The following is a 65,734-nucleotide window of genomic DNA, read 5'->3' on the forward strand; positions in this document are numbered from 1 at the left end:
GACACAAGGGTCCCTGGAGGTCACTGTCCAGGTGGCCTAGACAAATCAGGGAGCTCCAGGTTCAGGGACAAACCCTGTCTCAAAAATGCAAAGTGGGGAGTACTTCAGGAAGACACCAAGGTCTTCATCCACATGTGTGGCTGCACAACCATGTGTATGTGCTCACACCTACGCCAACGCATCATATACATATACATGCATGCATGCATACCTCTCTATACCACACAATAAAATAAAATTAGAGAAACCAAATCCTGTGTAAGGTGATTACAGGGCTCAGATGGAAAGTGCCAAAGTGCATTAGAAATCTGAAACACCAAATAAACACAAGGCTACATTCCTTAAGCGCCACCTACAGAAGCCAATAATAAGAAATAGTATTCCTTAAAGCTATATCCTTAACGATGCTTACAGCTTTTAATTTAAGAGCATCTGAAAGCTGGCCCATTGCCTTGTTTCCCAAACCATCTTGGAGCTCTTGAAGCCTAATGGGTGGAAAGAAGGGGTTACCGGGCATGTAAAGTTTGTCTCAAATATTCCATAAAAACAGGTGATCCTTAGGTGATATTCACTGTCAGCTGAGTAAACAGGCAAACAATCCAATAAATAGTCATTATTTCCAGTTTTATCTGGTGGTCTCAATGGGGTGTGCTTGTTTTGACATTGGCACCATGAAGGGTTATGCTCACTCACCTGGGAGAAGGGTTTACTTGTTCTAGCATTTGCAGTCTCATTTTTTAGCCATTCAAAGCTCCTCCTACACAAACCTGAGAATCCCATTTGAGATGTATGTGTATCTCTACTAAGCCTGAGTCTTAAGGGTATCAATTATAACTCATTATCTGAAACTTTATCAGAACCCTGTTTTACAACAATTAATTTAGCTGAGCATGCTCCATATAATGAACACAGACAGGCTCAGGTGGTGTAGGTTAGATAACCACAGCTTTCACAGTGGTGAAGGGTGGATACAACCCTGCTTCAGGGTGGTATAGGTTTGATACACTGCTGCTTCACCAAATTCCAATCTGTTTCCTTACCTGTGTTGCTGGGATCAAACATTATGTGATAGGTTGTATGAAAAGTCAAATTAAAGTGCCAAATAGAAAATATGTATATTTCCCAAACTCCAAATGCTAATGTGCACCCTTTCCTTTTAGCTTTAAAGATCTATTTTCTTTTAATCATGTGTATGTTTATGTGTCTCCGTGTGTGTGTGTGTGTGTGTGTGTGTGTGTGTGTGTGTGTGTGTGTGTGTGTAGTGTGTGTGTGTGTGTGTGTGTGTGTGTGTGTGTATGCACAAGTGTAGATGCTCTCCATAGCCAGAGGAGGGTTCGGATCTTCTGGAGTCATAGGCAGTTGTGAGCCAGAGGTTCAGGGTTTTGCTGTGAGACTTCGTCTCCTAGAAACATCAGAGTCTGTACCATACACTCTCTCCAGCATGACTGCACAAATGTGAGCTGAATAAGAACAACAACAATAGACTCGCCAGAGTGGAGGGAGTAAAGACCACAAGGCCTCCACCCTATACAAAGAACTACAGGTAACTAAGGAATGCCAGGAGTGGGGGAAATAGCCTTCCCCAGGGAAGAGCTCACCAATTCCTTATGCAAAGCCAAAAGGCCATTCCTGAAGACATACATGTAAATATATGGACTGAGCAGGCCATATTTAGGAATATATATGTATAGACACATATATACATATATATAGATATGAATGTAATAGCAATTAATGAAAAAAGAGGGCATGAATTTGAATGAGACCATGGAGGGATGTACTGGCAGTTTTTGGGATAGCAGAGACAAGGAGGAAATAATGTGATTATATCATATTCTCCCAAATAAATAAAATAATTATAAAAGAAAATTTATCAGAGTAAAATCAGAAGGCTTCTTTCTGTTTGTTTGTTTTCTTAAAGACAATATAAATGAGACTCCTTAAAGTTTTGGAACCATTTAAGGAAGTCCTTTAATCCTGAAACATCTAGCAATGCTACCACCAAAGTAAGATTTCAATTTTTGGTGTCTTTAATGTGACTGAATCATCACATTTTGGCATCTGGGGTCTGATTGGACATACTTAATCTCAGGCTGTTGTGTGAGACTTGGGGAGAACTCTCCTTGGAGTCTGCACCAGAAGCTGGCCTTGGTTCCCTGCTGTGTACCACAGTGTTTCCAGTTCCCAAAGCACAACAGCTTTTCTCTGGGCATTACAGTCATCTGCCTTGCAATTCTTAAGTGTAATTGGGGCTTGAAAACTGCTCTTCTTAGATAACTGACACAAAGTTACCCAGATTTGACAAGGTTCTGATACAAAATACTTACTGGGGACACTTGCTATGTAGCTGTCCTTAAAGGTGTTATGTTTAGTCCTGATCTGCTTTGCCAGGGTACAGCAGGAAATGAAGGCTCTAACACACAGGGGGCCTATTTTCACACGTTCAGCTCGTTGCTCACAGGTTTCATATTTCTTAAGAACAGCTCCGTCATAGCAACACTTCTTTGGCACTTGATGTTTGTATGTAGAAGCTGAAATGAGATAATAGCCGTGTCCTTATCACCAACAGCCATAACACCCTGTAGGGATCTCAGGGGCTATTTTTCTGCCATCCAAGGACTCCCTGCCCCTGCAGATACATATTTGGGTATAACAAATATTTTAGAAAGATTAGACATGAGAATTATAAAGAACTGTTTTCCTTGAGTTAAGGATATGGCCAATAATATCCTGAGTTTACCTGGATGAACATTTCTGAGTGATGAACTAACCCCCACATGCATTTTTCCCCCACCTGCTGCATGTTAATTAGGGAAACCCCGTGCCGCATGTTCTCTGGTCTGTGAATGCTACAATCTCGGTGTTTTACAGCTTGTGAAGTACCTCGTTCATTTATTTTCTGTTGCAGGTAATCTGCTGGCTGGAGAGTCACACCTTGTGCTTCACCTGTGAGGGAGAGAATGGAATGGGGGACAGTGTTCAGTGTCACATTGTTGTCATATTACTTAAAAGTAGATCTTGTCCCTTGGGTATTATCATAATGCACTGGGCAACTTCAGAGTTAATCTTTTGTTTACATAACTGCCTGACTCATCACTAATTGCTTATTTTCCCTAACATCATAAACCTAGAAAGATCCTCCCAAGGCCAGGCCCCAGGGGGATTACACACCTTCTGTTATGAACATGAGCCTACAAGGCCTGGGTAGCTTCCTCTGGACTAACAGGCAAGCTGACCCCAGACCCCTGAACAGCCACTGAAGCATTACAGTACCTTGATTTGCCACTTGGTGCTGCAGGTCACTTATTGGCATGAGAGTTATTTTGTAAGCTTTATCTGTGAGGGGGGGGGTGGGAAAGGCATAAAATCTTTATAAAACAGCTCCATGACAGTGTTCTATTCTACATCATTGTGGCCCTCCTACAACCTCTAACAAGCACTGACTCCCCAGCTCTATACCCAACCAGGACTTCCCATCACACTGGCTGGGGCCTCTTCCCCACCTGGGAAGGGTTTGCATCAGCTATGCTACTGAAAGAATTACTCAGGAAAACTAACTTTTTATAAATAGTGTGGATGGAAGATTACCATGTTCTTTAATGTCAAAGTGTGTCGTTCCATTGGTTGTAGCATCTTCTCTGTATTTAGCCTTAATTGTCCATCTACCATATCTGTGGAAGCCAGATGTTTGAAATCAGAGACAGTACCAAACAGTTTAAATCAAGAGGAAATGTAGTCATTTCTATTCTTGAGATATGTGAGGATACATACACACATACACATGTACATGAACACACCCTAAGTAAAAGTGTGGAGGAAAGATTTTTAAACAATAATTAGACAACTGAGCATTTCAAAAAGAAAAGGAATTGTTTAACCTTAGTTTTTCATATTGTATACATTCCCTACATCTTTTACCTTAATATAGTAATTTTGTTTGGAGAACTGATGATGATATCAGCATTTTCTTAACCCCAGAATTCATAAGTTAAAGTCACAATATAGTAAAAAAATTGATAATAATGTCTCTGGAAGATGACATGCCAGTGATGAAAATCACACCTCATATAAGCAGAATTGTATTTGGAAATAAAGCATGGATTGTTAAAGAATAAAATAACCTGTTCAACACCCTTCATTCAAAAATAGTTAGTGAGGTTAGACAGTGGTGGCATGAAACTTTAATCATGGCACTCAGGAGACAGAGGCAGGTGGATCTCTGGGTTCAAGGCGAGACTCTCTGCAGAGTGAGAACAGCCAGGGCAACACAGAGAAACCCTGTCTTGAAGAACCAAAAAAAATCAAGCAACACAAAATTAGTGAGTAGTACACTGATATAAGAAAAGGAACAAGACAGATGAACCACAGACTTTGCAGCCTCCAGTCCATGCCAATTCAGATTTTCACACATTTTTCCTAGCAGGTTTGATCAGGCAGTCACTGCATCTCATTTGGGAAATAAGAAAAATATTATGTACCATGCAGATAAGTGATGTGATCTATGGAGGTGCATATCACCGTTTTCATGACTACTATCAGCAGTTCATTAAAATATTTAGCCAAGTGCCTATGATGCTGAATTGCTGAGCTAAAATAAACTCTATAGACAAGGGTCTGGCCCTTAAGGGATTTAGAGTCTGATATTGGGCAGGGTACATAAATAAATCATGAAAGGCACAGAGCTAAAAAAGAAAGTGCACAGGACATGGAGGTGGAGAATAAAGTAGACATTCCATCATATCCGGGGATGAAATTTTGCCAAGTATCATCTTCCCGTGAACCAAGGAAGAGGACTACAGAGGAATGTTCTTAGCAAAGAGGACAACAGATACCAAGCAGCTAAGACTGGAGAGTGTGCCATGATGGATTCCGATAATCTGCCACGGGACAACTGGCATAAAGTGACGTCTGGGAAATAAGAATCCCAATAACATAACAAAATCAATTCTGCACTAGGGAGCCTGTAGCATTTTAAGAAATTGTGTAATTGAAATCTTCCAGACAATTACAAATCTTCAACCTCCCAATTTTGGTCTCTGTGTTCAGGAAAAATGTTTCCAAAGTGAGCTAAAAACAAACTAACCAGAGAAGACAGAAGAGCAATGACTGTGAAGTGGTTCTACCTTACATTTGTGTGGTGGCTATTTATAGCCGCCTTTGTCTCAGGCATCCTGCTTTATGTTCCTTGACTGCGGGAATTGTGAGCGCTTGATTTCTGTTCAGAAGCTTGGCGCTTATTGTGATTTACACACATTAAATATGTATTTCCTCAACTTCCATATGAACATGGTCTTAAATCCTTGCCCATGAGGCTAAATAGAATAAAAATAAAATTTCCTACACATCTGTACACCTACACCTACACACACACACACACACACACACACACACATTTTTCATTAAACCCAACTCTCTGCACCTGCTAGCCATAAGCACTCTTCCAATAGACTATAACCCAAACTAACACTTCCTATAGATGGATACTCTGTTAGGTATAAAAAGCAAAATTAAATATGTTTAAGTAGTGTCTTTGGTTGTATATGTGTTTGTGTATGTGTGTGTGTATGTGTTTGTGTATGTGTGTGTGTGTATGTGTTTGTGTATGTGTGTGTGTATGTGTTTGTGTATGTGTGTGTATGTGTTTGTGTGTTTGCGTGTGTGTGTGTGTATGTTTGCGTGTGTGTGTGTGTGTGTGTGTGTGTGTGTATGTGTGTGTGTGTGTGTGTGTGTTGTGCGTGTGTGTGTGTGTGTGTGTGTGTGTGTGTGTGTGTGTGTGTGTGTGGTTGTGTGTGTTTGGTTTTCTGTTTATGTGTGTGTGCATGTATGTGTTTTCATTTATTGAAACACAGTTTGCTATCTGCCAAAGCTGACTAGTAATGCCTATATTTAAGTGATCCTCTTTCTTCAGTGTCCTGGAAATCTGAGACTCTTGATATGTTGGGCAGTGTCTGGTATTTGGGATCCATTTCTGTTTTGCTGAGAAGGGGCCTACCTTCTATTTCCTTTGGAGGGCTTCACATAGCCACAAGTGTGCTGTCCTCAGTCAGAAGGAGGGGGCTCAACTTACCACTTCTCTACCTCACAACCAAAAAGTCCCAGGTGTGTTTTTCAGGAAACATTTTGTATTACATACTTTGGATTAGAAGGAATCTTGAAGTCGGGAAAAGAGACAATTGCAGTATGATTGTTTCCTTGTATTGTGTCCACTTCTGATCCTTCAGGGTCCTTTAGGGAAGTAAGAAAACCCACCTGTCTTAGTTTGTTATCTGTTGTTATAAAAGACTATCTGGGACCAGGTGAATGTCTAAAGACTAGAGATTTATATTGTCCCACAGTGCTGGAGGCTGGGGTTGGAAGGAGATGACACTGTGTGGAGAGGGAGCTGCCCTGCATCCACTCTGGATGGGGAAGCAGATGGGCAGGCAAGCACTTATGAAGAGTTTGTTCTCCTGACAAGCTGAGTTGAGAAAGCTGTCTCCCATGGGGCAGCTGTGCTCAGTCCATACATCTGTGAGGGGAGTGCCATGGGATTAAGGCAATACTTACTATGAAAGTTAAGACAGTTCCCCTTGTAACTGGCTCTAAGTCATCATCCAGAGAATAGACGCCAACCTTTACTGCAGGAAAAAGTGATAGTGTCAAAAACCTTGTTAAGCAAGGGCGATTCTAATTTTTGAAACAAACAACGTCAGGGTAAAAATGATGTAAAATATATTGGGACACATTCCTGAAGATGAATAAAATAGTTTTAAAATATCTTCAATGAGATGAATCTTATTAAAAACTAGAAGTCTCCATACATGAAAACACATATTTAAAAGAAAGTTGTTGGTAAACATTCTTATTAATAAAGATTCTTTCACTTGGAAGCAAATCCTCAAGAGTTTCTTCTGGTGAACAAGATTGTTCGCTTTATGAAAATGCTTACATACAACTTGATGGGAACATGCATAGAGTATAAAATTAGTTATATCTGTAATTAGGCCACCATTATCGAGCATTTCATAATATCAAAAGACTGAGATCTACTGTGGGTTATATGAAAGCATACAATAGTGCCTTACATTAGGACTGAATTGTTAACTGGTAAAATGGTGTTTGATGTGGATGGCATACACTCTCCCATTTATGACATCTAGCAAGGCTCCTGTAAAGTGGATGTGATCATGTGATTTGTTAAATTTGCTGCCCCAAGTCCTATGGTTGTTCTCTCCTCATTAAACGAATAGTGGTGGTTCAGGGAACCACTGGTCCTTGAACATTCTAGGCAAAGACTGTGTCACAAATACATATCACTTTGTTTTCTTGCTAAGTAGCATAAGTTAGCCTGTGATTCACAGACCTCCCTCATCAGACTCCCAGGTGCTGGGATTATACACTTGCCCGACCAAACCCTACAAGGCCCTCTATTTTTAAATTTTGTATATGTATCACAGCTGATTTATTTTTTATTTTCTTATTTATTTTTATTCACTTTAAAATAGGTACACAGATCCAGCTGATGGTGGCACACGCCTCATCCGAGTACTCTGGAGGTACAGGCAGGATGATCTCTGTGAATTGGAGGCCAGCCTGGTCTATAAAGCCAGTTCCATGACAGCCAGGGCCACAAAGAGAAAACCTGTCTCAAAAAAAAATTGGTTCACAGAAGAAAAGTTAGGGGAACACATCATTTGTTTTCATCTCTACCATGTGGTTTTTAAATCTCTACAAGTTTGAATTTGATCCCTTAACATATCTTCCTAGTCTTTGTTTATTGTGCTCAATATTTTTTAACTTAAAGTTTTTATTTTTTATTTTTAGAATTACAATCATGAGTACTATAGTTGCATCACTGCTATTGTTATATGTACACACATATGCACTCACACATATACATACACACACACACACACACACACACACACACACACACAAATTCATCTTATGTTGCTGTTATGTGCATGTATTTAGGGCTGACTACTCAAGATTACATCAGCTGTGAGAACTCATTCCTGGGTAAAACCAACTCACCCTGTAGGCAGCCACTGACTACCTATTACTCTTCATCTAGGTGAGGCCTTTAAAATTTGCCCCATCTATGTTGGTATGTCAACTACAAAGATTCACAACCACGCAAAATACAGAGAGTATGTGGCCATGGGCTGCCTATCACTGAACTGTACAGCTAAAACACAACCCCACACCTGAGATCAGGGGACCTTATAGAATGGATTGACAGATTTGGTGGAGCAGGATGTGTATGAAATCTTAGAAATGTGGTTGCCTAAGTTGTACAGTACTGGTAGAGCTTTTAACTCAGCAGGGGCACAGTGACACATTGTCATTATTACACAGTTTTCAGTTCATTTCATAGCCAAGTCTTGATCCAAACACCAAAATAGAAATAACACATTAAGCCCCACACTGTTTCCTCTCTTGGCCAGTACTGTGTAAGCCCTACAAAGATGGCCCATTAAAACCTGTCTTACCAGGGCAACCAGGTAAAATTAATATGATGAGTAAGCTGCCCATGCTATGCACTCTCCTTCTTCCATGCTGTCTCCACCTCAGATTCCCCTCTATGGGAATCTGCCTTCGTGTGCAGGTGTCAGGAAGGAACTGTTAGCAGCCTGTGGACAAAGCTACGATCTTAGGTTCTAAAGTTCAAAACTGTGGTCTTGTCTTACTGCCTCCTCTTCCCTGCTCTGAGATAGCTTGACTTTTGAATCTCACTGGTAAAACAGGAAAATTAGTGTTTCTTCCCAATAACACTCACAGATAAAGAAAGTCTACACATGACTCAGGACAAAAGAAGTAACAAATGTTTTAGCTATTGTTATGATTTTAGTGACTTATTTGCATAGTTCTAAACCTAATTTTAGTTAACTTAGAATATTAATCTTAGAGTATCAGAGGCAAAATCAATAAAATCTGTATATTGAAACCAAGACTTAATTGAAATGCCTCATTTGTGCTAGACAACCAAAAAGGAGTGGTGAAAATGTCACACATGGATGTCTTGTAATGTTCTGTAGGTGAGAAGAAATACAATTATGTAAATTTCCAGGAGCATGGGTGCTGTAAAGGACACTCCCTTGGCTTTTGAAAGTACAAGAAAGGACTGAGGGTGTCCCTAAGTGATACAGCACTTGTCTGGGATACAGGAGGCCCTGGAGTTTATGCCCCGCACTGACAAAGGAGAGGAGACAGAAAGAGAGTGTGGAAATGTGAGTGGGGTGGCAGTACAAGCTGTAACTACAGGGTCCTGTAAGGGATCCGTGAATGCAGACGGTACCAGAAGGAGTTACTGAGGCAAGGGAAAGGTTAGAAATGCACTACGCAGAGGTAACAGCACATTGTACCCACCTCCATATGGATGAGAAGTGGCGGGAAGAGCACCTGAACGGAGAGCACTATCACTTGAGTCCACATCAGCTGTGGGTGTAGTATATAAGGGAGCAGGGGAAGAGGGTGGGACATGGGCTATACAGAACTCAAAGACTCTGGAAAATATTCTAAGGTCCTTTATCTTAAAAAATCTGAGAGACTTGAGCCTTCATTCAAAGATGCTTAAGGTAATAATCCTTCAAGTATCTTCACATTAAATACCCTGATAAGATAAAGGACTTTAGAGTATCCTTATAGGCAGAGATTACCATCTCCTGTACTAAGTGGTCTTGTTGGAGTCAGATCAGCATTTCTGGCAATGACTCTCTGTCTAAGCTGGTGGCAACATCCTCACCCTGTGCAGGTCTTTCCTTTCCAAGCCAGTGTAACGGGTGCTCCTGCCAAAGTGGTGATGACCATACAGTCCTGTTCCACCTCAAAAGTAGAAGGTCTGTACTGTACACAAGATTAAAGCAAAACAAAACATGACAATTCTGCTTCCTGTGTCAGCCCTTCTCCGAATGTACCATCAGTGAAACTCCCAACCTCCTCCCGACACACGCACATTTTGGACTGCTATCTCTAGTTGTCCAGAGATGGCAAGTGGCAGGTGAACAGACAGAGGTTTTACTAGCAAGGCTGACCTGTTTTCTGTGTCTTGTTGTCATTTCTTGGGGGGGGGGGGTGATTGTAGGCTTTCCGTGATCACAGTGTCTTTCCTGCCACTCATTCCCCTCCACAGTAAAACTGTGAATGTCAAATGCTGCTTGACAGACACCTTCTTAGGTGGCTAACCTTGAACATCAGAGTCTAGGCATCTCTGTGAGCTATGTTAGTCTCTGCAAGATGCCTAATCCTCTTCATTTGGATTTCTTTTTCCAACTTTAGGAAAAGCTACTGAATCCAAGAATGTTTTACAAACAAGGTTTAAAATAAATCATTTCCCAGTGCCAACTTTATATTTACAATTATGTCTTCTGTATTTTTGATGAATAAATTCTCTAGCAGGCCAGATAAAGTAGTCATTGGTTATGTTACTTATGTAGCCATTGCTTTATCAATGAAAAAATGAAAGTGCTATTTGAGCATATAAAAGGCTGTTAGGATTTGAGTTTCTCATGAGTAAAGTGGAAAGTGGTCTTCCCTCTATTGCATATGTTACATTTCCACATGTTTATGTCATTTTCCCCTGAAAGAGGCATCAGATACTCTACCAGGCTCCTGTGGAGTGTAGACAGGCTTGTCAGTGTGGATGAAGAGAGAGCCATTGTCATGGATGACTGGCATTTTTTCTGATTTTGAGAAATGCTTTGACATGACTTCCAAATACACATATGAAAATGAGCTTTGTCCTTCAGACAACTGTTTGGCCTGAACCTGTAAAACAAACAAACAAACAAACAAACAAACACCACGATGGGAAAGTATGAATGTAGAGTCCTAAAGCACGCTGATCCTGTAAGAAAAAACAACCACTGTAATCTCATAAGACTACAGCTGAGCTTGTGTGTTGTATCATTTTCAAAGAGTTACACTGGGCTGCAGAGATGGCTCAGCAGTTAAGAGCACTGGTAGATCTCCCAGTAGACAAATGTTCAGTTCCCAGCACTCACATGGCAGCTCAAACCTCCTCTGACTGCAGTTCCAAGCATCCTATGCCTTCTTCTGTCCTCTGTGGTTATTGCTCACAATGGTACCCAAATATACATGCAGGCAAAATACCCATACACATGAAATATAAAAGATACTAATGAGCCAGTTGTAGTGGTGCACACCCTGAATCCAAGCAGAGGATTTGGGAGGCAGAGGAAGGCAGATCTCTGTTCGTTCAAGATCTACAGAGCTAGTTCCAGGTCAGTCAAAACTATTAGCATATCTGCCTATACAGAGATTACCATCTGGTATACCAAATTGTCTTGTTGGAGTCAGATCAATGTTTCTGGTGATGACTCTCTGTCCAAGCAGGTGGCAACATCTCACCCTCTCTAGGTTGTTCCTTTCCCAGCCTTGTTTCAAAAGTATGAATTAATAATGATAATAATGATAATAAATAGTACTACAGTGCAGCACTACAGAAGCTGAAGAAGAAGGTTCTTGTTTTTCAAGTCTATCCAGGATGACGTGGTGAAAATCTGTCTCATAAACATAATCAGCCTAACAAACTTCCTGAACCCACTATAGGAACAAAAATAATAATTTAGTGTGCCAAAATCTATTCATAGTCTCATATCATAATAAAATTTTAGCATTAAGCAGTCAGAAATCTTTTTGGTGCCATGTTTCCTCTATTTCAGACATATTTAACAGAACTGCTATTATAGAAACTTGTAGGAAACTGCTTTTGTAGGAAACTTTGCTTTATCAGCTTCTGGATGAATTGTTTTCTCTGTTCTCTCTGCACAGTGTCCTAGCCGATGGCCTGGACACTTCACATCACACCACAGACTTCTGTGCCCACATCATAGACACACACATTTCAGTTTGTGTATGCAATTACCACCATACCTTTATATTCAGTGACATGGGGATGGCATATACTAACACAGATAATCAAAGAAAAGGGTATTTCCATGAAAAATTAGGGTTCAGAAACACAGGGGTAAAGTTAATCACTAAATCAACTGCAGTGAGATTTTTACAAAAGTTTGGAAAGAGTAAAAATATATATATATATATATATATATATATATATATATAGGTTTCTGCACTGAGATGCATTATAGATGTCTTTGAATTCTTTCTCTACTTAAAAAAATACTATAACTTCTATCATGGCTTTAGGCTTGGTATTTTTGTCATACTCCAGTGGGAGTGGAGGTGTCTCTGACTCTTTCACATGCTCTTGGGACCCTTTTCCTCCTTTGGGCTGCCTTGCCCAGCCTTAAAATGGGGGTTCCTGCCTAGTGTTACCCAATCTTGCTATGCCATGTCCAGTGGATATTCCTGGGGGGGCCTGCTCTTTTCTGAAGGGAAATGAAGCAGGAGTGGATCTGAGAGAAAGGGAAGGCGGTGGTGGTGGTGCAGAAATGGCAAGAGAGGAGAGAGGGGAAACTGCAGTCAGGATGCATTGAAAACAAAAATAGTATTCATTAATTGTATAAAATTCAATTTTAAAAAGGCGACTCAAGGACAAGACTGTGACAAAACATTAATTGGCAAAAAAGATGCCTTATAGTGTTAATATAAAATTAATTATATGTGTATCAATATTTATGATTCCTCCCTGCTCCTCAGGCTCCTGAGATAACCAATAAGCTCAGCTCAGAGGGATTTCCTGTGGTGAAGGACATGTCCTGTAACTGTGCTGTCCAAACACATGGCTAGTGTGGTGAGGAACTTAAGTATTACACCAGTTGCATTTAATTGATTGAATTTAAATGTGGTTAGGGCTACCATGCCTCATAATAGAGTGGCCAGAGAAAGTAAGAGTTTGGGAAATGAACTTCAAATTTTCATAAACCAAGTAGTTGGGAAACCTTTTTGTTTTTTACAGAGCTTAGAACATTTATTCTCAAGAGCATTAATGAATTAGTTCCAATGTTTAGTTAGAATTGTTTTCAAGCTATGTTTTTCTGTTGAAAACGTCTATCACTCTTGTCCCTGGGATATGACACTTCTGACCCTCATGGGCACCCACAGTCATGCCACACCCATTCACTCCCAAAGGCACAGTCACATCATCTTAAAGATGAAACAAGATGCATAAGCTCTTAGACAAGCTAGCTGAGGTAGATGATTATGAACTAACAAACATGATTGAAAGATGACAATAGATAGATAGATAGATAGATAGATAGATAGATAGATAGATAGACAGACAGAGAGATTATGGATAGATGTATGATAGATGGTAAATAGATGATAGAAAGATGACATAGAGAGATGACAGATAGATGATAGATTGATTGATAGACAGACATTACCACAGGTTTTAATAAAACTCAGCAACTTGTTAGGATAAGTTTTGAAAACCATATTCCAATACATTTGAAGAGAAGGAACAGGTCAATCTCTTGACACATATGACCTAGCAAAATGAAATTAAGAGAACTATGCAACTTAATCTAAAATAAACCAATGAGATTCAAACAGTAATAAACTTACTAAAAATGCCCAACCCCAGATGTAGTCACAGCTGATCCTGTGTGCCCACACTATTACATGAAATAAAAAGAATACTGCTGTTCTAGTTTGCTTTTTAATGTAAGACCAGAAAATCTTGAAGTTGTTAGAGGAAAGCATAGGAAGACACTTCAAGATACAAACACAGGCAAGGACGCTCTGGACAGGACCCCTACAGTTAAGGAAACAGTAACACCCAGAACTAACAAACATGATTGAAAGAAATGATTAATTTTTTCTGTACAACGAAGGAAACAAATGAAAATGTGGCATGCATAACAGGAGAATTTTTCTTAAACATTTGATGGAGAATTATTATCTAGAATAAAGAACTTTTAAAATTAAGTACTAAAACAAAATGAAACAAAACTCCAAACATCATAAGCAATAAACTGGCTAGTGAATGATCACACAGCTCATAAGCAACAACGCATACAAGGCTGATGAACATATGAAAATCTGTCCAACGTGCTTAGCCTTATGGAAAATGCCAATGAAACTGAGATCCCATCTCACTGCAGTAAGAACAGCTATCCTCAAAATGGTGATAAAACAAGAAACACTGGTAAAGAAGCAGGGAAAGAGAACCCTTATTGCTAGAGGGACTAAACTGGTGCAGACACTAAGAAAACAGGTGTGGAATTCCTAAAAATAGAGCTACTTCTGGCCCAGCTGTAGCACTTGGGCATGTATCAGGGGTGAACAGAGTCAACATGGTAAGACCTACTTGGACACCCATCTTTATCATTGCACTATTCATGATACCCAAACTATGAAGACGGTCTGCTTGTCCATCAACAGGTAGATGGATACAGAAAATGCAGGATATACACATGGTGGAGTTTTATTCCACCACAAAGGGCAAAACTGCTGTGAAATGGATGCAGCTGGAGATCTCCATAGTAAATGAAATAAGCCAGACTCAGAAAACAAGCATTATGTGTTTCTATGTTTTCTCTCATTACACACACACACACACACACACACACACACACACACACACACACACACAGACACAGGACATAAGGAAATAGAAGGGAGCCCTGAGTAAGAAGCATGCTAGCAGGAGGGAGAAAAAGGAGAGTGGATGAGGAGGACTGAGAGGGATAAAAGTGGTCAAAGCACACAACATTCTTGTAAGAATTTGTCTTTATGAAACCCATCAGCATCTACAATGAGCATGCTCAGAAAATAAAAGTGGAACTCAAGCGTCTAACCAATCTGAACCCCAAAGTCTCAATGGCATTTGAAGTTATTTGACCACTTTGTTCTTTTCACTCATTGTGTTTGCAGTGAGAGTTTTTGGCTCCAGTAGTCAACAATCCCATAGCACGGGGAACTATACCTACACTTTTGAGAATAATGATATTTAGCAAACTTTCAACAAATACCCATATGCATGTTCAATTAATATCTCTCCTTTCCTAATTTTCACTATCAAAAAATGTTCTCTGTTAATGTTATTTAAATTTTAAAAAGGTATTTCAGTTCATCTGCAAATATTTTTTAGAGAATATTTTATTTTTAAAAATGTGGGCATGACCAGGATCAGCATAGGAAGACTTGGTGGACTTTGCTGAGCTCCCGTTGAGGGCCCTACCCTGCCTGGGGAGTAGTGGGTGGATGGGGTTGGGGGGATGGGCTGGGGGTGGGGGAGAAAGTTTGGGGGTGAGGGGAGGGAGAGGGAGAAGGGACTTGAAATAAGCTTGTTCCCTAACTAGAACTAATAAAATAAAATTAAATTAAAAAAAAATGTGGGCATGAGCACAATTGGCACAAAAGAACAAATGTAATAATTCTGTGCAGAGATTTGTGTTTCACTGATCATTAACTGATGTGGGGTAATGCTCTTGCTCACTGTAAAGATCTGTCACTCCAATTAATTTAATATCATGCTGATTGGCCAGTAGCCAGGCAGCTAGTATTGGTGGGGTTGCCAGACTAGGAGAATTCTGGGAAGAGGAAAGGCAGAGACCAGCTGCCAGCCAGTCACAAAGGAAGCAAGATGAGAATGCCTTATTGAGAAAAGGTACGAAGTCGTATGACTAAAAAATAGATAAGAATTATGGGTTAATTTAAGTTGTAAGAGCTTGTTAGTAAGAAGCCTGATCAATATGCCCAACAGTTTATAATTAACATAAGCCTCTGTGTGTTTGTTAGGGACTAAATGGCTGAGGAACCAGGTGGGACAGAAATTTCCAACTACAATTAAAGACTGTTAACCATCTCATAACCACACAGTTGAGGAACTGTACTAATGAATATAATTTTATCAATGTTCAAGCTTTGCATAAATTTTACCAAAAATCATTAAAAAAAGAAGAAGAAATACATACTGTTAACATTGTCGAGTTTTGGAATTTATTTTCTGGAGATAAATTAACGTAGCCTGAAGAGTAGGTCGTATTTTTGTCAGGATAACTTCTTATAGATATTGTCACATCAAATGCTTCCGGGTAGCCATGGGCTTGAATTACAACCTTTTTGGATGTTCCAACCTGGAAGACTTTGGGTGCTGAAATAACATAGCTGTTGAAACAGGAAATGAAAAGACACAGTAACTACCCTTGTAGGTTTTCTCTTATATCTGAAATTATCTCTTTCACTTATGACTAATTTTAAGAACCTATTTTAAGGCCAACAGTGGTGGTGCATGCCTTTAAACCCAGCACTCAGGAGGCAGAGGCAGGCGTTTTCCTGAGTTTGAGGCCAGTCTGGTCTACAAGTGATTTCTAGGACAGACAAGGCTACACAGAGAAACCCTGTATTCAGAAAAAAAAATTCGGGTTTAAATGGTATTTTGGAAGTCAAAATTCATTATTCGAGAAAGCATACGGTTTCCGGGAAGGGACAGGTTAAAATTAAACAACAGCTAAGAGATATAAAGCCACCAAGACTAAAGGCCTGAGTTTGACCCCAGAAACCCACATAGTGGAAAGGGAGAATTGACTCTTAGTAGGTGCCCCATGTCTGTAGTGTAATATGCATGCCTACTGTGCCCATACACAAATGAATACATATTTTTTTCAATGCTGGCTATGGAATTTCCCTTTACATAAACTTTGGTCCATATGGATGCATTGGCCTTGCAGTCTGCACATGCGAAGAAATTCATCTTGTGTATTTTTTCCTCACTCTCAGAAGCTCAGGTCACTGACCTTGTACAGAGACGGGTATTACTTGGGTTGTTTCTATTTTCTGCAGATATTTGTATGGCATCACCTCATTTTCTCCATGCTCTATCTGCTTATCACCTTTGTCAAAGAACCTTTTCTGTCCAGAGCCTTGAATGTGGCCTTTGGTTTCTTTATTCTCCTGTTTTCATTACTCTACTGGAACTGCCTGGCCTTATTCATTCATTCTGTGGTTGGATAGTTTGTTCTTTCATTTACTTATTTATTCTGTCATTGGCTCATTCATACATTCATTGACTCATTCATTCTTTCATTGATACTCTCATTTTTTCATTGACTCATTCATTCTGTCATTGATTCATTCATTATTTGACTCCATTCTTTCATCGACCCATTCATTCTTTCATTGACTCATTCAGTCTGTCATTAACTCATTCAGTCTGTCATTAACTCATTCATTCTGTCATAGCCTCATTCATTCTGTCTTTGACTCATTCATTCAGTCATTGGCTCATTCATTCATTCACTCATTCATGATGTTCTTCTACAACTAGAATGCAAGCTCTAGGAACTGTCTTCGCCCACCTTCAGAAACTATTACAAGGTAGGTGTCATGACAGTTGGCTTGATTGTCATCTTTCTTGGACTGAAAATGCCTTGTAGCTTAGTAAAGTACATCTGGCCAGTTGTGTCTATGCTGGTTTCAGGGAGTTAAATAAGGAATGTCATCCTCATACCTTGAAGGTGGATAATGACAACATCCCTTAGACCAAGGGATCCCTTGCAATGGGGAAGGGGGAGGGGCTGGAGTGCAAGCATTCTTTCTTTACTTCTGAGCTGCTCCATAGGAGCTGCCCAGTCTGTCATACTTCCTGCAGTGAAGGACTAAAACCTCTGACATCTGAGCAAAATAAATTCCTCTTTAAATTGCTTATCCCAGTATTTTGTCCCAGTGGCAGGAAAGCTGACAAGTATGAGGTTCAAAAATTATTTGCTAAATCAGCAAAGTGCTTAACTACTGTGCAGTGATGGCAGGCTTCCTCATGTTTCCTGAGAGGAAATACTTTTATAGTATGGGCCATTGCAGTAGAGCAGGAAGAATTCTGAATACCCCTGGACAAGAATCATGAAGGTCTAGGTTCTGATGTTTAATCTTTACTGTCCCTGCATTTCAATTGCTTGTCTGTCAAAAAGGAGTAGTTAGTAGTACTCATGGATGACTGTGACCTTGCAATAAAATCTGAGAGTAGACGTGTGTGTCAGGCTCATGGCATTAGTCCACATTTCCTGACATTTGTATTTCTGCAGACACAATTTTGACAGAGTCAGGGAGGAAGTGAAGTGCTAAACAGGAGACCTCAGTAAAATTCCTCTCTCCCTAGCAGTGTGACCTTTGGCCAGGCCCTTCTTCTGTCTAGACTTGCCATCGGATGTGGACTGAGCAGGCTCCACACATTACCAAGGTCTTTAGTACCAGTTAGCCAGGGAGCTGAAGGCAGAGGTTCATGTGGGCACATGATTTGAGACCAGCCTAGATAGCATAGTGAAACCTCATCTTAAAAAGAAGAAAAGGAAAAGAATAGTTCAGTGAGATACTTTTCAGTTAACTTCCAATACTAAGATATTTGTACACATCACAGCACTATTTTAAGGCAAGATTTTAGTAACAATAAAATTATGACAAATTGGTTTATGAATATAGATGTGGTTATAACCATAGTTTTAAATTTTATTCCTTAGTGGGAATGCTTCATGATCCACCATTAGTAATCTTATACATCATTAATTAAAATAAAATTATGATTATTAGCAACTACGATATTCGAGTTACTCTGAATTCACTGCACTTAGAACAGGAAAATTACAAACTAAGTATCAAGTACAAGTAGGTGATAAGTGAAAAAATAATTGATTATCTTGGTTTGACTTTGACATCCCAAAGAAACAGTTGTGTTGTTAGCTGTTCCCCAAATCCAGATGTGTCCTCAGCTCTCTCATGAGCAGCTGAGACTATCCTTTTATTATTTCAGAATGGGACAGTTATTGTCAAATCAACACAGCCCTGAATCTCCTTTTCACTCCCCAAAACTAAGATGACCAGGAAAATGAAGATGGATTGTTTTACTTACCTTTGTTCCTGTCCCCAGGTGTTGTCCAACAAAATTAAAAAGCAAAGTGTCCCCCAAATTCCCATGGCTAGAAGTGGCATGCACCCATGGGCATGACCTTATTGTAGCTACTTTTCTTTTAAGTAAACAGAGTTGGAAGAATTTGGGTAAATTAGTTCTCTGGTTAATTATTAATGCCAGAGAAAAAAATCTTTAAGTGAGAAAACTAAAATCACAAATTGGCACAAGAGGATGTTTTAATGAACATAAAACACTTTTAACATCCTGTCATGTCCAGTAAGAAAGACTGGGGTGTTTGGCATCAACTTAGACACAGGGACTTAATTTTATGAATCCAAGTAAAAGCAGGGGCCTGGGTGCTTGCCAATGTGGGGGAGGCTCCGTGGGGGGAGCTAGGAGTCACTTTGCCTCTGGCTTTCTTCTCTCATCCAGGTCCTTTGTTGTGACACCCTGCTACCTTCAAGCTTGATTCTGTCAAGTTTCATTTGTTTCCAAGACTGACAGAAGACTTACTTGTTTTCATTTTAAATGGATGATTTTAGAATGAGTTTGACCAGGCCTTTATTTCCAGCACTCAGGAGGCAGAGGAAGGTGGATCTCTGAGTTTCAGGCCAGCCTGGTCTACAGAATGAGTTTCAGGACAGCCAGGGCTACACAGGAGACAACAAGTCTGACCTAGAGAAGTGGTAATAGCATCCTTGGTACTGGTTTTAGTCAAGTGTAACCTAGATGTACAGAGGCAGTCCAACGACTAGAGCACATGGTCCATCCCAGTCTAGAAAATTAGATGGAGAAAAGGTTGTAACTGCCTGGAAACCCAGCAGAGATGATCATGTGATTCCCTGACCAATCAGCCACTTATTCCTTAAGAGGGTATGTGTGTCTATGAATTCAATTTTTACTCTTCCAAAATTTGCATGTCATCAGTCATATTTTATTTTTAAACGTTCATGCCTTTCAGGTAGGGTTTCAATAGTTTAAGACAAGAACTTAACATGAACTGAGATGAATTACAGCTGATATTCTCTTTTTTTTAAAAAAAAAAAAGAAAAAAAGAAAAAAGCTGGCTTTGGTTTTTGGAGACAGGTTCTCTCTATATAGCCCAGGCTGTCCTGGAACTTACTGTAGACAAGGCTGGCCTTGAACTCACAGAGATCCACCTTCCTCTGCTTCCTGAGTGCTGGGATTAAAAGCATGTACAACTACACCCCAAAACAGTTGATTTTCATAACTCATTTATAATTAAGAAAAATTACACAAAAGGTAATTTTTAATTAAACTTATTTTTGTTCATGTTATTTAGACAATTTAATTTACATTTCCCTTTTGTTAGTATTTATTTGTACATTAGTATATGATATATACTTCAAGGTAATAGAAGAAATGTCCTGGAGCTGGAGGTGTATTTCAGTTGGTAGAGGGCCTGATTAGCATGCTCAAGCCATGGCTGGAGGCCCAGACTCTCATGAATATCAGGTGTGGGAGTGTACACCTGTAATCTCAGCACTCAGGAGGTAGAGGCAGGAGGATCAGAAATTATAGGTCATCTTCAGCCACACAGTGAATTTGAGACTAGCCTGGGCAACATGAGACTCTACCTAGGTAATAATAATGATAATGATTTAAATAATGATGATGAAGAGATATCTCAGCACAGTCCTGTAAGTTAGAGTTTTTTGTCACACTGGCAATGGTATCCCTGACTTTAAATCAGTAAGGTTCTAGTTATCAGTATTTTAATGCAGAATTTGTTAAAAGAATAGGGAGTAGAAAGAAAAATTTATACACTATTTCACTGGCAGTATTTCTTTTATACATATCATTTAAATGGAAAAATCTGCCCCTATTTTTCAAGTATCTATCTCATTTATTTCCTAACAAGACCTGTCAAATGATTAAGCTGGGTTGCAAAAGATGGGTCAGGTTAAAGTACTTCTGTGATCACTTTTGGGAAACAAAACCTAAGAGCTCAAAAGACTGCCCAGTGGACAAACGCAATAGCTATATTTCAAGTGCCAGTAAAGGTGCACTTTTTGTGCTATAAGGGCAAATACTAGGAAATGCTATTTCCAAACACTCTTGAGGAAAATGCTTAAGGAATGACAGTTTGCAACAATTCATAGAGTCTCGACTGTTTAACAGAAAATGTGTACATCCAGCTGTCTTCTAAATGTAGCTCAAAGATGGGTTTTCTTCCTGGTTTAATATGAGACCTTTCCACACATTCTTGATGTTGTATGTGGATTAGGAGAGTAGGCAGTTCACTCCTACTTTGTAAAAATTCCACATTCCTTTCTATCTTCCTTTTTTTTGGACAGGGTTTCTTTTTTAGCCCTGAGCAGATGTTCTGCTCTGATAAAAAAAATCCTTGAGGGTCACTGAACCTCTGGCAACCTTCACCTGGCTTCTGGCGACCAGATGTGTGCTGGTTAGTTTTCATGCCAACTTAACACAAACTAGAGTCATCTGGTAAAGAGGACCTCAGTTGCGAAATGCCCCCACTAGATTGGCCAGTGGCAAGTCTGTGGGGCATTTTCTCGATAGGTGATTGATGTGGGAGGGCCCAGCCCATTGTGTGCATTGTCTACCTGGCAGGTGGTCCTGAGAGCTATGTATGAAAACAGGCCTAGTAAGCCATGAGGAGCAAGCCAATAGCAGCACCCTCCATGGCCTCTGCATCAGCTCCTGCCTCCAGGTTCCTGCCCTGACTTCCCTCGATGATGGACTGTGATGTGGAACTGTGAGCTGAAATAAGCCCCTGCCACCCCAAGTTGCTTTTGCCATGGTGTTTGTCACAGCGACAGGAAACCTAAGTAGGACAATCCGGTCCTCAGAGCCTCTCACAATCTGAGTCTCGCTCGATTCTCCTGTCCCCACATCCCTTTCTTTATTGCTTAGTAAGTGGCTATGATTGAAGTGGCTCCTAGAGGGTGGGTCTGCCAGACACACTATGGCCTATGGGCTGAAGATGGATGTTCCAAAATCACAGAATTTTAGGTGACTGTCCAGGCAGTGAGATGTTTCTGTCAATTCTAGAGTTTATATATTATCTTTTCTGCATTCTTTCATAGAGTTGAACACAGATAGTTATGGTTATGGTTTTCCTTAGTTATGATAACAGATAATTAACATATAAAACTTTAGATTCTAGTTCCATCCATTTGCCTGAGAATTTCAAGAATCCGTTGCTTTTTTCTGCTGAGTACTACTCCATTTTGTAAATGCACCACATTTTCTCTATCTATTCTTCAGTTGAGGAGCATCTAGGTTGCTTCCAGGTTCTGGCTATTACAAACAACGCTGCTGTGAACATGGTTGAACATATGTCCTTGTTGTATGAAGTGCATTATGTGGGTATATACCCAAGAGAGGAATGGCTGGATCTTGAGGTAGACTGATTCCCATTTTTCTAATTTCCACCATTCTGATATCCAGAGTGGTCTTATAAGTTTACACTCCCACCAGCAATGCAGGAGTGTTCCTTTTTCTCCACATCCTCTCCAGCATAGATTGTCATTGGTGTTTCTGATATAGCCATTCTGGCAGGTGTAACATGGTATCTCAGAATTGTTTTGAGTTGCATTTCTCTGAAGGCTAAGGATTTTGAGCACTCTCAACCATTTGGGTAACCCAGTCATAAAAACACAAACATTGGTATGTACTCACTCATATACGAATTTTAGACATAGAGCAAAGGATTACCAGCCTACAATCCTCTTCACCAAAGGAACTAGGAAACAAGAAGGACTCCAAGAGAAAAATGCATGGTCCCTGGAGAATGGGAAGGGCCAGGGTCTCCTAAGCTAATTCAGAGCATGAGGGTAGGGGAGAGGGAGCTGCCAGAATGAGAGCAAGAGAAGAGGAGGGGAGAGGATGAAAGGGAAGAGCAGAAAGGTTGAGTTGGGGGAAGAATAGAGGAAAGCAGGATGAGAGATACCATATCAGAGGGAGCCATTATTGAAAGGTTCAGGCATTATGCTGGCCTGCCCCTGTTACCTGTTGGAATCCACTCAGGCAATACCCTGGTCAGCCCATGGGAAAGAAGTCTGCACGCAGGTGCAGAGGACCCCTTTAAAAGATAGGCCCCTGCACCTTTCTCTCTCTCTCTCTGCCCCTTTACGCTCGCGCTCTCTCTCTCTCTCTCCCCCTGTCTCTCTCTCTCTGTGTGCTCTCTCTCTCTATGGCGACCGGCCATGGCGGTCAGCCATTACCCCTGTTTCTCTTCTTAGTCTACCCATTCTGCCTTATAATAAACTTATAGTCAATATGTCTGTCTCAATATTTCTCTTTTCTTCTTTTTAAACAAAAGAATAACAATTATAGGTCTGAGGAGAGATCTGGCACTAGGGAGATTTCCAGAGATCTACATGGATGACATGAACTGACAATCTAGGCAATGGTGGAGAGGCTACCCTAAATGCCCTTCCCCTATAAAGAGACTGATGATTATTTTATATGGCATCCTAGAGCCTTCATCTAGTGGTTGATGGAAGCAGAGGCAGACACCCACAGATACACACTGAACTGAACTCTGGAACCCGGTTGCAGGGAGGGAGAAATGAAGATTAAGGGGGTGGGGACCAGGCTGGTGAATCCCACAGAAACAGCTGACCTGAACAAGGGGGAGCGCATGGCCCCCAGTCTACTGTCTGGGAGGCCATCACGGGACTGATCCAGACCCCTGAAAGTGGATGTCGTCAAGGAGTCCTCGGTACCCTCTGGGGCCTCTGGTAGTGGATCAGTATTTTTCCCTGGTGCAAGAAGGGACTTTGAGAGCCAATCCCACGTGAAGGGTTGCTCTCTCGGCCTGGACACATGGGGGAGGGCCTAGGCCCAGCCCAGGATGATGGTGTGGAATTTGGGGAGCACCTTGAGGGCCCTACCCTCTATGGGGAGCAGAGAGGGGAGAAGGGAGGGGGGTCTAGTGGAGGGTTGGGGGGGAGAAGGAGAAGGGATTGACATGTGAAATTATAATTTTGTAAAAATTAAAAAAAAAATTAGGAAGAAAAAAAAAGAAAAGGAACTGATTGGTTGGTTTCTAGAACAGGAGAAGAGGGAAGGACTAGTTACTAGGTGTTTCCCAGATAAAAGTGTATGGTTTCTTTTCAAAGTAATGAAAATATTTTTAAATTGCCTGTGGTGCTGTAAGTAGTTATGAAACTCTATGTGTATATTAAGAAACAGTGAATTCTACATGTTAAATGTATAAACTATTTAGTGTGTTTGTTATATCTAAATAAAGTTGCTTTTTAACATTCCAATAACAAATATATATAATTTTCTCATTGATTTACTTTGAATATAAGTAGTATACTTGTTCTTACTATTTCTGTGCTTTAAAATATGCCTAAAAAAACAAAACACACAAAAAAAACCCTTTAGACTCACCAAGATAGGGTAGATGATAGATTTTAAATCTTATTTTATGCATGTGAGTATTTTTCCTACATATTCAAATGCTTGGTTCCAAGCTGATGCAACAACTGTTTGCTAAGGAGTAGGAAGTTTGACCTTGTTGGAGGAGATGTGTCAGTGTGGTTGGGCCTTGAGGATTCAAAAGCCCATGACATTCCCAGTTAGCTCTGTCTCTTTCCCTCTGGCTTGTGCTTGTGGATCAGATGTGAGCACTCTGCTACTATTCCAGCCCCAGCCTGCCTTCTTGCTATCACCTTCCTCACCAGGATGGTCACAGACTCTAATCCTCTGGAATCATCATCCCCAAGATTAAGTGTTTTCTTTCATAAGGTGTCTTGGTCACAGTGTTTTGTCATGGCAATAGAAAGCTAACTAAGACACTAGACACAATATATTACAGAAAACAGATTGTTAACTTTGTTTTTCTGAGACTGGCTTACTTCATTTAACATGTCAATCTCCAGTTTCAAACATTTGTCTGCAAATTTTGTAATTTTATTATCTTTTGAAAAGATCTGTTTTTAAGAGTGTGTGTGTGTGTGTGTGTGTGTATCTGTGAGTGATGATGCCCTCAGAACCCAGAGAGGCACAGATCCCCTGAAGCTGGAGTTACAGGAGGTTGTGAGCTTCTGTGTAGGTTCTGGGAACCAAACTTGGATCCTCTACAAAAGCAGTATACACTCTTAAGCACTGAGCTTCCTCTCCAGCCCCAATTCTATTTTTCTTTATGGCTGAATAAACCTCCATCATGCCCCTAGACTACATTTTCTTAATCCTTCATTCAGTGCTAGGCACTAAGGCTGATCCATTAAATCAACTGATATTGTTGCTACAATAAACATGGATTTGCAGCTGTCTCTCTTATATGTTGACTTTTATGTTTTGGGTCCACACCCAGGATTTGTATGGGGAGCATATGGCAGTTCTAGTTTTAGTTTTTTTGAGAAACCTTGATACTGATTCCCTCTCCTTCACACCATCCCCAGAATTTCTCTTGATGATGGCCACTCTGACTGGTGAAACACAATCTCTATGTAGTTTTGATTTACATTTCCCTGATGGCTAATGTAGCCATTTCCTCCAAATGGAACCATTCTGGAGAAGAGTGGTAGGTTCATAAGACTGAATGCCCAAGGAAACAATGGAGCTCAGGAATCTCATGAAACTAGGCTCAAAGGCACAGGGAGTTACCAGATTCCCAGGACCCCTCCCTGAGTTACTGTAAGCAATATACAATTGCTAGAGGAAAAGAGATGCTTAGTGGGGCTGCCTGGAAATTTGGCAGGAAATTCCAGGGATGCAGCTTTCTTGATTCTTTACCCACATTAGTGTAGGTCTTTTGTCAATTCAGTTGCCCCAAATCACCCCATGCTCCTGTGACCCCAGTGAACTCTTAGGTTCACCAAGCTACACTTGTGTAGAATTGTTTCTTTGATCTGTCATAGTTACTTTATCTGGGTGAACAGATGATTGTGACTCTTCAAGAACTCACACAGCAGTGATGAACATGTTTTCAAGTATTCCTTGGCATTTGTACTTCTGTTTAAAACTGCATCCAACTCATTTACTCATTTCTTGGTTGGATTGTTTATTTGGTATTGAGTTCTCAATTTCTTTACACATTCTGACTAATAATCCCAGTGAGATTAATGGATGGTAAAGATTTTCTCCCTTCTGTATGCTACCTCTTCAATCTATGCTTTACTTAATTGTGCAGATTTTATGGGGTGTCTGTATATGTGTGTGATGTAAGTACATACATAGTGTATGTGTGGCTGAGTGTGTGGGAGCACCTGCTCATGTACACATATGGAGAGGAAAGAGTAGGATGTTGGGTGCTTTGTACTGTGTTCTCCCCTATTGCCTTCAGGTAGAGTCTCTCACTGAACTGGAAGCTTGCCATTTCAATAAAGCTGGCTGGACAGTGGTATCTGCCACACCTCCTAGTGCTGGAATCATAGGGATGCATAACATGCCTGGTTGTCTTAGGGTTTCTATTGCTGGAAAGACACACCATGACCACAGTAACTTACAAAGGATGACATTTAATTGGGACTGTCTTAGAGTTCAGAGTTTTAGTCCATTGTTGTCAAGGTAGGAAGCATGGTGGCATGCAGGCAAACATTTTTCTGGAGAGGTAGCTGATAGCTCTACATCTGGATAGGCAGGCAGCAGGAAGAGTGAGTGACACTGGGCCTGACTGGAGCATCTGAAACCAGTGACACACTTCCTCCAACAACATCTATTCAAATAAGGCTACAACTTCTATAGTGTCACTCATGTGGGCCTTTGGGAACTGTTTTCATTCAAAACACCATAATGGCTTTAAAAATAGCAAGAACAAGAAACAAAACAAAACAACAAAACCCACCCGGTTGCTAAAGATTTACACTTAGATCCTCACACTTACAGAGCAAGTGCTGGTGTCCATCAAAAGTTGTCTCCCCAGCCTCATGGGCAGCTTTTTCGTTTCTTGCAAGTCAATTTTGAACTATTGCTCTCATTTTCTATTCAGAAACTCCTTGCCTACATCTACATCTTAAAGTATTCCCCCTCTGTTTTTCACTGGTGTTTCAAATTTTCAGGTCTGAATTGTTTGTCTACATGGTGAAAGACAGGGATCAACTTTCACTCTTCTACCTGGGCATATTGCTTTCCCACACCGTGTGCTAAAAGGGCTGTCTTCCCAGCATAGGCTTTGGGACTTTTGTCTAGGATCAGACATCTGTAGCTTCATGCACTTACTTCTGTGTCCTCTATTCCATACATCTCTATGCCTGGTTTTGTGCTGGTATCATGCTATGTTGTCAGTTGTCTCTGGATGTCTTTCTATAGCTCTGTAGTACAACTAAAAACAAAGTACTACAATCTATGCACAGCAAATATAAGTTCCATGAGGTGGGAAAAATTTTGTCTAATTTACTGCTATAGCACACACTTGAATGCACAATGCATATGTCATATAAAGTGACTGTCTTTAACTTTGAGGCAAAGGTTGAGGAGAGAGGGACATTGAGTGCCCTAGAGAAGGGAAGAGGGTGAGGTTTTATAAAATAGCACCTGATTTTGAATACTATTTTCATCAATAAAAATTTCTCCACACTGGTAATAATATTTTATTGATTTAAATACTATGATTATGATCTTAATTTATAAGCACACTATCATTTCAGGAGCTTTAGGCTCTGCTGGCACAACTGGTCATTTGTGATGCTTTCATGTAGAGGTACAGACATCTGTGTATCTGGGCAGCAGGGTGGCACACAGCAGAGTATGCTGTCGGTTCTTCAGCTCTCCCTGGGTAGCACGGCAGCATTCTTTGTGGCAGCCACAGTGCTGTGAGTATCCTCTTCCCAGTTTGTTTACAGTTAAATATTCAACACAGTTAGATGCTCACTTCATTTCCTAGGTAAAATATTAGTGGAATCTGTGTTAAAATTGAAAAAAATCATACTAGTCACAGAATAGAAGTCTGTGGGCCTAAACTTGCCTTTTATGACCCTAAATAATCCCTAATTTCTTTTCAGTGTCCTTATTAAGGCGGAGAAAAGAGTAGCTGGGAGACACTCACTGGGTAAGTTGTTTGCTGTCCAAGCAAAGGGACCTGTGTTTGGATTTCTAATGCCTATGCACATGTGTGAGAGCTGTGCTCATCTGCATTCCCAGCACTGGGGAGGCAGGGACACAAGGGTCCCTGGAGGTCACTGTCCAGGTGGCCTAGACAAATCAGGGAGCTCCAGGTTCAGGGACAAACCCTGTCTCAAAAAATGCAAAGTGGGGAGTACTTCAGGAAGACACCAAGATCTTCATCCACATGTGTGGTTGCACAACCATGTGTATGTGCTCACACCTACGCCAACGCATCATATACATATACATGCATGCATGCATACCTCTCTATACCACACAATAAAATAAAATTAGAGAAACCAAATCCTGTATAAGGTGATTACAGGGCTCAGATGGAAAGTGCCAAAGTGCATTAGAAATCTGAAACACCAAATAAACACAAGGCTACATTCCTTAAGCGCCACCTACAGAAGCCAATAATAAGAAATAGTATTCCTTAAAGCTATATCCTTAACGATGCTTACAGCTTTTAATTTAAGAGCATCTGAATGCTGGCCCATTGCCTTGTTTCCCAAACCATCTTGGAGCTCTTGAAGCCTAATGGGTGGTAAGAAGGGGTTACCCGGAATCTAAATTTTGTCCCAAATATTCCATAAAAACAGTTGATCCCCCAACTTCCCCCATTACCCCGTGCTCTCTTCCTCATGAGCCTCCCCCTGGAGAAGAGTGGATCTGCCCAGACTGAAATGCCTACCCTGAGTCAGGACACACCTCACCCTTGTACCTCTTCCACCCTCTGTCCTCCACCTGCCACTTGAGGTGAGTCTGGGTACTGCTCTCCCCCCAACCTCCAACATCACCCCCTGCTCGAATCCTCCTGAGCCTCCCCCAGGACAAGAGTGGACCTGCCCAGACCTGAAGGCCCACCCTGAATCTGGAGCACCTAACTCTTGGCTCCCCCACTGCTGGCTCCTCCACTGCTCTCTGCCCTCTGCCTGCCACCTGAGAGAGGGAGAGTCCTGCACCCACTGGGAGAAGAGATAGGAAGATGACAGAATAAGAACACACTCAACAACAGAAAGACCAACATGACACCACTAGAATCTAGGGACTCCACACCAACAAGATCTGAAAAGCCCAACGCAGAGGATGAAGAAGAGATGTACCTTAAAAATTATCTCATGAAGATGATAGAAACCATTTAGAGAAACAAGAAAATCCCTTAAAGAAACAGAAGAAAAAAACCAAGCAAAAAATACATAAAATGGAGGGAAAGACAAACCAAAAAATTCAAGAAATAAACAGATCTCTTCAAGAATCTAAAGAAAGCCAAGAAAAAACAACCAAACAAGTGAAGAAAACAATTCAAATAGTTCACGGTTTGAGAGCAGAATTAAAAACAATAAAGAAAACACAGAATGAGGGGATGCTGGAAATAGAAAATCTGAGTAATAGATCAGGAACCACTGATGTAAGCATAACTAATAGAATACAAGAGATGGAAGAGAGAATCTCAGGTATTGAAGACTCATTAGAAGATATACAGTCATCGACCAAAGAAAATCTCAAGTCCACCAAATCTCTAACACAAAATATCCAGGAAATATGGGACACCTTGAAAAGACCAAACCTATAGAAGAAGGTGAAGAAATTCAGCTCAAAGATACAGAAAACATACTCAACAAAATCATAGAAGAAAACTTCCCCAACCTAAAGAAGGATATACCTGTGAAAATACAAGAAGTTTACAGAACACCAAAAAGATTGGACCACAAAAAGAAGTCCCCTCGAGGAGCCCCCGTGGAGTGCCTACCCTCCATGGGGAGTGGAGGGATAGAGGGAGGGTTGGGTGGAGGGTTGTGGGGGGAGGGGAGGGAGAGGGAGAAGGGGTTGACATGTGAAGCAAGCTTGTTCCTAATTAGAACTAATAAAAACTAAAATTAAATTTAAAAAGCCCCCTTGCCACATAATAATCAAAACACCAAACTTACAGAAAAAGAAAAAATGTTAAGGGCAGCAAAAGAAAAAGGACAAGTAACGTCTAAAGGCAAACCTATCCGAATTACATCTGACTTCTCAATGGAAACTTTGAAAGCCAGAAGTTAGTTCTACAAACACTAAGGGAATATGGATGCCAGACCAGACTACTATATCCAGCAAAACTTTCAATCATTATAGATGGAGAAAATAAGACATTCCATGACAAAACCAGATTTACACAATACATATCCACAAATCCAGCCCTACAGAAATTACTGGAAAGAAAACTCCAACACAATGAAGATAACTATGCTCAAAAAACCAGAGGCAGTAGATAATCCCACTTTACCAACCCCCCCAAAAAGGTGGGGAAATCCACACACAATAACACCACCACCAACAAATCCAAAACAAACAAGAATCAATGGTCATTATTATCCCTCAATGTCAATGGTCTTAACTTGCCTATAAAAAGATACAGGCTAACAGAATGGATAAGAAGACAGAATCCATCCTTCTGCTGCAACAAGAAACACATCTCAACTTCAAAGACAGATGGTACCTCAGAGTAAAGGGTTGGGAAAAGATTTTCCAATCAAATGGACCCAAGAAACAAGCTTGTGTAGCAATCCTAATATCTAACAAATTAGACTTCAAACTAAAATCAATCAAAAGAGACGAAGAAGGGCATTTCATACTTATCCCAGGAAAAGTCCATCAAGATGAAGTCTCAATCCTGAACATCTATGCCCCAAATACAAAGGCACCCACATTTGTAAAAGAAACATTACTAAAGCTCAAATCACACATAAAACCTCACACACTTATAGAAGGAGACTTCAACACCTTGCTCTCACCACTAGATAGGACCACCAGACAGCACTTAACAAAGAAGCAAAAGAACTAACAGATGCTATGACCCAATTAGGTTTAACAGATATCTATAGAACATTCCATCCCAACACAAAAGAATATACCTTCTTCTCAGCGCCACATGGAACCTTCTCTAAAATTGACCACATACTTGGCAATGTAGCAAACCTACACAGATACAAAAAAAAAAAAAAAAAAAAAAAAAAAAAAAAAAAAAAAAACTGAAATAACCCCCTGTATCTTATGAGGCCATTATGTTTTAAAGTTAGAATACAACAACAATACAAATTGCAGAAACCCTACAAATTCATGGAAATTGAATAATGCACTATTGCACCATTCCAGGGTCAAGGAAGAAATGAAAAAGGAAATTAAAGACTTCCTAGAATATAATGAGAATGAAGATACAACATGTGTCCTATGGGACACTTAGAAAGCAGGGTTAAGAGGAATGTTCATAGCACTAAATGCCCACATGAAGAAACTGGAGAATAGTCACACTAGAGAATTAACAGCGTAACTGAAAGCTCTAGAATAAAAGGAAGCAAACTCTCCCCGGAGGAATAGACGCCAGGAAATAATCAAACTGAGGCCTGAAATCAATAAAGTAGAAACTAGGAAAACACTACAAAGACTCAATGAAACAAAGAGTTGGTTCTTTGAGAAAGTCAACAAGATAGACAAACCTTTATCCAAACTAACCAAAAGGCAGAAAGAGAGCATGCTAATTAACAAAATCAGAAATGAAAAGGGGATACAACAACGGACACTGAGGAAATCCAGAGAATGATCAGGTCATACTTTGAAAACCTGTATTCCTCTTCTCCTGCTTCTCTTCTTCCCCTACTCTCTGTTTCTTCTCTGTCTATGCACTCTCCCTGTCTCTGTATAGCGGCCGAACTTGGCGGTCAGCCATTACCCTGTTCCTCTTCTTAGTCTCCCCATTCTGCCAGGCCTTATAATAAACTTATAGGCAACATGTCTCATGTCTCAGCATTTCTCTTTTCTTCTTTTTAAACAAAACAATAACATTTGGTGCCCGACTTGGTTTAGGCTCTCTCTGTAGACCCTCTCCCAAAGCTAGCTGGCGGGATAGGCTTTCTTTGTAACTTTTCCTGCCAGGAGTACGGGAAATCTCAGGGATCCTAAAATCTGAACTCATAACCACTTCCATCTCCGCTTTTCCTGGCACTTCCTCCTACCTTAAGCAGCCTGAGATGCCGGAACTCTGTACACTTCAACTCGCCGCTTTTCCAACTAAGGATCTCTGGAACTCACTCTCATCTGCCTGTTCACTACAATCCGATTCTTGTAAGTTCCAGGGAGCCGAATCAGATCCAAACAGGTCAGATTCACTCTAGGTCTAAGAGGAGCCAGGGAGTTCCGTACAGCCTGGACTGCAATGAAACAACCAGCTTCCCCAGGACGTGGCAGCACCCCAACCTTCTCGGGTCCCTCAAAGATGGTCAACGCCCCCCACGTCAGCAGGAAGCAGTCTTGAGAATTTGATGCCCTATTCCTTAACCTACCATGTCTAAAACCCCACCTTTTTAAAATAGTAAGTAGAGGTGGGAATGAAAGGTGATTGGCTCTACCTCTTTAAGAGACAGACCCTGCCCCCTGACAAGTCAGGGCATGCATAAGAAAACATTCTACGTCATCACCATGAGGACTCTGCTCTGGGCATGCATGGAACCTCAGTGCGCATGCGCAGTCTTCCCTTTAAAGCTCCAACTAACTCTGCTTTCACTCTCTTCTCCTGCTTCTCTTCTTTCCCTACTCTCTGTTTCTTTTCTTCTCTGTATGGCGACCGACCATGGCAGTCAGCCATTACCCTGTTCTTCTTCTTAGTCTCCCCATCCTCCTGCCGGGCCTTATAATAAACTTATAGTTAGCATGTAAAAAACAAAAAGAAAAAAAAAAAGAAAACCTGTACTCCACAGAATTCGAAAATCTAAAGGAAATGGACAGTTTTCTGGATAGATATCACTTACCAAAATTAAATCAAGAACAGATAAGCAATTTAAACAGACCCCTATGAAATAGAAGCAGACATCAAAAGTCTCCCAACGAAAAGAAGCCCAAGGCCAGATGGTTTCAGTGCAGAATTCTACCAGAAATTCAATGAAGAGCTAATACCAGTACTCCTCAAATTGTTCCACACAACAGCAGCAAAAGGTACATTGCCAAGCTCTTTCTATGAGGCTACAAATACCTTGGTACAAGCCACACAAAGACACAGGAAAAAAAAGAATTACAGACCAATATCCCTCATGAACATTGATGCAAAAATATTCAACAGAATACTGGCAAATAAAATCCAAAAACACATCAGAGAAATCATCCACCATAATCAAGTTGGCTTTATCCCAGGAATGCAGGAATGGTTCAACATATGAAAATCCATCAATGTAATCCACTATATAAACAAACTGAAATAGAAAAACCACATGATCATCTCACTAGATGCTGAAAAGCCTTTGACAAAATCCAACATCCCTTCATGATAAAGATCTTGGAGAGATCAGGAATAACAGGAACAGACCTAAACATGATAAAAGCAATATACAGCAAACCAACAGCCAACATCAAACTAAATGGAGAGAAACTCAATGCAATTCCTCTAAAATCAGAACAAGACAAGGCTGTCCACTCTCTCCATACCTCTTCAATATTGTACTTGAAGTTCTAGCTAGAACAATAAGACAACAAAAGGAGATCAAGGGGATATAAATAGGAAAGGAAGAAGTCAAACTTTCACTATTTGAAGATGATATGATAGTTTACATAAGTGACCCAAAAAACTCTACCAGGGAACTCCTACAGCTGATAAACACGTTCAGCAAAGTGGCAGGATACAAGATTAACTCAAAAAAATCAGTAGCCCTACTATATACAGATGATAAATGCACTGAGAAAGAAGTCAGAGAAACATCACTCTTTACAATAGCAACTAACAACATAAAATATCTTGGGGTATCACTAACCAAAAATGAGAAAGACCTGTATAGTAAGAACTTTGAGTCTTTAAAGAAAGAAATTAAGAATATACCAGAAAATGAAAAGATCTCCCATGCTCTTGGATAGGTAGGATCAACATAGTAAAAATGGCAATCTTGCCAAAAGCAATCTACAGATTCAATGAAATTCCCATCAAAATCCCAACACAATTCTTCACAGACCTTGAAAGAACAGTACTCAACTTCAATTAGAAAAACAAAAAATCCAGCATAGCCAAAACAACTCTGTACAATAAAGGAACTACTGGAAGCATCACCATCCATGACTTCAAGCTCTATTATAGAGCTATAGTCCTGAAAACAGCTTGGTATTGGCACAAAAATAGACAGGATGACCAATGGAATCGAATTGAAAACCCTGATATTAACCCACACACCTACGAACACCTGATTTTTGACAAAGAAGCTAAATTTATACAATGGAAAAAATAAAGCATCTTTAACAAATGGTGTTAGCATAACTGGATTCGGACATGTAGAAGATTGCAGATAGATCCATATCTATCGCCATGCACAAAACTGAAATCCCAATGGATCAAGGACCTCAACATAAATTCAGCCACACTGAACCTCCTAGAAGAGAAGGTAGGTGACACCCTCGAATAAATTGGTACAGGAGATCGCTTTCTGAACATAACACCAGTAGCACAAACATTGAGATCGACGATTAATAAATGGGACCTCCTGAAACTGAGAAGCTTCTATAAGGCAAAGGACACAGTCAGCGAGACAAAACGCCAGCCCACAGAATGGGAAAAGATATTCACCAACCCCACATCTGACAAAGGGCTGATCACCAAAAATATACGATGAACATAAGAAGCTAGCCACCAAAACAATGCAATTAAAAAGTGGGGTGCAGAACTAAATAGAGAATTCTCAACAGAGGAATCCAAAATGGTTGAAAGACACTTGAGAAAGTGCTCAACATCCTTAGCCATCAGGGAAATGCAGCTCAAAACCACTCTCAGATACCATCTTACTCCTGTTAGAATGGCTAAAATCAATAACACCAATGACAGTCTATACTAGAGAGGATATGATATAAGAGGAACACTCCTCCATTGCTGGAAGGAGTGCAAACTTGTACAACCACTTTGGAAATCAGTATGGCTGTTTTCAGGAAAATGGGAATCAGTTTACCTCAAGATCCAGCAATTCCTCTCTTGGGTATATACCCATAGAATGCACATTCATACAATAAGGACATATGTTCAACTATGTTCATAGCAGCATTATTTGTAATATCCAGAAAATGGAAGCAACCTAGATGTCCCTCAATGAAGAATGGATAGAGAAATTGTGGAGTACTACTCAGCAGAAAAAATAATTTAAAAATCCAAGGTCTCTTCTAAGATGCAAAGCTACCTCTTAATTGTACCCCATGTAAGATCAAAAGCAAAAAGCAAATTACAAAATGCAGTGGCATAAAATACACACTGCCATTCTAAAAGGAAGGAATGGGGACATAGTGAGGAAATACTGGACCAAAGCAGGACCAAAACCCAGCAGGTAAACTCCAAGTCCTATAGCTCCATGGACAATGTCAATGGACTCCCATGGCTCTTCCCATCCAGCTTGGCTGACAGCAGCATGGTCCAAAAGTAAAACCATGTATGGACAGTCAATTTTTTTCAACAAAGGTACCAAGACCACTCAACAGAGAAAGAATAGTCAACTGGATAAGACACATCCAGAAGAATGAGGTGGGGCCCCTACTTTACACCACGTACAAAAACTAACTCCAGAGGATTAACTACATGACTATAAAAACTACAACTAACCTTAACAACATGCCGGGCATGCCTTTAATCCCAGCACTTGGGAGGCAGAGGCAGGTGGATCTCTGTGAGTTCAAGGCCAGTCTGGTCTACAGAGCCAGTGCCAGGATAGGTTCCAAAGATACACAGAGAAACCCTATCTGGTGGGGGGGGGGACCAACCTTAACATCATAGGAATCTGGGGGCTAGAAAGATCATTCAGCAGTTATGAGCATTAACTGTTCTTCCAGAACCTGGGTTCAGTTCCCAACACCAATAAGGCAGTTTACAACCATGTGTAACTCCAGTTCCAGGGTATCCAACACCCTCCTCTGGCCTCTGTTGACACACAAATGTTACAGACATACCTGTAGGCAAAACATCCATACACATAAAATAAAAAAATAAGTATTCTTAAAAAAATAGCGGTCTTTTGATTTTGGATTTAGCAATGAATTCTTAGATATATCAGAATCACAAAAAGAAATTCAACAAAACTTAGAACATTTAGTGTGTCAAAGGCTGACATTTTCAACAAAGTAGAATAGCCTACAGAACAGAAAATATTGGTAAATCATATATCTGGTATAGGCCTAGTATCCAGAATAAAGAACACATCAACAAGACAGAGAATCCAATTAAAATGGAAACAGGAACTGAACAGACATTTCTCCAAAGAAGATATACAAGTTATCAATAAGCACACATTCATTATGAAAGTGCAAATTAAAACCACAAGAAGTATCACTGCACTAGCCAGGAACACTGCAATATGTGAAAATAACAAGTACTGCTAAAAAATTAGGACTAGGACCATGTGATGCTGGCATGACTGTAAAATGTCACTGTAGAAAATAGTTTGCCATTTCCTCAAAAAGTTAGGGCAGGCAGGGGATGTGCTTAAGGCCCTGGGTTCAATTCCCAGAAACATAAATAGTAAATATAGTTACCATATGATCTAGATTCAGCAACATCTACACATAGACACCAAAGAATTGAAAACATATAATCAAGCAAATGCTTGTACATGGTCATAGCATCATTATTCACAAGAGCCAAAATCTATTTTTAATCAACTGATAAACTATAGTATATCCATATCATGGAATATTACTGAGCCATAAAAATGAATGAAATACTAATAAATGCTACAGCATAGAAGGACCTTTAAAAAACACTGTTAGCTGGAAGAGGCCAGTGAAAAGACCATACACTGCAAGATTCTATTAATATGAAGCATTCAGGAAGATAAGTCTATGCAGAGAGGAAATACATTGGTGATTGGCAGGGAATGAGCAAAAAGTAGTAACTGCATAAGAATGGGTAAAGAAAGCCGGGCGTTGGTGGTGCACTCCTTTAATCCCAGCACTCGGGAGGCAGAGGCAGGCGGATCTCTGTGAGTTTGAGACCAGCCTGGTCTACAAGAGCTAGTTCCAGGACAGCCTCCAAAGCCACAGAGAAACCTTGTCTCGAAAAAACAAAAAAAGAAAAGAAAAAAAGAAAAAAGAAAGAAAGAAGGAAAAAAAAGAATGGGTAAAGAAGGCTTCTTCTGAGATGATGAAAATGTTTTGGAACAAGAAAAAATGGTGGCTATGTAACACTGTGACCGTACAAAATGATACCAAGCTGTAAAGATCAAATGGTTAATATCACATTGTTGAATTTTACTTAAATATGAAATAATATCCTCAAGCATATGGAATAATCATACACTTCCAGCATGCACCTGAATAGACATAAACTACTAGGAAATAATGTGACATTATCTAATGAGAGTGATAATAAACATAACACATAACCCTTGCAATGCCATTCTCTATTTCCCTGAGTAATAACAACCACAACCCTACTGCCTTTACCCAAAACTAACAAGCACTTTACTTTCTTCTTTCCCCATCAAATACAACACTGAGTTCATGTCAACAAAGAAACCACCAAAGGGCAAAATGTACTCTCTGTCCTATTAGAATTCTCAGTTCACTGGCAGGAAAACAAACAAACAAACAAAACAAACAAACAAAAAAAACAGCACCATGAGCATAATAGCAAAGCGGGGAAAAAAGAAAACAAAACAGGATGCTCTTGGGCACATAAAACAGGTAACTAACAGAACTGAAAGGTTGTGCCAACAAAAGGGCTCAGCAGGGCTTTCCAAGAGGCCTGGTGACCTGAGTTCAATCCCTGGAATGAAAGCAAATGTGGAAGGAAAGAACCAATTCCAGAAAGCTTCCCTCTGACCTGCACACATGCACATACATAAACAAATAAGATGTAATTTTTAAAAAGAACTTCGGGTTTAAAAACATGTTCCAGAACAGTGATTCTCAACCTTCCTAATGCTGCAACCCTTTAATACAGTTTCTCCTGTTGTGGTGACCCCCAACCATAAAATTATTTTCATTGCTACTTCACATAACTGTGATTTTCCTAGTTATGAATCATAATATAATTATCTGACGTGCTGGATATCTGATATGTGACCCCCAAAGAGATCATGATCTACAGATTGAGAAACACTGTTCTAGAAGGATAGAGCTCAGGATCTGAAGGCTAAATACAAGTGAGCCACCACATGAGTGAAAATAAAATGAGTCTAATAGGTCACCTAAGCTTCAAACTTCTCAGTTTTATTTAAACCACTACTGCCCCCTTTTAAAGTCCCTATTATTAACTATTGCATACAATCACTGACCAGCATTTGCTCCAAAAGTTTCTGAAGCAAAACATGAAAGTCTAGTCTTTTCCTCGTACTTGCACCAATCACAGCTACCCAATACAGACTGAGACCTACACCCTTGTGTAAAGCCTCTCTAACACAGCTGATGCCATCCCTGCCTGCCCCTTCAGCCTTCTCAATAACCCTGCTTGCATTTATCCACCCTGTTTCTTAACAGAAAGCATTTGCTGTTTCTAAGGAACTTGTGTTGCTAAATGCAGCAAGTCCTGCAAGCACCTTTTGTGTTTTTTTTTTTTTTAATTTGGTATTATTTTGAGGTAGTGTAGGGAGCCGTTCCTGCATTCTCCATTACAATGATGGTGCCTGCAGGCACCGAATGTAAATTATTTCACAGGCGCTGGGTAATTTCCATTCCTTTGATCTCTGCCTATCCCGTGGCTCATTTGGCCTGAGGAGCTGAAGCCATTCATAGGGTGACACATCCCAGGCGGCCGCTGCCAGCCTTTATTAAGGGATGGGATTCTTGGCTCGGGGTCTCCGCTCTGGTAAGCTTATGCTCTCCCACTCTCAAGATGCATTAAAGCTTTCCTGCAGAAGGATCCGAGTGTCCTGTGTGATTCTTGCCGGCGAGAACATATAGCGCGGGACATCTGGTGCCGAAACCCGGGAACTTGTTAACATCACTGGCACCTCGGAGACCCCTTGGCTACAAGGCGGATTCAGAACTGCAGGGTGGTAAATTCGGAGAGGTATGTCTTTTCTGGACTTTGGCTTGGGAATGTTGCTATTTTGGGAGGTTAGTGTAGAGGCTTCTGTGCTTTTACTAGGAGCCATTTTGACCTTTCTCACTGTTGTAGCAATCTTGAAGAAGTCCAGAATTACATGTCAGAAACCGAATGTAGTGAGAGATGGGGCGCGCCCAACAATAAAATATAAGGAAAAAGGATCTCCCGGGATGTCTACTGACAAGGGAGTGTGTATAAGAAGAGAAACAGCAACGAATAAGGAAAAAGGACCTCCCGGGAAGTCTAATGACAAGGGAGTGAATAATTTGTTAGATGATTCTGTAAATAAGTTTAAAGCTTTAAATCTTGATAGCTCTGATGACTCTGAAAGCTCAAGAGATAAAGTTTTAGAGGAAACAGCTCAGCTAGGTAAAAAAGAAACAAAAAAGGAGGGAGAGAAAATAGGGGATAACCGGTCACACCCCGGTAAATTTAAGAGACCTGTTAATTCAGCGGGTGTACTTCCATCAACACCCCCATTATTTGGTACCGACTCCTTCTTACCATTAGAGGAGCGGAGGAAATTACAGATGGCTTTCCCAGTCTTTGATAGGGGAAAAGGCCATGCATGTTAGGCCTGGAATGCCTGGGGCTTTAAAGCCTCATAAACATTGACGCTCAGGGCCATACTGTGGCCAAGCGTCACACCTCAGAACCTAAAAGGCCAAAGGAAATGGTAAAATGGAAAGATATCTTAACTGATCTTTTGAGAGGCCCGGATCCTATTCTCATAAGATCCAGGGGAGCTATTGTATTTTTCCACAGGATGAAGAGAATCCCCTGTGGATCCCAGAAAGACTCACCCGAAGAGCCCCTTCGGACCTTCAAAAGTTGAAACTCCACCCTCTCCCCGGGAGTTGAGAGCCGCTATTGTTATCCAGATTAACTCCTGTCCTTGACGGAGAGATTGTCTCGCTTAAGGGGTGGGGATGGGATTGTTTGATGCAGCCGTTTGCGGATTGGTGTTACTTCTCTGGCTGGTCTGTAAGCTCAAGGCTCAAACTAAAGAGAGGCAAGATGGTTATAGCCCAAGCGCTTGTAGTTTTAAAATAAGGGGCTTCCACTGATATTTGGCTAACTATGCTTAAGCAATAGGCCGCCGGCCAGACAGCTCTTGCACACCCGGAGCCTAGGCTCATTGCACAGGGTAGAGTGTCTGGTTTGAGCAGCCCATGAAGGATGTTGAGCAAGGCATCGCACAGAGAGCCCCGGATGCAGGCTTCTCTGGGAGGCATGTTGTCCTGCATAAGGGTTGCCTGCCCGAGCCTCCCTTTCCCAGAAAAACGGCAAAGGACAGGTCGAGAGCGCTTCGGGTCAAGCTAACAGCCTGATGGCGACTCTTGTACACAGTCTTAATGTTTGATTTGGGAAAGTACAACCTCTGCCTCTATCCCTCAACATATGGGTGACCTATTTGCTTGTAAAAATATAAAGCCTTATCATTAATTAATAAAAAAAGGGGGATATGTAGGGAGCCGTTCCTGCATTCTCCATTACAATGATGGTGCCTGCAGGCACCGAATGTAAATTATTTCACAGGCGCTGGGTAATTTCCATTCCTTTGATCTCTGCCTATCCCGTGGCTCATTTGGCCTGAGGAGCTGAAGCCATTCATAGGGTGACACGTCCCAGGCGGCCGCTGCCAGCCTTTATTAAGGGATGGGATTCTTGGCTCGGGGTCTCCGCTCTGGTAAGCTTATGCTCTCCCACTCTCAAGATGCATTAAAGCTTTCCTGCAGAAGGATCCGAGTGTCCTGTGTTGTTCTTGACGGCGAGAACATAGCGCGCGGGACAAGGTAGAGTCTCATGTAGCCCAGGCTGGCTTCAAACACAGTATTCAGCAGAGAATGACCTTGAACTCACAACCCTCCTGCCTCCACCTCCCAAGTACTAGGATAAATACATGTGCCTCCATGCCCAGATTTCAAAAAAAATTCTTTTTTTTCTTTTTTCTTTCTTTCTTTCTTTCTTTTTTTTTTTTTTTTTTTTGATTTTAAAGACAGGGTTTCTCTGTGTAGCTTTGTAGACCAGGCTGGCCTCGAACTCAGAGATCCATCTGCCTCTGCCTCCCAGTGCTGGGACTAAAGGCGTGCGCCACCACTTCCTGGCACTCAAAAGAGTTCTTTAAGAAATAAATGAGGGCTGGAGAGATGGCTCAGCCGTTAAAGGCTAGGCTCACAACCAAAAATATAAGAAATAAATGAGTAGATAAAATAACAGCAATGGTTGTCATTTATGAAGCACCTGCTCCATGTAGACAACTCAGTTATTGTACACATATTCCCCCATCTTTAGCCCAACCCTGAAAGATGGATATTAATGGCTCAATTTAGGAAAAAGAAAACTAACTCTTAGTAAAGATTAGGTAACTTGCCAATGTCACAGATCAATGATGTGGTTTTTGTTTGTTTTTTGTTTTTTTAAAATGGAGTGTGCTGGATGTCTCCACAATTTTGTTCAAATGACTGCAGAACCTGGAAAAGCTGTTGCTGCTATTGATGCATAACATACTGCCATTATTGCTCTTTTTATATAAATATATATATATGTGTATATATATAAGCTAATTGAAACAAAAAAGATCTATTTTATTTTAATCATGTGTATGTTTATGTTTATCTCTCTCTCTTTGTGTGTGTGTGTGTGTGTGTGTGTGTAGTGTGTTTGTGTCTGTTTGTCTGTTTGTGTGTAAGCACAAGTGTAGGTGCTCTCGGCATCCAGAAGAGGATTTGGATTGTCTGGAGTCATAGGTAGTTGTGAGCCAGAGGATCAGGGTTTTGTTGTGAGACTTCGTCTCCTAGAAACATCAGAGTCTGTACCATACAGTCTCTCTAGCATGACTGCCAAAATGTGAGCTGAACAAGAACAACAACAATAGACGCGCCAGAGTGGAGGGAGTAAAGACCACAAGGCCTCCACCCTATACAAAGAACTACAGGTAACTAAGGAATGCCAGGAGTGGGGGGGAAAGCCTTCCCCAGGGAAGAGCACACCAATTCCTTATGCAAAGCCAAATGGCCATTCCTGAAGACATACATGTAAATATACAGACTGAGCAGGCCATATTTAGGAATATATATGTATAGACACATATATACATATGTATAGATATGAATGTAATAGCAATTAATGAAAAAAAAGGGCATGAATTTGAACGAGACCATGGAGGGATGTACTAGCAGTTTTGGAGAGAGCAAAGACAAGGAGGAAACAATGTGATTATATCATATTCTCCCAAATAAATGAAATAATTATAAAAGAAAATTTATCAGAGTAAAATCAGAAGGCTTCTTTCTGTTTGTTTGTTTTCTTAAAGACAATATAAATGAGACTCCTTAAAGTTTTGGAACCATTTAAGGAAGTCCTTTAATCCTGAAACATCTAGTAATGCTACCACCAAAGTAAGATTTCAACTTTTGGTGACTGTAATGTGAATGAATTATCACATTTTGTCAGCTGGGGTCTGATTGGACATACTTAATCTCAAGGTTGTTGTGTGAAACTTGGGGGGAACTCTCCTTGGAGTCTGCACCAGGAGCTGGCCTTGGTTCCCTGCTGTGTACCACAGTGTTTCCAGTTCCCATAGCACAACAGCGTCACCTCTGGGCATTACAGTCATCTGCCTTGCAATTCTAAACTGTAACTGTGACCTGAACACTGATCTTCTTAGAATAGCAGTTAATTGACACAAAGTTATCCAGATTTGAGAAGGTTCCAATAGAAAATGCCATACTTACAGTGATGCTTTGACACATGAATGTGTTTAAAAGTGTCATTAGCTCTGATCTCATTTGCCAGGGTACAGCAGGAAATGAAGGCTCTAACACACAGGAGGCCTATTTTCACACGTTCAGCTCGTTGCTCACAGGTTTCATATTTCTTAAGAACAGCTCCGTCATAGCAACACTTCTTTGGCACTTGATGTTTGTATGTAGAAGCTGAAATGAGATAATAGCCGTGTCCTTATCACCAACAGCCATAACACCCTGTAGGGATCTCAGGGGCTATTTTTCTGCCATCCAAGGACTCCCCGCCCCTGCAGATACATATTTAGGTATAACAAATATTTTAGAAAGATTAGACATGAGAATTATAAAGAACTGTTTTCCTTGAGTTAAGTATATGGCCAATAATATCCTGAGTTTACCTGGATGAACATTTCTGAGTGATGAACTAACCCCCACATGCATTTTTCCCCCACCTGCTGCATGTTAATTAGGGAAACCCCGTGCCGCATGTTCTCTGGTCTGTGAATGCTACAATCTCGGTGTTTTACAGCTTGTGAAGTACCTCGTTCATTTATTTTCTGTTGCAGGTAATCTGCTGGCTGGAGAGTCACACCTTGTGCTTCACCTGTGAGTGAGAGAATGGAATGGGGGACAGTGCTCAGTGTCACATTGTTGTCATATTACTTAAAAGTAGATCTTGTCCCTTGGGTATTATCATAATGCACTGGGCAACTTCAGAGTTAATCTTTTGTTTACATAACTGCCTGACTCATCACTAATTGCTTATTTTCCCTAACATCATAAACCTAGAAAGATCCTCCCAAGGCCAGGCCCCAGGGGGATTACACACCTTCTGTTATGAACATGAGCCTACAAGGCCTGGGTAGCTTCCTCTGGACTAACAGGCAAGCTGACCCCAGACCCCTGAACAGCCACTGAAGCATTACAGTACCTTGATTTGCCACTTGGTGCTGCAGGTCACTTATTGGCATGAGAGTTATTTTGTAAGCTTTATCTGTGAGGGGGGGGGTGGGAAAGGCATAAAATCTTTATAAAACAGCTCCATGACAGTGTTCTATTCTACATCATTGTGGCCCTCCTACAACCTCTAACAAGCACTGACTCCCCAGCTCTATACCCAACCAGGACTTCCCATCACACTGGCTGGGGCCTCTTCCCCACCTGGGAAGGGTTTGCATCAGCTATGCTACTGAAAGAATTACTCAGGAAAACTAACTTTTTATAAATAGTGTGGATGGAAGATTACCATGTTCTTTAATGTCAAAGTGTGTCGTTCCATTGGTTGTAGCATCTTCTCTGTATTTAGCCTTAATTGTCCATCTACCATATCTGTGGAAGCCAGATGTTTGAAATCAGAGACAGTACCAAACAGTTTAAATCAAGAGGAAATGTAGTCATTTCTATTCTTGAGATATGTGAGGATACATACACACATACACATGTACATGAACACACCCTAAGTAAAAGTGTGGAGGAAAGATTTTTAAACAATAATTAGACAACTGAGATTTCAAAAAGAAAAGGAATTGTTTAACCTTAGTTTTTCATATTGTATACATTCCCTACATCTTTTACCTTAATATAGTAATTTTTTTTGGAGAACTGATGATGATATCAGCATTTTCTTAACCCCAGAATTCATAAGTTAAAGTCACAATATAGTAAAAAAATTGATAATAATGTCTCTGGAAGATGACATGCCAGTGATGAAAATCACACCTCATATAAGCAGAATTGTATTTGGAAATAAAGCATGGATTGTTAAAGAATAAAATAACCTGTTCAACACCCTTCATTCAAAAATAGTTAGTGAGGTTAGACAGTGGTGGCATGAAACTTTAATCATGGCACTCAGGAGACAGAGGCAGGTGGATCTCTGGGTTCAAGGCGAGACTCTCTGCAGAGTGAGAACAGCCAGGGCAACACAGAGAAACCCTGTCTTGAAGAACCAAAAAAAATCAAGCAACACAAAATTAGTGAGTAGTACACTGATATAAGAAAAGGAACAAGACAGATGAACCACAGACTTTGCAGCCTCCAGTCCATGCCAATTCAGATTTTCACACATTTTTCCTAGCAGGTTTGATCAGGCAGTCACTGCATCTCATTTGGGAAATAAGAAAAATATTATGTACCATGCAGATAAGTGATGTGATCTATGGAGGTGCATATCACCGTTTTCATGACTACTATCAGCAGTTCATTAAAATATTTAGCCAAGTGCCTATGATGCTGAATTGCTGAGCTAAAATAAACTCTATAGACAAGGGTCTGGCCCTTAAGGGATTTAGAGTCTGATATTGGGCAGGGTACATAAATAAATCATGAAAGGCACAGAGCTAAAAAAGAAAGTGCACAGGACATGGAGGTGGAGAATAAAGTAGACATTCCATCATATCCGGGGATGAAATTTTGCCAAGTATCATCTTCCCGTGAACCAAGGAAGAGGACTACAGAGGAATGTTCTTAGCAAAGAGGACAACAGATACCAAGCAGCTAAGACTGGAGAGTGTGCCATGATGGATTCCGATAATCTGCCACGGGACAACTGGCATAAAGTGACGTCTGGGAAATAAGAATCCCAATAACATAACAAAATCAATTCTGCACTAGGGAGCCTGTAGCATTTTAAGAAATTGTGTAATTGAAATCTTCCAGACAATTACAAATCTTCAACCTCCCAATTTTGGTCTATGTGTTCAGGAAAAATGTTTCCAAAGTGAGCTAAAAACAAACTAACCAGAGAGGACAGAAGAGCAATGACTGTGAAGTGGTTCTACCTTACATTTGTGTGGTGGCTATTTATAGCCGCCTTTGTCTCAGGCATCCTGCTTTATGTTCCTTGACTGCGGGAATTGTGAGCGCTTGATTTCTGTTCAGAAGCTTGGCGCTTATTGTGATTTACACACATTAAATATGTATTTCCTCAACTTCCATATGAACATGGTCTTAAATCCTTGCCCATGAGGCTAAATAGAATAAAAATAAAATTTCCTACACATCTGTACACCTACACCTACACACACACACACACACACACACACACACACACACATTTTTCATTAAACCCAACTCTCTGCACCTGCTAGCCATAAGCACTCTTCCAATAGACTATAACCCAAACCAACACTTCCTATAGATGGATACTCTGTTAGGTATAAAAAGCAAAATTAAATATGTTTAAGTAGTGTCTTTGGTTGTATATGTGTTTGTGTATGTGTGTGTATATGTGTTTGTGTATGTGTGTGTGTGTATGTGTTTGTGTATGTGTGTGTATGTGTTTGTGTGTTTGTGGTTGTGTATCTGTGTGTGCATGTGTGTGTGTGTGTTTGCGTGTGTGTTTGGTTTTCTGTCTATGTGTGTGTGTGTGTTTGGTTGTGTGTGTTTGGTTTTCTGTCTATGTGTGTGTGCATGTATGTGTTTTCATTTATTGAAACACAGTTTGCTATCTGCCAAAGCTGACTAGTAATGCCTATATTTAAGTGATCCTCTTTCTTCAGTGTCCTGGAAATCTGAGACTCTTGATATGTTGGGCAGTGTCTGGTATTTGGGATCCATTTCTGTTTTGCTGAGAAGGGGCCTACCTTCTATTTCCTTTGGAGGGCTTCACATAGCCACAAGTGTGCTGTCCTCAGTCAGAAGGAGGGGGCTCAACTTACCACTTCTCTACCTCACAACCAAAAAGTCCCAGGTGTGTTTTTCAGGAAACATTTTGTATTACATACTTTGGATTAGAAGGAATCTTGAAGTCGGGAAAAGAGACAATTGCAGTATGATTGTTTCCTTGTATTGTGTCCACTTCTGATCCTTCAGGGTCCTTTAGGGAAGTAAGAAAACCCACCTGTCTTAGTTTGTTATCTGTTGTTATAAAAGACTATCTGGGACCAGGTGAATGTCTAAAGACTAGAGATTTATATTGTCCCACAGTGCTGGAGGCTGGGGTTGGAAGGAGATGACACTGTGTGGAGAGGGAGCTGCCCTGCATCCACTCTGGATGGGGAAGCAGATGGGCAGGCAAGCACTTATGAAGAGTTTGTTCTCCTGACAAGCTGAGTTGAGAAAGCTGTCTCCCATGGGGCAGCTGTGCTCAGTCCATACATCTGTGAGGGGAGTGCCATGGGATTAAGGCAATACTTACTATGAAAGTTAAGACAGTTCCCCTTGTAACTGGCTCTAAGTCATCATCCAGAGAATAGACGCCAACCTTTACTGCAGGAAAAAGTGATAGTGTCAAAAACCTTGTTAAGCAAGGGCGATTCTAATTTTTGAAACAAACAACGTCAGGGTAAAAATGATGTAAAATATATTGGGACACATTCCTGAAGATGAATAAAATAGTTTTAAAACATCTTCAATGAGATGAATCTTATTAAAAACTAGAAGTCTCCATACATGAAAACACATATTTAAAAGAAAGTTGTTGGTAAACATTCCTATTAATAAAGATTCTTTCATTTGGAAGCAAATCTTTAAGATAATGCTTACATACAACTTGATGGGAACATGCATAGAGTACAAAATTAGTTATATCTGTAATTAAGTCACCATTATCGGGCATTTCATAATATCAAAAGACTGAGATCTACTGTGGGTTATATGAAAGCATACAATAGTGCCTTACATTTTGTTTGGTGTGGATGGCATACACTCTCCCATTTATGACATCTAGCAAGGCTCCTGTGAAGTCGATGTGATCATGTGATTTTTGTTACATTTGCTCTCCCAGGTCCTATGGTTGTTCTCTCCTCATTAAACAAATAGTGGTGGTATCCCAGAACAGCCGCTGATATTTTAACATTAGGCAAAGACTGTATCACAAAGACATATCACTTTGTTTTCTTGCTAAGTAGCATAACTTAGCCTGTGATTCACAGACCTCCCTCATCAGACTCCCAGGTGCTGGGATTATAGACTTGCTCCACCAAACCCTACAAGGCCCTCAATTTTTACATTTTTTTATATGTATCACAGCTGATTTTTTTTTATTTTCTTATTTATTTTTATTCACTTTAAAATAGGTACACAGATCCAGCTGGTGGTGGCACATGCTTTTAATCCCAGCACTCAGGAGTTACAGGAGGAGGATCTCTGTGAGTTAGAGGCCAGGTTGGTCTACAAAGCCAGTTCCAAGACAGCCAAGGCCACATAGAGAAACCCTGTCTCAAAAAAAATTGGTTCACAGAAGAAAATTTCATGTGTTTTCACCTCTACCATGTAGTTTTTTAATCTCTACAAGTTTGAATTTGATCCTTTAAAATATCTTCCTTATCTTTGTTTAATGTGCTCAGTACTTTTTATCTCAAAGTTTTTATTTTTTATTTTTAGGATGACAATCATGAGTACTATTGTAGAGGACAGTAAGCCATGCCTGTTAAAGCCTGGCTACAGGTGTGGTCAGCATGACGCGGCATGGGATCTTAAGGGGCTGCAGAGCACATGGAAGCCCCTTCTCCCTGGCCTCGATGCTCGGCTGCCCTGGGCATGCTCTGGCTTGGATTTGGCTGGTATTTATCTCAATAGAGATATCTTGACCATATGGACTAGAGATCGTCTCTTGTGGTCACGCAATATACTGTAGTTTTTTCCCTGGTATCGATATATGTACACCAATACACACACACACACACACACACACACACACACACACACACACACACACACACACACAAGTTCATCTAATGTTGCTCTTATGTGCATGGGTTTGAGACTGACTACTCAGGATTACATCAGCTGTGGGAACTCATTTCTGGGTAAAACCAACTCACCCTGTAGGCAGCCACTGACTGCCTATAACTCTTCATCTAGGAGAGGCCTTTAAAATTTGTCCCATCTATGTTGGTATGTCAACTACAAAGATACACAACCACTCAAAATACAGAGAGTATGTGGCCATGGGCTACCCATCACTGAACTATACAGCTAAAACATAACCCCACACCTAAAATCAGGGGACCTTATGGAACAGATCAACGGATTCAGATGAGCAGGATGTGTACGAAATCTTAGAAATGTGGTTGCCTAAAAGCTCTACAGTATTGGTAGAGCTTTTAACTCAGCAGGGGCACAGTGACACATTGTCATTATTCCACCATTTTTAGTTCATGTCATAGCCAAGTCTTGATCCACACACAAAAATAAAAATAGCACCATAAGCCCCACACTGTTTCCTCTCTTGCCAGTACTGTATAAGCCCTACAAAGATGGCCCTTTAAAACATGTCTAACCAAGGCAACCAGGTAAAATCAATATGATGAGTAAGCCGCCCACGCTCTGCAGTCTCCTTCCTTCCATGCTGTCTCCACCTCAGATTCCCCTCTATGGACAACCTGCCTTCATGTGCAGGTGTCAGGAAGGAACTGTTAGCAGCCTGTGGACAAAGCTACGATCTTAGGTTCTAAAGTTCAAAACTGTGGTCTTGACTCACTGCCTCCTCTTCCCTGCTCTGAGATAGCTTGACTTTTGAACCTCACTGATAAAACAGGAATATTAGTGTCACCTTCCAATAACACTCACAGATACAAAGGCAGTCTCCATATGACTCATCACAAAAGTAGTAACAAATGTTTAAGCTAATATTATAATTTCAATTACTTATTTGCATAGTTTTTTAAGATTTTATTTATTTATTATGTATATAACATTCTGCTTTCGTGTATATCTGCACACCTGAAGAGGGCACCAGATCTCATAATGGATGGTTGTGAGCCACCATGTGGTTGCTGGGAATTGAACTCAGGACCTCTGGAAGAGTAGTCGGCGCTCTTAACCTCTGAGCCATCCCTCCAGCCCAACTTATTTGCATAGTTTTAAACCTAATTTTTAGTTAACTTAGAATATTAATCTTAGTGTATTAGAGGCAAGATCAAGAAAATCTGTATATTGAAGCCAAGACTTCATTGAAATGCCTTCTTTGTGCTAGACAACCAAGGTGTGGTGAAAAAGTCACACATGGATGTCTTGTAGGAGAGAAGAAATACAATTATGTAAATTTCCAGGAGCAAGGGTGCTGTAAAGGACACTCCCTTGGTTTTTAATAGTACAAGAAAGGACTGAGGATGTGCCTAAGTGTTGTAGCACTTTCCTGAGATGCAGGAGGCCCTGGAGTGTATGCCTGGCACTGATAAAAGGAGTTGAGATGATTGGGGAGGTCCTTCTGTGTATGTTTGTCTCATCAGTTGATGAATAAAGCACTGTTGGCCAATAGGAAAGCAAGATAGGTGGGACTAGGAGTGGAGGAGGATTCTGGGAAATGTAGTAGTTGGATAGTTGCCATGTTACCGCCAGGAAGACAGGATGCATTCCGCTGTTGTCCAATAAGATAAGTCCTTATAAAAATACAGATTAATAGTTATAGTTGATAATTAAGACTGAGCTAGCAAATTGAGAAATCCTAGTCATTAGCCATAAGCATTGTGCCTAATATAAGTCTCTGTGTGTTATTTTGGCCGCCCACGTGGCGCCGTGGCTCAGGCCACTTGGCAGAAAGATTTATTCTTACAAAATGGTGGCAGAAGTGGGATTATGAACTTCCACATAAAAACTTGACAAATGCTTAAAAAGGGATTTTAAAAACAAAAGAACAGAGACAAGCAGGACTTCTTGGTAGCAGCATTTTCTCAGGTTGTCTTCGTTTGTAAGAGACAAGCAATGGCCCATAGCTCCGCTAAGAGAGGCTTCCTGACTCAGCATAATCAGCAAAAACCGCAAGGCTCTTTAGAGGTCTTGCTAAGAATTCAATGGTGTGTATGAGCAGCTGGTAGTGGCAGTAACCACATCTCCAAACCGGCAGTGTGCTGCTTGATAGACCAAGGCAGCAAGCACAGCTCTCACTGCTGGCAGTAAACTTTCTCCCGCCATCTTGGAAAGACAGCAGCTAAAGCAGCTGTCACTTTACTTTTAGCAGTGTTGTTTAACAGATAAAAGATCGAATGGCCATTAAAAGGCAAAAATTTACAATAAAGACAGATTCAGATAAAGAAAAACCTCTAAAGGTTTACAGTGTGTTTAAAAATATACTTAGGATCCGAGAGAAAAAGAAACAGGATAAACTGGTTAAAAAAAAGAAGAAGAGAAATAAAAAGAGTAGCTGGGAGTGTTGGTGGCACATGCCTTTAATCCCAGCACTCCAAAAGCAGAGGCAGGCAGATTTCCACAGAGAAACCCTGTCTCATAAAAGAAAAAAATAAAAGTAAAAGAAATAGAGTAAAGAAAAAGCTATGTAAAGATGGAAAATACAGAGACTTGGATATTTGTTATATTGTTGTCTTTAAATTGTTTGTTTGCCAAGAAAAGAGCTACAGCTGCTACAATATATTTGATTATCAATGCTGCTAAATTAATCCAACTTATATATTTTAAAAATGCTTTGATTTCAAAATTTAAGTCTAAGGACAGGCTACTTGGGAAAAAAATTACTGCTTTTGTTTACTCAGAAAATGAAAAGCTGTGTATTCCTTCCAGACTGATATGGTTTGACCAAGCAAGGCCCCCTGAAGCAACAGCCCAACTGATCCTACATCTAAAACAGCTGAGATGATGCAGTCATAGACCACTACAGCCAGATTTCTGTGTTTTATCATGATCCCATGGTATGGACGACATCGCCCCCAACCAGCAGGAAGCAGTTTGCAGTGAACAATGCTCAAATTCACAAATATTGTTTATAAATATTTGTTTTCATTTAAATGGGATTAGTTATAAATGGTAATGATCACAGTCAATCTCTTTTTAAAGGAAAAAAGAGGAATAGGATATAAAAATGAATACTTTGCATTGGTATGGATTTTCATTAATTGATACAAATTTAAGGTCAATTTTGTGATATGTATATGTCTCCTCTTGTTTGGGTGTTGTGTTTATGCAGATGTTTTGAAATGTAATGCATAATTAAATACAGATTAAATAGTCACCTATAATAGTCAAAAGTTACAGTTAGGCTAGTTGGGTTTTCTAGATATACAGAGATGTATTTGAGGTGGATGGGTATTCTTCAAACCTTTCAAAAACCTACAGAATATTTGGCATTTAAGTGGTTTAGGGTTTTTCTTGGCAGTGAGACACAACTGCTCCTGGCACACCAATTAGGTCAGAAAGGAGGTGGGCATCAAAGAAGCTCGTTATGTAGTTTGCTTTCAACATGACAAGATTGGACATTTGGGCAGGAAATTGCTCTTGCCTGGACTGTTTGGTGAACTGGACATGCAGGACCTACAGGAAAGGGACTGCTAAACTTGCAAAACAAGACAGTCCTGAAGGGTTCCTGCTTCTTTTTTTTTTTTTCTTTTGGTTTTTCAAGACAGGGTTTCTCTGTGTAGCTTTGGAGCCTATCCTGGCACTCGCTCTGGAGACCAGGCTGGCCTGGAACTCACAGAGATCCACCTGCCTCTCTCTCCCAAGTGCTAGGATTAAAAGCATGAGCCACCAAAGCCCAGCTGGGTTCCTGCTTCTTGGAGAAGTCTTCCATACACACTGTGATCTGTAGGCTGAATATGGATGCCCCAACGTTACAGAGGAACTTTGGGTGACTGTCCAGGTATCGAGATGTCTCTGTCAGATCTAGAATTTATATATTATCCTTCTGTTGTCTTTGATGGAGTTGAAGACAGATAGTTATGGTTATAGTTTTCTATAGTTATTATAAAAGATAAGTTACATATATGACCTTAGACTCACAAAGATAGGATAGATGATAGAATATTTTCATTAAAATCTTGCTAAATGTTAATGGACTAAATATTGTAACTATACTTCTTACTTGATAACTGTTTTGTTATATATTTTACTATGTTACTGTTAAAACCCTTCTTTTTATTTTAGACAGAAAAGAGATGATGGGGGAGGTCCTTCTGTGTATGTGTTTATCTTATTGGTTGATGAATAAAGCACTATTGGCCAATAGGAAAGCAAGATAGGTGGGACTAGGAGTCAAGGGGGATTCTGGGAAATGTAGTAGAGGGACAGTCGCCTTATGACCACCAGGAAGACAGGATGCATTCTGTCCAATAAGATAAGTCCTTACAAAATATACAGATTAATAGTTATGGTTGATAATTGAGACTGAGCTAGCAAATGAGAAATCCTAGTCATTGGCCAGAAGCATTGTACCTAATATAAGTCTCTGTGTGTTATTTTGGCCACTCACATGGCGGGGCAGAACACAGGTGGCTAGGCAGAAAGATTTATCATTATAAGGAGACAGACGGTATGGAAATGTGAGTGGGGTGGCAGTGCAAACTGTAACTACAGGGTCCTGTAAGGGATCCATGAATGCAGACGGTACCAGAAGGAGTTACTGAGGCAAAGGAAAGGTTAGAAATGCACTATGCAGAGGTAACAGCACATTGTACCCACCTCCATATGGATGAGAAGTGGTGGAAAGAGTACCTGAACGGAGAGCACTATCACTTGAGTCCACAGTCAACTGTGGGGTGTAGTATATAAGGGAGCTGGGGAAGAGGGCAGGACATTGGCTATACAGAATTCAAAGATTCTAGAAAATATCCTAAGGTCCTTTATCCTAGAAAGTCTGAGAGATGAGCATCTATTAAAAGATGCTTAGGCTAATAATCCTTCAAGTATCTTCACATTAAATATACTGATAGGATAAAGGACTTTAGAGTATCCTTATAGGCAGAGATTACCATCTCCTGTACCAAGAGGTCTTGTTGGAGTCAGATCAGCAGTTCTGGCAATGACTTTGTCTAAGCTGGTGGCAACATCCTCACCCTGTGCAGGTCTTTCCTTTCCAAGCCAGTGTAACGTGTGCTCCTGCCAAATGTGGTGATGGCCATATCGCCCCGTCCCACCTCACTGTGGACATCATCAGTGCCCACCAAAAGTAGAAGATCTCTACTGTACACAAGGTTAAGACAAAATAAAATGTGAGAATTCTGCTTCCTCTTTCAGTCCTTCCCCCGAAAGTACCATCAGTGAAACTTACCAGCCTCCTCCGGACACACGCACATCTTGGATGGTTATCTCTAATTGTCTAGAGATGGCAAGTGGCAGGTGAAAACACAGGTTCTACAAGCAATGCTGACCTCTTTTCTGTGTCTCATTTTCATGTCTTTGTGGGTATTGTAGGCTTTCCTTGATCACAGGGTCTTTCGTGTCATTCCCCCCGAAAGTAAAACTGTGAATGTCAAATGCTGCTTGACAGACACTTTCTTAGGTGGCTAACCTTGAACATCAGAGTCTAGGCATCTCTGTGAGCTATGTTAGTCTCTGCAAGATGCCTTATCCTCTTCATTTGGATTTTTTTTTTACAACTTTGGGACAAGCTACTGAATCCAAGAATGATTTACAAACAAGATTTAAAATAAATAATTTCCCAGTGCCAAAAATTATATTTGCAATTATGTCTTCTGTATTTTTGATGAATAAATTCTCTAGCAGGCCAGATAAAGTAATCATTGGTTATGTTACTTATTTAGCAAGTCCTTTATAAATTAAAAATCAAAGTGCTATTTGAGACTATAAAAGTCGTTAGGATTTGAGTTTCTCTTGAGTAAAGTGGGAACTGGTCTTCTCTCTATTTCAGATGTTACAATTTCCACATGTTTATGTCATTCTCCCCTGAAAGAGGCATCAGATACTCTACCGGACTCCTGTGGAGTGTAGACAGGCTTGTCAGTGTGGATGAAGAGAGAGCCATTGTCATGGATGATTGGAATTTTTTCTGATTTTGAGAAATGCTTTGACATGACTTCCAAATACACATATGAAAATGAGCTTTGTCCTTCAGACAACTGTTTGGCCTGAACCTGTAAAACAAACAAACAAACACCACAATGGGAAAGTATGATTGTAGAGTTCTAAAGCGTGCTGATCCTGTAAGAAAAAACAACCACTGTAATCTCATAAGACTACAGCTGAGCTTGTGTGTTGTATCATTTTCAAAGAGTTACACTGGGCTGCAGAGATGGCTCAGCAGTTAAGAGCACTGGTAGATCTCCCAGTAGACAAATGTTCAGTTCCCAGCACTCACATGGCAGCTCAAACCTCCTCTGACTGCAGTTCCAAGCATCCTATGCCTTCTTCTGTCCTCTGTGGTTATTGCTCACAATGGTACCCAAATAACATGCAGGCAAAATACCCATACACATGAAATATAAAAGATACTAATGAGCCAGTTGTAGTGGTGCACACCCTGAATCCAAGCAGAGGATTTGGGAGGCAGAGGAAGGCAGATCTCTGTGAGTTCAAGATCTACAGAGCTAGTTCCAGGTCAGTCAAAACTATTAGCATATCTGCCTATACAGAGATTACCATCTGGTATACCAAATTGTCTTGTTGGAGTCAGATCAATGTTTCTGGTGATGACTCTCTGTCCAAGCAGGTGGCAACATCTCACTCTCTCTAGGTTGTTCCTTTCCCAGCCTTGTCTCAAAAAGAACAATTAATAATAATAATAATAATAATAATAATAATAATAATAATAATAATTTAAAATAATACATAGTACTACAGTGCAGCACTACAGAAGCTGAGGCAGGACGATCTGTTTTTCAAGTCTATCTAGGACTACATGGTAAAAATCTGTCTCATAAATATATTCAGCGTAACAAACTTACTAAAACCATTACAGGAACTTAAATAATAATTTAATTTGCCAGAATCCCTTCATAGTTTCATATCATAATAAAATTTTAGCATTAAGCAGTCAGAATCTTTTTGGTGCCATGTTTCCTCTATTTCAGACATATTTAACAGAACTGCTATTATAGAAACTTTGTAGGAAACTTTGCTTTATCAGCTTCTGGATGAATTGTTTTCTCTGTTCTCTCTGCACAGTGTCCTAGCCGATGGCCTGGACACTTCACATCACATCACAGGCTTCTGTGCCCACATCATAGACACACACATTCCAGTTTGTGTATGCAATTACCACCATACCCTTATATTCAGTGACTTGGGGATGGCATATACTAACACAGATAATCAAAGAAAAGAGTATTTCCATGAAAAATTAGGGTTCAGAAACACAGGGGTAAAGTTAATCACTAAAATGAACTGCATTGAGATTGTTATAAAAGTTTGGAAACAGTGAAAAGAAATCTATAGATTTTCTGCACTGAGATGTATTATAGATGTCTTGAGTTCTTTCTCTATTGTTAAAAAACAAACTTCAGCTTTTATCATGGTGTTTAGCTTGATGTTTTGTGGGACTCCAGTGGAAATGGGATGTCTCCTACTCTTTCATCTGCTCTTGGGACCCTTTTCCTCCTACTGGGTTCCTGCCTAGTGTTACCCAATCTTGCTATGCCATGTCCAGTGGATATTCCTGGGGAGCCTGCTCTTTTCTGAAGGGAAATGAAGCAGGAGTGGATCTGAGAGAAAGGGAAGGCGGTGGTGGTGGTGCAGAAATGGCAAGAGAGGAGAGAGGGGAAACTGCAGTCAGGATGCATTGAAAACAAAAATAGTATTCATTAATTGTATAAAATTCAATTTTAAAAAGGGGACTCAAGGACAAGACTGTGACAAAAAATTAATTGGCAAAAAAGATGCCTTATAGTGTTAATATAAAATTAATTATATGTGTATCAATATTTATGATTCCTCCCTGCTCCTCAGGCTCCTGAGATAACCAATAAGCTCAGATCAGTGGGATTTCCTGTGGTGAAGAATATGTCCTGTAACTGTGCTGTCCAAACACATGGCTATGGTATTACACCAATTGCATTTAGTTGATTGAACTTAAAGACAAATGTTCCTGGTGGCTACCATGCCTCATAATAGAGTGGCCAGAGAGAGTAAGAGTTTGGGAAAATGGGCTTTAAATTTTCATATATCAAGTAGTTGGGAAGCCTCTTTTATAGAGATTAGAAGGTTTATTCTCAAGAGCATTAATGAAATAATTCCTATGTTTAGTTAGAATTGATTCCAAACTGTGTTTCCCAATATGAGTAATAGTATATATTACCATTAAAGAATAAAGACACAGAAGATTCATATAATTAGCATTTTGTTGTTTACAATGCAATAAAAATCATTTGCAATGTGTAATATATAAAAATATTTCAAATATCTATCATCTATCTATAGATTGGTTGATCTATCATCTGTCTATAATACTTGAATTAAGCAGAAATCTTACACCTATGGTTTTTAGGGATTTAAAAACTAAAGCTGGCACTGTCGAGATGGCTCCATTTTTGAGGACCTGGGTAGGATCTGGACCTTGTTTCCAGCCCCCATGCCATGCAGCTCACAACCACCTGTAACTACAGTGTTCACCCATTTGACTGGCCTCTGAGGGCCAGCATGTACCTGGTTCACATGAAGCACACATGCAAACACACACATAAAGAACTTTTTTAAATTAAAAATAAAAACTTAAAAATATGAGAAAACCCATAGAACTCTAACATTAAGCACTTTGTAATGTTTTCCTTTTTCCTTATGTATTTCTCACTCTCGAGAAACTTCCCATTTCTATGGAATCACAGAACCTCTTCTAGAGCTGAGGCTCTCTCATTTTTTTGATTTTCTTTTATCAGAATTTTAGTAAGATGGGATGCAAGTACTTTTGTAAACAATTTGTATTAAAATGAGTGTTTGTAGCACTGGGGCTTGAACCCAGGGCCTCATGCATGCCAGGCAAGTGCTCTACCACTGAGCTATGTGTCCCCCATCTGGAAATGTCTTAATAGAAGAAAAGGGCTTTGCTGAAGCTTGCTATTTCTCTTGCTGATTATTAGTGAGCATTGTTCACTGTAGTAACCAAACATTTTACAGGGCCTATAGTTCAGTGGTAGAGTGCTGGCCTAACATGAGACCCTGGTTCCACTCCACCACATACACTTATGTTTCTTTACTGTTTTTTTTCTTCTTTTTCCATTTTTTTCTTCAATTTTTTAAAATTTAAGTTAGAAACAAGCTTGTTTTACATGTCAATCCCAGTTCCCTCTCCTTCCCCTCCTCCCCTGCCCCCCCACTAACTTCCTATCCCATACCCTTTCTGCTCCCCAGGGAGGGTGAGGCCTTTCATAGTGGATCTTCAGAGTCTGTCATATCCTTTGGAGCAGGGCCTAGGCCTTCCCCCCATGTGTCTAGGCTGAGAGTATCCCTCTATATGGAACAGGCTCCTAAAGTCCATTCGTATGCTAGGGATAAATACTAATTCACAACCAGAGGACTCATAGATTGCCGAGGCCTCCTCACTGACACCCACGTTCAGGGGGTCTGGATCAGCCCTATGCAGGTTTCCCAGATATCAGTCTGGGAACTACAAACCCACCCTTGTTCAGGTCAGCTGTTTCTGTGGGTTTCACCAGCCTGGTCTTGACCCCTTTGCTCATTACTCCTCCCTCTCTGCAACTGGATTCCATTTCAGTTCCGTGTTTAGCTGTGGGTGTCTGCTTCTACTTCCACCAACAGTTGGATGAAGGCTCCAGGATGGCATATAAGGTAGTCTTCAATCTCATTATCAGAGGAGGGCATTTAAGGTAGCCTCTCCACTATTTCTTAGATTATTAGTTGGTGTCATCCTTGTAGATCTCTGGACATTTCAATATTGCCAGATTTCTCTTTAAACCTATAATGGCTCCCTCTATTATGGTATCTATCTTGCTCTCTATTCTTCCCCTGACTCAACCTTGCTGCTCCCTCATGTCCTCCTCTAACCCCCTTCTCCCCTTCTCATTCTCCTAGCTCCCTCTCCCCTCCCCCATGCTTCCAATTTGCTCAGAAGATCCCTTTCCCCTTCTCCAGGGGACCATGTATGTCTCTCATAGGGTTCTCCTTGTTTCCTAGCTTCTCTGGCAGTGTGTATTGTAGGCTGGAAATCTTTTGCTCTATGTCTAAAATCCATGTATGATCGAGTACATACCATGTTTGTCTTTTTGTGACTGGGTTACCTGACTCAGAATGGTTTCTTCTAGTTCCATCCATTCTCCTTCAAATTTCAAGATTCTATTGTTTTTTTTTCCCCCACTGAGTTGTACTCCATTGTACTACATTTTCTCTATCCATTTTTCAGTTGAGGGGTATCTAGGTTGCTCCCAGGCTCTGGATATTACAAATAATTCTGCTATGAACATAGTTGAACAGATGTCCTTGTTGTATGAAGTGCTTCTTTGGGGTACATGCCTAAGAGTGGAATTGCTGGATCTTGTGGTAGACTTATTCCCATTTTCCAGAGGAATCTCCATACTGATTACCAAAGTGGCTATACAAGTTGGCACTCTCACCAGCAGTGGAAGAGTGTTCCCCTTTCTCCACATCTTCTCCAGCATAAACTGTCATTGGTGTTTTTGATTTTAGCCATTCTGACAGGAGTAAGATGGTATCTCAGAGTTGTTTTGATTTGCATTTCCCTGATGACTAAGGATGTTGAGCACTTTCTTATGTGTCTTTCAGCCATTTTAGATTCCTCTATTGAGAATTCTCTATTTAGTTCTGCACCCCACTTTTTAATTGGATTATTTGGTGTTTTGGTGACTAGCTTCTTGAGTTCTTTGTAAATTTTGGAGATCAGCCCTCTGTCTGATATGGGATTGGTGAATATCTTTTCCCATTTTGTGGGCTGCCATTTTGTCTTGTTGACTGTGTCCTTTGCCTTACAGAAGCTTCTCATTTTCAGGAGGTCCCATTTATTAATTGTTGATCTCAGTGTCTGTGCTGCTGATATTATGTTCAGGAAGTGGTCTCCTGTGCCAATTCGCTCACGGGTACCTCCCACTTTCTCTTCTAAGAGGTTCAGTGTGGCCTGGATTTATGTTGAGGTCTTTGATCCATTTGGACTTAATTTTTGTGCATGGCAAGAGACATGGATCTATCTTCAGTCTTCTACTTGCCAGCATCCAGTTATGCCAGCACCATTTGCTTTCATTTTTCCATTGTATCATTTTAGCTTCTTTGTCAAAAATCAGGTGTTTGTAGGCATGTGGGTTAATATCAGGGTTTTCAATTTGATTCCATTGGTCTACCTGTCTATTTTTTGTGCCAATACCAAGCTGTTTTCAGAACCTTAGCTCTATAATAAAGCTTGAAGTCAGGGATGGTGATGCCTCCGGAAGTTCCTTTATTTTACAGGGTTGTTTTGACAATCCTGGGTCTTTTGTTTCTCCAAGTTGAGAATTGTTCTTTCAAGGTCAATGAAGAATTGTGTTGGGATTTTGATGGGGATTGCATTGAATCTGTAGATTGCTTTTGGCAAGATTGCCATTTTTACTATCTTGAACCTACCTTTCCAAGAGCATGGGAGATCTTTCCATTTTCTGGTATCTTCTTTAATTTCTTTCTTTAAAGACTCAAAGTTATTGCTATACATGTTTTTCACTTGTTTGGTTAGCCTTACCCCAAGATATTTTATGATATTTGTGGCTATTGTAAAGTGTGATGTTTCTCTGATTTCTCTCTCAGACCATTTATTGTCAGTATATCGTAGGGCTGCTGATTTTTTTTTTTTGAGTTAATCTTGTATCCTTCCACTTTGCTGACGGTGTTTATCAGCTGTAGGAGTTTCCTGGTAGAGTTTTTTTTTTTTTTCTTTTGCAAATAGTAAAAGTTTGACTTCTTCCTTTCCAATTTTATCCACTTGATCTCCTTTTGTTGTCTTATTGCTCTAGCTAGAACTTCAAGTACAATGTAGTAGAGAAGTGATGATCCAGGCAGGAAGTGACATAGCAAGGAGACTCATATTTAATCGAAGGAGAAACAGGAAGAGTCCCTTTTTCCCCTTCCTCCTCCAGCGGCAGGATGTGATAACCAGCAAAGAGGGATGCCAGTAAGGCTCTGATAAGACAAGTCTTATAACATATATAGATTTATGATAATTAAGACTGAGCTAGCAGATGAGAAGTCCTAGTCATTGGCCAAGCAGCATTGAACCTAATACAAGTTTCTGTGTATTCATTTGGGCCTAACTCAGGCAGGTGGCTGGCATAAAGCTCACACGGCAGTGTGGCTCAGGCAGGTTTGGCAGAAAGATTTATCATAACAGTGGTCTCTTAGTGTTTGCAGAATATCTATTCAGGACCTTCTGGCTTTCAGGGTTTCCATGGAGAAGTCCGGTGTAATTATGATAGGTCTGCCTTTATATGTTACTTGGCCTTTTTCCTTTGCTGCTCCTAATAGTCTTTCTTTATTCTGTATGTTTTGTGTCTTAATTATTATGTGACGAGGGAACTTTTTGTGGTCCACTCTATTTGGTGTTCTGTAAGCTTCTTGTACTTTCATTGGCATGTCTTTCTTTAGGTTGGGAAAGTTTTCTTCTATGATTTTGTTGAATATGTTTTCTGCACCTTTGAGTTGGGTTTCTTCACCTTCTTCTATACCTATTATTCTTAGGTTTGGCCTTTTCATGGTGTCCCATGTTTCCTGGATATTTTGTGTTAGGGATTTGTTGGATTTAAGATTTTCTTTGGTTGATATATCTATTTCTCCTAGTGTATCTTCAATGCCTGAGATTCTTCCATATATTGTATTCTGTTGGTTATACTTACATCTGTAGTTCCTGATCGTTTACCCATCTTTTCTAATTCCAGCGCTCTCTCAGACTGTGTTTTTTTTTATTATCTCTATTTCAGCTTTCAAACCTTGCATTGTTTAAATTGTTTCTTGCAATTTTTTGTTTGTCTTTTCTTCCATTTCCTTAAAGGATTCTCTCATTTCCTCTCGTAGGGTCTCTATCATCTTCATGAAGTTGTTTTTCAGGTCATTCTCTTCTGCTTCATCTGTGTTGGGATATTCAGGTCTTGCTGGTGTAGAGTCCCTAGACTCTGGTGGTGTCATATTGGTCTTTCTGTTATTGAATGAGTTCTTAGTGTTGTCTTCCCATCCCTTCTTCCAGTGGGTGCAGGTGGGGTCTCCTCCTCTCCTTGTGGGTGGGAGCTGGACTAGCACAATGCTGTCAGCAATTTCGAGGTTGCTTGGTCCAACAGGGGTGAGTTGATCTGCCTGCAGACCCCAAGCCAGGAGTTCCCAGAGTAGGCAGGTGGAAGTCGGGCCCAAGGCAAGGGCCTAAGCTCACCTCTGCCCAGTGATCTCAGCAGACTCGCCTTCTTTACTGTTTTTAGTGATAATTCTCATAGACAAATGTTAAAAGCATGCATGGTTTTGTTTCTTTACTGTTTTTAGTGATAACTTCATAGGCAAAATTATTTATAACTCATCTCCAAATATTTCCACATTGATACAATTTTATTTTCCAATAAAAAATGTTAACATGAATGTGCATGGCTCAAAAAGCAAACACAATTGTCTGTTTAGAATATTGTTCATCTCAGGGACTGGAAAGACAGCTCAGTGGTTAAGGGCACTTGCTGCTCTTGTAGAGGACCTGGGTTGTGTGATATCTGGTTTGTATTCTAACAAATAAGCTTGCCTGCAGATCAGAGGGCAGAGCTAATCACTAGCTAACCACAGAAGTCTGGAGGTCTGTACAGATAGACAGGAAGTGAGATGGCTGTGTGGAGAGAGGAATATACGTAGGAAGAGCCAGGAACTGAGTCTCTCTTCGGCTAGGAAGTTGAGGAGGTGAGGTGTGGCTGTGGTTTGCTCCTTTATCTCTCTGATCTTTCAGCATTTACCCCTATATCTGACTCTGGGCCTTCATTATTAAGACCTATTAGAACTTGTGCTATATTTTGTGCCCAATGTTAAGGCATGAATTCACAAAAAGCCGCTTGCCTGTGGCTTTGCCTCCACCAGCACAGGCCAGAACTGCACTCAGGTTCTCTCTTTTCCCCTAAGCCTCTAAGCAAGTTTGGGATTTTTGTTGTTGTTGCAGCCTCCTGCAGCAAACTCCACAGGCCCCAAACTCCAGAAGCATCTGGGTTCCAAATGCCACAGGACTTACCTGCCATAGACTGGCCGGCTCCGCCCTCAGGCAGCTCTCACCAGTCTCATATGGCATGCATTCACCTTTTGTGAAGCAGATGTTAAACTCATGGCCAACTTAGAATGGAATTATCCCTAAAAGACTCGGGTAAAGGCCCTCTGACTTTCTTGGACACCTAAACATACATGTACATAAGCTCACACAGGCACATCCACATAAATAAAAAAATAAATTCTTTAAAAAAGGAAGTTTGTTAAACTGAGATTGTTACCAGTTAGTGATAATTATCTAATAATTATCATAATTATCAGTCTACAATGATAGACTGATACAAGTGACTAGATCTCTGCTATCAGTATTCAAAATTATACATATTTTACCAAAAATATTCTGTGTATATATTTTAAAAGAAAAGCCAAATACTTACTGTTAAGATGGCAGAGTTTCGGAATTTATTTTCTGGTGATAAATTAACAGAGCCTGAAGAGTAACTGATGTTTTCATCAGGATAGCTTTTTACCGAGATGGTTGCATCAAAGGCATGAGTGTGGCCAGGGGCTTGGACTGTGATGTTTGCAGGTACTCCGATTCGGAAGACCGCTGGTACTGAAATGAAGAATCTGTGGAAACAGGACAAGATGCAATAGCTTTGGTGATACACTCCTCTGGTCATGCTCATTTCACTGTAGATGTCTTTTTCTAATAGTTATGTTTAGAAACTATGCTTTGTTTTTGTGATCTGTGACAAATTCAGCGTAGTTTCCGAGAAGAAATAACTTGAAATTAAGTACTGAAAAACAGAGCATGGGATTTGGTTTACAGTTAAAATAGTGGATCTCTGGCCTACTCCACCTGCAGAGAAATAAATAAGGCCATAATGGCATCAACATTTCATATGCTATTGTAAGAATAAAACCACAAAAAAACAAGGCTTACTAGAATATGTAAGTGGGGGCATTTCCCCCCAATGAAATAAAGTATCAAATAGGCACTAGTCATTGAATGCCAGCTTTGTCTTCTGATGGCCAAGTGAGATAAAGTCGCTAGCCTTTTGTCACCTTTTTTTTTGTGGTATGCTAAATAAGAATATGTCTATAAATCATCAGCAAGCTACTACTCAAGAAATAATGACACTCACTGAAGTAGTTGGAAGAAAGTGGTCTTGGAAATGTGTTACGTCAGTGGGTGGAGGTAAATCTACCATACTAACAAGGCAGAGAAATACCTACTCGCTGAAGGAGGGAGTCCAGCCTGAGCTAATCTGCTGGAGTGGGGCTGGCTTGTCTGACAGGCATCGAACTGTAGTCACAGGCTCTGAGAGGAATTTTCAGAGCTCATTCATTCCCCCACAGAAAGTCAAGGATGTCCCAGGTACTACTATTACTCTTATGTTCATGTGAGCAAAAGTAATTTGATCAAGGCCACATGGTTTATAAGTGGACAAGGCAGGACTTTGTACTCAGTGTGCTCTAGTTTCTATGTTTATAACTGGGGTCAAGGTTACATGTCTACAATCATAGATTCTTCAGTTTTTATATGGAATTTATACAAAACTGGAATTGAAGGCAAGCTTTGGAACACTGTCATTTTTGGTTTTTGTTTGTTTTTGGTTTTTCCAGACAGGGCTCCTCTTCGCAGTGGACCTGACTTGCCTCCAGTTCAGAGATCCTCCTTTACTTCCTGAGTGCTGGGATTAAAGACATGTGCCACCTCACCCAGCAACGTCTGGTTTTGAAACACAAATTTTAAAATGCATAGTTTTCTTCATTATCTTATTAAGTGGAAACTTACAAAAAATTACATCGCAAGAGTATCTAATTTGAATAAAACTGGATATCTACCATAAAGAAAAGAATTATGTATTAATGCCAAAGGGCTCAGACACTGACTCTCTCCTTTGTTTTTTTGTTTTGTTTTGGTTTGGTTTGGTTTTGGTTTTCTGAGACAGGGTTTCTATGTATAAAAGCTCTGGCTGTCCTGGAGCTCACTCAGTAAACCAAACTGTGTAGTCAACAATTACTGTCCCAACAGCAACACTAATACTCAGCAGCCACTTCCAAAATTACCACACAGAGGCTTATATTAATTATAAATATTTAGCTGGTAGCTCAGGCTTATTACCAACTAGCTCTTACACTTAAATTATGCCATAATTCTTATCTATGTTTAGCCACGTGGCTTGGTACCTTTTCTCGGCAAGGCATTCTCATCTTGCTTCCTCTGCATCTGGCTGGTAACTCCTGACTCCACCCTTCTTCCCAGCATTCTTAGTTTTGCCTCCCCACCTATACTTCCTGCCTTGCAACTGTTCAATCAGCATTTTATTAAACCAATTCAAGTGACAAACCTTTACAGTGTACAAGAGGATGATTCCACAGCAAGGCTGGCTTTGAACTCACAGAGATCTGCCTGCCTCTGCCTCCCAAGTGCTGGAATTAAAGGTGTGTGCCACTGTCAACAGATGGGAATACATACACAACACCCAACCTAAGAATTATTGCAGGTACCTACCAATATTATAATATTTTAAGTTATATTGACATAGTTTAAGTTATAACTTAAACTTAAGTTATGAGTGTCACCAATCAGCAAGTCTTTTGTAACAATGAAGTTAGTCAGTAATTAAGGCCTCTACCAAATCTGGCAGTTCTACACAAGTAATTTGGAGGCATGTACACACCAATTGAAGAATCTGTAAACCTCCTTATCTGATGTATATGCTTAGCCGAGACACAGAAAATAAGAACAGGTAGTAAGATTAATTTACTGAAACTTTCCTATGACCCATTCTCAACATGTGATATATACATCACTCAGTGTGCCATTCTCAGTATTTTTGGGGGGGGGTTCACATTTTTATTGATGGGGCAACAGGGAAGTATTCCATCATCAGTAGTATTCACAGGTTCTTCAGCCATTCCAGGCTTGGGCCCTGAGGATCCTGGAGGTGGCTGGGGACATCGGGCATGTTCCCATTATCTGGAACAGGCACTGGGTAGTTGTAGGGTGTGGCCCTGATCATCATGCCGGCATACTTGGTGTAGGGGTTGATTATGGACATAATTATAGCGAGACCCTAGACCGAGAAAGACACCACCAGCACCGGCTCCTTCACCCACGCATCCTTCAGGAAGGCGGTGAGTCTCCTGGCCATCTTGGTCTTGGAGGCGACAAGGGCGTGGAAGTCTCTGGGAGTTGTGGTCCATTCTCAGTATTTCATATATATGTCACTCACTGCCATTCTCAGCATGCTATATATCATCGCTAACTCTACCATTCTCAGTATTTTATATATACATCACTCACTGTGCCATTCTCAGTATTTTATATATACATCACTCACTGTGCCATTCTCAGTATTTTATATA

The 65,734-nt window shown here is 40.4% G+C and overlaps 2 protein-coding genes and 1 pseudogene across 2 annotated transcripts in view; all 3 read right to left on the bottom strand.

Annotated features, from left to right (window-relative positions):
- Positions 1 to 341: 341 nt before the first annotated feature.
- On the bottom strand, positions 342 to 18,819 carry LOC100753577 (complement C5-like). Its single transcript, XM_035447097.1, has 10 exons — positions 18,755 to 18,819; positions 15,828 to 16,020; positions 10,584 to 10,746; positions 6,547 to 6,617; positions 6,134 to 6,225; positions 3,589 to 3,671; positions 3,274 to 3,336; positions 2,884 to 2,946; positions 2,328 to 2,531; positions 342 to 352 (listed from the first exon to the last, which is right to left on the bottom strand). The coding sequence occupies exons 1-10, from the start codon at positions 18,817 to 18,819 to the stop codon at positions 342 to 344; spliced, it is 1,008 nt and encodes a 335-aa protein (XP_035302988.1).
- A 20,657-nt stretch (positions 18,820 to 39,476) lies between these two features.
- LOC100753276 (complement C5-like) overlaps positions 39,477 to 65,734 on the bottom strand; it is a 29,664-nt gene continuing 3,406 nt past the window's right edge. The window contains exons 2-10 of the mRNA XM_035447098.1: positions 62,794 to 62,986; positions 54,183 to 54,345; positions 46,722 to 46,792; positions 46,309 to 46,400; positions 43,830 to 43,912; positions 43,515 to 43,577; positions 43,125 to 43,187; positions 42,572 to 42,772; positions 39,477 to 39,490 (exon numbers count right to left, since the gene is read on the bottom strand). Coding sequence (XP_035302989.1) covers positions 39,477 to 39,490; positions 42,572 to 42,772; positions 43,125 to 43,187; positions 43,515 to 43,577; positions 43,830 to 43,912; positions 46,309 to 46,400; positions 46,722 to 46,792; positions 54,183 to 54,345; positions 62,794 to 62,986 — 943 coding nt within the window. The remainder of the gene's footprint in view (positions 39,491 to 42,571; positions 42,773 to 43,124; positions 43,188 to 43,514; positions 43,578 to 43,829; positions 43,913 to 46,308; positions 46,401 to 46,721; positions 46,793 to 54,182; positions 54,346 to 62,793; positions 62,987 to 65,734) is intronic.
- LOC100775032 lies at positions 65,266 to 65,520 on the bottom strand (annotated as a pseudogene).

This window comes from Cricetulus griseus, chromosome 6 (assembly GCF_003668045.3).
Source record: "Cricetulus griseus strain 17A/GY chromosome 6, alternate assembly CriGri-PICRH-1.0, whole genome shotgun sequence".
In the NCBI taxonomy this organism is placed as follows: domain Eukaryota; kingdom Metazoa; phylum Chordata; class Mammalia; order Rodentia; family Cricetidae; genus Cricetulus; species Cricetulus griseus.

Coding starts and splice junctions, on each gene's coding strand:
- LOC100753577 (XM_035447097.1), bottom strand. CDS start 18,819: ATGGGAATTTGGGGGACACTTTGCTTTTTAATTTTGTTGGACAACACC. Junction 10,747..15,827: donor AAAACTCGACAATGTTAACA/GTATGTATTTCT, acceptor TTTGTTTTACAG/GTTCAGGCCAAACAGTTGTC. Junction 6,618..10,583: donor CTACACTCCACAGGAGCCTG/GTAGAGTATCTG, acceptor TTTTTCCTGCAG/TAAAGGTTGGCGTCTATTCT.